Source organism: Arachis stenosperma, chromosome 9, assembly GCF_014773155.1.
Source record: "Arachis stenosperma cultivar V10309 chromosome 9, arast.V10309.gnm1.PFL2, whole genome shotgun sequence".
Classification (NCBI taxonomy): Eukaryota; Viridiplantae; Streptophyta; class Magnoliopsida; order Fabales; family Fabaceae; genus Arachis; species Arachis stenosperma.
The window spans coordinates 153,626,636-153,698,724 of record NC_080385.1 but is presented as its reverse complement, the minus strand read 5'-3'; the positions used below and the strand labels follow the sequence as shown (position 1 = coordinate 153,698,724).

At 32.5% G+C, this 72,089-nt stretch overlaps 3 protein-coding genes and 1 long non-coding RNA gene across 6 annotated transcripts; 2 read left to right on the top strand and 2 right to left on the bottom strand.

Moving 5' to 3' along the window:
- Positions 1–8,994: 8,994 nt before the first annotated feature.
- LOC130948545 (uncharacterized) lies at positions 8,995–9,543 on the bottom strand. Its single transcript, XR_009073092.1, has 3 exons — positions 9,504–9,543; positions 9,289–9,316; positions 8,995–9,066 (listed from the first exon to the last, which is right to left on the bottom strand). It is a non-coding gene; the product is annotated as an uncharacterized LOC130948545 (long non-coding RNA).
- Positions 9,544–34,314: 24,771 nt separating this feature from the next.
- Positions 34,315–41,475, bottom strand: LOC130950155 (uncharacterized). The gene is made up of 8 exons (XM_057878692.1): positions 41,442–41,475; positions 41,004–41,144; positions 40,421–40,582; positions 36,456–37,954; positions 35,648–36,402; positions 35,255–35,566; positions 35,058–35,163; positions 34,315–34,989 (listed from the first exon to the last, which is right to left on the bottom strand). Exons 1-8 carry the CDS (start codon positions 41,473–41,475, stop codon positions 34,315–34,317), a joined length of 3,684 nt encoding a protein of 1,227 aa, XP_057734675.1.
- Positions 41,476–45,619: 4,144 nt separating this feature from the next.
- On the top strand, positions 45,620–50,628 carry LOC130947624 (uncharacterized). Of its 3 annotated transcripts, none has more exons than XM_057876334.1 (7): positions 45,620–45,915; positions 48,658–48,744; positions 48,935–49,090; positions 49,609–49,689; positions 49,770–49,895; positions 49,982–50,068; positions 50,311–50,628. In XM_057876334.1, exons 1-7 carry the CDS (start codon positions 45,849–45,851, stop codon positions 50,385–50,387), a joined length of 681 nt encoding a protein of 226 aa, XP_057732317.1. In that variant the 5' UTR covers positions 45,620–45,848; the 3' UTR covers positions 50,388–50,628. The 3 variants fall into 3 exon arrangements, with proteins under 3 accessions (XP_057732317.1, XP_057732319.1, XP_057732318.1); XM_057876336.1 differs by lacking the exon at positions 45,620–45,915 and adding an exon at positions 47,930–48,490; XM_057876335.1 differs by lacking the exon at positions 45,620–45,915 and adding an exon at positions 47,930–48,494.
- A 12,520-nt stretch (positions 50,629–63,148) lies between these two features.
- On the top strand, positions 63,149–66,507 carry LOC130947795 (VAN3-binding protein-like). The gene is made up of 7 exons (XM_057876500.1): positions 63,149–63,556; positions 63,636–63,737; positions 63,828–64,260; positions 64,427–64,663; positions 64,751–64,800; positions 65,073–65,130; positions 65,306–66,507. Exons 1-7 carry the CDS (start codon positions 63,281–63,283, stop codon positions 65,518–65,520), a joined length of 1,371 nt encoding a protein of 456 aa, XP_057732483.1. The 5' UTR covers positions 63,149–63,280; the 3' UTR covers positions 65,521–66,507.
- The last annotated feature ends 5,582 nt before the right edge of the window (positions 66,508–72,089 follow it).

The window sequence follows — 72,089 nt, the reverse complement described above, 5'->3', positions numbered from 1 at the left end:
AACGCTGTCAATTTCCAATTTCTCTGTCGTTTCCGATGACAATCAACAAAAGCCAGGGTCAGACATTATCAATAGTCAGTTTGTTCTTGCGTCGTCCTGTGTTTTCTCAGGTCAACTTTATGTAGCTCTTTCCCGAGTTAGGAATAGAAATGGTCTTAAGATTTTACTTTGTGATGAAGGATTAGTTGATGCTGCTAGGACTGAAAATGTTGTATTCAAGAAAGTTTTTGATAAGATATAATGTAGTTTGTTGTTATATCTTTCAATCTTATCTCTGTAATTTATAGTTTTGTTTTGGTGTATGTCTTCTTTAGAGAAGGACATCTTCTTTGGGGTATGTGTAAAATTGTCTCAAGCATTTCGTGTGCACTAGATGCATCATTTTTTATGAACGATTAGATTCTATTAAATGAAAATTAAAGGATGTTATGAAAAAAGAGTATTCATATGCTTTATAAATATATATATATATATATATATATATATATATATATATATATATATATATATATATATATACCAAACAAAGCCCAAGTCTATATATAACATCCATCCTTTATTCAAAAACACAGATAAACATACCCACACATACAAATTTAAGCATAAGAAAGAGAACAATAAGTTTTATAAAGATCACAACTCCAGAAAATGAGTTGATAATTACATACCAAAATAGATCTATTGATAACATACTTTACCAATTTCCCAACTACTTAACACAACTAAGCAAAATTCTAACAATTCTTTAAAGGCTTGGAATCATATTTTATATATATATATATATATATATATATATATATATATATATTGTAATGTAACAAATGATTAGCCACTACACTCCTCCATCCTTTCAACAGCGTCGCCAGTATTTTCACATTGTCCAAAGGCCCTCCGAAGCTCCTCCCTAATAGTGAGAGGCTGATGACTCCCAACTAAATTGAAACCTTGTGAGGACGAGATTCTTGCATGAAAATCATGGTTAATAGTCTACAGAGAACACAGCAAAATATAAGAACAAGGAATGCAGAAGCCAAAAAAAATAAATTGAGATGAGAAAGAAATTAGGTATGATAAAAATTTGGAAACTAATAAAAGAAATATTAAACAAATAAAGAAACAAAAGTTAAGCGATATACATGTATGCATATACATATTACTATAAACATAGTTTACTAAGAGATAAAGAATCAAAGTCCATTAGATCAAGAAATACCCAACAATTTCAGTTCAGAACAGAAATTGGTGAAGCCTGATGCACTGGAGCACCTGAGTTCGACGAACATTGAGTGCTTGCATTGGAGTGAAACTCAACTGGATTCTTAAATTCGAAAGGAAAATGAGGAACAAAGGGATCCAGATGAAATTTCTAAATGGAACAAGAGAGGAATAACATCAGTAACACTTAAAACATCACGCATGAAAAAACACAAAACAATATAGCCAATTGAGGTTAACTTGATCAAAAACAAAGTTGACTAACTCAACATTAGATTTACATAATAATGTTATCACCTGCTGTTGATTATCATGGGTGGAGTCCTCCAAAAACCTCACAATATCAATATCATCACATATTGCACGAACAACATGAAGAGATTTATTCAATTCATATCCAATGGGTCTAGGATCCACTATGAAGACAATTTTCTTGTTCATCAACTGAGAAATCATGCTATTTGGAACAATGTAATCATCCTTTGACTAAGAAAAAAAAAAGAATAGGTACATTAGCAAAATTCACATACCTGAACCATAAACACTAAACTGAAAACAAGGACAATTAAATTAAATTAAAACCAAAATGATTATTTGGGAGGAATTTCCTTCGTCTATAAAAAATTCTGAGCAAATCGTTTTGAGTATTTGCATCACCTCATCATCCTCAAGTATGAAAATATTGCTGCCATTTGAATGGGAAACAATAATTTTGATGCGATACCTAAATAATGTAAACAAAAGCAAAATATACACTGAGAGACAGGTGTAGAAGATGCAATAAAGCAAAAAGAAAACTGGTACCAACAATTCCGAGAGATAAAATAGATACCATCTTATGGCATCAAGACACTCAACTCTACACAGATAACAATAAAATAAATTCCCAACATGACAAACAGGTGCATTACACAAATAGCAATAGTACCACCACTTCTGATGTTTCAGCACATCAATAATCTTACCGATCAAAAAACAAATCTGATCCTGTAGAGAAACAGTAATTGGTATATTATGATACATGTTTTATCATACTACACATACTGAAACACAGTTCAGACGGTTGAGAACATAAACATAAATACTAACATTTCTTGATGCAAAAGAATATATTTTAGCACAAAAAATGTCAGCAAGCATCTCTTTAATGCTATGCAGTTGTATTGGAACACCAGATATGACTTGGCTGTCATAACTTCTAAGCTGTCCACATTGAGAGAAGTCTTCAACTATTGGGCTAAAGGCCGAATCAGAACTAACATCCTTAAAATTTGGAAGCAAAGCATGAATTACAAAACACAGCCAACTTTGTAAAGTATGAGTAAAACTCATATTGGCATGTAAAGGAAGCCATTCAAAACAACAGCCAAAGAATTAGAAACTGGGGATCAACAAACTATATCTAAAAATGATTCCTCTAATTCATTAATATCTAACATAAAGAAATAGTACTAACCTTGATGCACTGATCAGCCTGAAGTTTGTTGAAAAAACATGCATCACTAATGACATTAAGGATTTTAAAGGTACCGCAATAATCGCGAGTGTTAATCCTCTTTGCTTGAACTTTGAAAACAATCTCTTTCTCAATGAGTTGATGAAAAAACTATGGACAGTATTGGTGCTCAATTTCTGTCATAGAAATTGAAAAGTGATCACTAATTAATGGACGAAATTGAAGAATAAAAAATAGTTATTGATACAGTATACAGAAATAAAATTTAAGAGAATTAACCATACCTCCTGTTCATCTTCTAACAACAAAAACACATCAGAACAGGTTCTGTCTAACAAGACAAACATTCCACAAGAAGTCCCATCTTCAACAAGTATCTTAATCCTGTAACTATAACCAAGAAAGTAAATATCAGATTAATCTATTTGTGAGTCTTACAAGAAGCTGATATGTGAAGCTTACTTATATTATTGAATCAGAACAGATGAAAGAAATTTTTTAAATCATAACCTGGATTTACCTGATCATAAAATGCTGGACCTCTCTGCCGCACAGCTGAAAATGAAACACATTATCATCACCTACAATTGGATGACCACAAACACAAGAAAAGACCCACCATTCTAGATTTTCAACAATCTCTTTAATTTTTCCAACCACAAAGAATTATCCATCCTATTAAAACAAAAAATTTATGAATTGAATGGACAAAGCGTGTCTACAATATAAAAAAATCAATTAACATGAGTACTTCTTACATAGCACTAAAACATGTTAAAAACCTAATAGTACACACCTCATTATTTCCCTTAAGATTAGCAATAGTCCGTATTAGCTTCCAGTTAAAAGATTCATCATCAATTACAGATACTAAATCCTCAATCTCATTACTACGCAGTCTACTGAAATGGTGGCTTGCGATATGGTATCTATGAAAAAAAAATTATTCTTAGAGTAAGAATTTTAGGAAAATAGCTAGAGAGAGAGAGAGAGAGAGAGTGAGTGAGAGAGAAAGAGTGTGAGTGAATGAACAATAGAGAGAGAGAATGAGCAACTGAGCGATAGAGAGAGAGTGAGCAAGTGAGGGACGAAGAGAAAGGCAGAAATTTTCAGTTCACTGGGACAAAATTTGAGAAAAATTGAATTGAACTAACTCATTGAGAAAATTCACAGTTTTCTGCATATCAGGGTTGATTGAAATCCGAGAAACATTGATCACATTTTGGAGACTAACTTTATCTACAAATCACAAAACACAATAAGAAGAAATTAATTAATAAAGAAACAATTCATTGGTAAACAAAAATATATAAACAAATCAAACTCAGACATGTGTTCAACATGAACAACTTTTCACCTCCATTGATTTTGATCTTGAAAGATTGCAAAATAAGAACCGGTGGTCTCTGATACTTTTGCAAACTATTGATGTCTATAAGAGCAGAACAGTCACCAACAAGATTGCAGGGTATTTTCTTTCTGGGTAATCATTATAATAAATGAGATACAACAATAGAATAATTCAAGAGTAATAAAAAATGAAAAACAGGCATAACATAATTTAAAAATAGAATGAAAAACAGAAAGGCAAAGGATACCCATCAGCAAAAACCTCAAGGACAATAACTTTCAATATCTTTCCATTACAGTCAACATCCATTTTCCTTTTCAATCCGCACAGGACCCAACAAAATCTGTTTAGTCAAATTATAGCAGAAAAGATTAAACTGTCGGATACAATACCACGAGACATTTTATTGAGCTGTTATTAATCTTACTTTAAAACACCTTTATTCTGGGTCAATTTTGAAAAAGCGAAACTTAGCTATTAAGTACTCATAATCAGTGCGCTTTTGAAGAATCTCGTCCATAGATGTTAAACTTAAACCAGGATTAGGTATGACTTTATTTGTAGCTGCAACAACAGAGGTAATACACTTGAAAAGGATGCGGAACCGATGTCTTGTAAACCTAACCAATCCACCATTAGATATCACTTTGAAGTCGGAAATAATGCATACATGTCCTTCTTTTAACTGATGAATAAAAGTTGTGATCAAATCATCCTCAACAGTTGCTTGGACCTTGTCGTGCTGGAAATTAAAAAAGAGGAAAAAAATCATCTGGCCATTTTTAAATATCATACCATGAAATATTACATGCTAAAACTGATCACATTCACAATTTTAAAATACACAATTTAGTTAAGTAAAAACTGAGTTTTTGATAGCGCGCGCGCACACACACACACACACCTGCTTATCCATCAAGACCACATGTAAGAGTTTCTGTATATTTTCATTAACAATGAAAGCATCTTCCCAAATGGTCAAGATCTTAGCCTCAATACTCCAAGTTTCCTTTCATGGAGAGATTTTCTGAAGAGGATCAATACTAAGACTCATCTTATCAATAAATAAATAGTAAAGATGAAAGAATATGGATGAAAAAAACAAATTAAAGAACAAAATATCGGCAACAGAAAACTGTATGGGATCTGAGATTTATCTCAACAGAAAGGAATGCAAGGGAAAAAAGACAAGTAAGGAACAACTGATAGCTCTTGAAAAATCTCCACAATACTCCATCACCTCATTACTACTTATACCAGAGGAATGAGCAAGTTTATAAGGCAAAGCTTGTAGAATACGTTTTTCTTAGACTCCTTGGCTAGATTGATTGATTGATTGACATATGACATTCAATGTGTCCATAGGTAATTAAATTAGATATACTTATACCTCTATATAATATAGATAGGTCATATCAACCTATCTATGAATCTATATAGATCTATCTATCTATCTATAAATCTATAAAGAAACCATACCTACTGATTGATCTTATCTTTGACTATATAATAATACTATTCCCAATAAGTATGATTGGTGAAATAGAAGACATGTCAACTTATTACCAATCAGAAACATAGATTCCATTATTGAAAGTGAAAATTGATAATCAACTCTTGAGCCCAATCATTAAATCAAGAAGACGACAATAAGAAACCAAGAAGATTAACTCAGATAAAGAACAGCAAAAATATTTTATCCAAACGAATCAATTAAACCTACAAAATGAAACCAAAGTAGCACTGAATTAAAGGATGTACAAAATTAACTAACAAATCCAAAGTACAACCATGAATAATTAATGACATCAAGCACAAAAATAACACAACAAAAAACCCTCTCCAAACTTAAAAATGAAACGAACAAAAAATTTTACTGCCGCACGGTCATCCAGATGATTGAAACGGCAGCGAGAACCATAGCCACAGAATCTAGTCCTCAAATAGTAGATACAATAAGACTCATCAAGCCTTTGACAAACCCATCAGCAACAGAAGAAGAAGTCTCACCTTTGCAAAGGAGCAAATTTTTTTCATTTTAGGAGAACCCATGATAAACGTTAGATTCTGCCGGAAACCCATTAATCAGTTTGGGAAATAATAACCCATGAGAAATGTTAGGTAACGTGCTTCAAGCCTTGTGACAAGTATAAAAACATGTTTTTGGGATAATTGGAAGAGACAGAAGCCCCCTGATTGATGAACAACATCCATCACGACTCTCATTGAATCACACAACCAACAAACAAAATCGATGACCTCAAGAGAACGGTTCCCAGCTCTGGGTACTTGGCTTTCTGATTCTGGAGAGGACGAGTGTGAGGGAGTGATCGTTGAGCTGACAGAAACGAAATCAGGTTTCAAAGTGAGAAAGAAAAAGAGAGGAAAGGACCCGTAAATGAACAAAATGAAGAAAAGGAAATTAAAAAAACTGATGAGATATATATTTTTTAATAACAATTAAATTTAATCTTAGGTTGAATACATTTAAAAATAGTAATAAAAACCATTTTATTAACCAGTATCTATATTTTTTTCCCAATTATCAATTTCTTTTTTAATATTGATTAATAATTAATTAATTATTGCATGGGTTTATTTGAAATTGGTAAAATAAACACATATTTTTTTGTAATTAAAAAGGGATTTGATTAAATAAATAAAAAAAACTAAAGAGAGAGATATTTTTTAATAACAATTAAATTTAACCTTAGGTTGAATACATTTAAAAATGGTAATGAAAACCATTTTATTAACCAGTATCTATATTTTTTTTCCACAATTATCATTTTTTTAATACTGATTAATAATTGATTAACTATTGCACCAGTTTATTTGAAACAGGTAAAATAAACATATATTTTTTTGTTGTAATTAAAAAAGGAATTTGATTAAATATATAAATATCATAGTTATATCCACATTAGAATCCAGAAGAGACTAACATTGTATTACAAATCAAACAACAATTTAAAGTAGTATCTGAACATATTAAACTAAAAAGCATGAAGATCCTCCACAACAACAACTTAAAGTAGTATCTTAACATATTAAACTAAAAAGCATCTAGATCCTCCACAGCCTCATGATCGCTTCCACATTGGCTGAAAGCATCTTCAACTTCAGGCATAGAATCAACCAGAACATGAATTTGAAAAAAATTGAAATCCTCTCAATTATTGATATTTTTAAATACTAATAATCGAACAAATTATAAAAATTATACAACCAAACCTTATGCTCATTCATCTCAGCAACAGCCTCAAAAACATTAATAACAGAGGCATCATCCCAAATTTGTTGAATAATATACACAGATCGATTCATCTCATAACCCACAGGCCTAGCATCAACCATGAATACAACTTTTTTGTGCAAAAGACTTGAAATGAGTTTCAATGAAACAACTTTGCAATAAGATCCCTAAAAACAAAAAAAAAAAACAAAATAGTTAAAAAATAGCATAATAATAATTTAGGTTTTCCTTAGGAATGTCAATAGATACAAACTAACTATATCTATATCTATATATCTATATACTAATTAAAACCACAGCTGGATGACAACCTGATTCAACTCTGGGTGATTATCCAAAAAGCTCGAGCATCTTGTCTTTATTAGTTGCACAACCTCACGATCTTTAAGAACAAATATATTGTTGCCATTTGCATGAGACACTACAATCTTCAAGCAGAATCTTGAAAACCAGGAGAAAACAAGGAAATTTTGAGTTAACATTCAAATAATAATTAGTTACGAAAACAGAATAAAACTAAAGAACAAAACACCTTGGGACAGCATCAATGCATTGAAGCTGACATAGATCACATGATAAAATTTGTTTATTAGCTGACACAAGAGAACCACACAAATAAGTTGAGAACCACCACTTATGTTTCTTGAAAACAGATGATATAGTTCCCAGAATAAAAACAAAACCACCCTGCCAGCTGACAAACCCCAATTTGACGGTTTGTCTTGTATTGAATTTAGGGGATTTTATCACCTTTTACCCATATTTATTCAATGAAATAGCATGGTTTTGTATACTCTCCTTTAATTGTGCTTAAGAGTGAAAACATGCTTTTTAGGTCTTAAAATAGCTAAATTTAATTCTCCTTGATTCCATTAGATGCCTTGATATGTTTGCTAAGTGATTTCAGATTTAAAAGGCAAAGATTGGATCAAGGGAATGAAGAAAGAAGCATGAAAAGGTGGAGAACTCCTGAAGAAATGAAAGAACCGGAAAGCTGTCAAGCCGACCTCTTCGCACTTAAACGACCATAACTTGAGCTACAGAGGTCCAAATGATGCGGTTCCAGTTGGGTTAGAAAGCTAACATCCGGGGCTTCGAAACGATATAAGATTTGCCATAGTTGCTACACGTATGGTGGCGCGCACGCGCAAAGTACGCGCACGCGCCGTTGCTGCCACCTAGTTCACTTAAAGCAACATGTGGCCAGCAATTTTAGAAGCCTTGTGGGCCCAATCCAACTCATTTCTGATGCTATTTAAGCCAAGGATTGAAGGGGAATCAATATACTTTTCATACTTTTCATACTTTACATTAGGGGTGTTCGCGGTGCGGTTTGGTTCGGTTTTTGAGAGAAAAGCCATCCGATCCAATCGTTTTATTAAACTGCGGTTCGGTTTGGTTCGGTTTTTTTATTTAAGCCATCCGAACCAAACCAAACCAATTAAAATCGGTTTGGTTTGGTTCGGTTTGTTCGGTTTTTTCAGTCAATTCAAAAAAAATATTACCATACTATTTCACAAAGTCATAACATTGAAATCGACAAATACAAATACACAATAGCTAACAAAGTCTTTGATCCAATGAAATTTAAGACAAAAGGAATTCAAATATAATAATTAAAGAAAATGGGACACAAATTGTAGGGACCTTGCTAAATTCTATGGTGACTTGGGAAAAGATGATGCAATAGACCTACTTCTTGCAATTGAAAGAAAGGGAAGATTTTGCTAAACGCTGCTTCTCGGCGGAGGTGGTTTTTACACTGACGGTGGTTGGGCTGTTGTCCATCTGAAAGAATGAAGTCTATCAGATATAAAACACTCAGCAAGAAAATCTCATACATGGCAAGGTACCAACTGCAAGCTACTAAAGCTATAAAGGAACAATAACTTGCATTTTTTACCCCATAATTCTGATTTTGTGAGCCAAGACAACTATCTTCCAAATAAAGAAATAAGATAGGAAATGAAAGGAATAAGAATTTAATTAGAATAGAAAGAAAGCACTCACCATGAATGAAAGAAGCCCTGTGAGTATGCTGCATTGGTAAATTAAAAAGTTCAATATAGACCATTAGAAAGCTGTATAGAAAAATAACCAACATCTACAACTACTCTCAGATACAGGTTACTTGTGTAAAAGCATATAACCACAATCCAAAAGTTAAATGAATAGATTAGAAAACAAATCACATAATGAAATATCATAACTAAAATCAATCTGACCTTGAAACAGACCACATAGGATTCCAACTTTCAGGATGAACTGCAGGAGCAGGAGCAGCAAAACACAGAAATATTAAATAAAAATCAGTATCTCATAATATTGACTGACTTGTACTATACCAGATAAAAGAACTTACAATCACTGAACCAGCAATAAAACAACAACCAGCAACAGTGAAATCAATGATTAGTGAAATCAGAAGAAATTTCAAGCAAATTCAAGCAAGCTTATAAAACTAAACTAGAATAAACAAACCTCATCAAATCAGGAAGCTAATACTATTTAAAAGGTAAAAAAAAATTAGCCAAACAAAACAAGGCATGTCACAGCATCACAAATTCACAATCCAAGAGAGACACAAACAAAGACAAACATAGCTAAAACCAGAATAAAAAAAACATAATTATACAATTCACAGATTCACAAATTACACAGGACTTCCTGAAATTTTTAATTTTTTTGCCTCAAAAGTAACCCCAAGTTACATTTCATAAGATTAATACAATAGAAAGAAAGTACAATGAAAGATTAACTGAATTATTTGAACTAATGCCTCAGGTCAAATTATCAAATTACCAAAATCACAGGCATAAGTGCATAACCATCAAAGCTATGAAATTTTTTGTTATACAATCTACACAAAATACAGTGATTAAATATGGCATAATCCCACGCATAATTAGCATCGACATATAATAAACAACCAATTGAACAATTATTTTATCAGAAAAAATTATTGAAAGCCGAATTACATTATTTCTTCAACGCAACACGAATCAAATCGTCAAAATTCTGTGTGATAAACCCTAGGATTTGATATTAGAAGAGAATGCTGAAAGGGAAAAAGAAAGAAAACTAGGAGGAACGTTACCTGGTTGAAAATTAGGGTTTATGAAGGGTGAATTGAATGAAATCAAATGTTGGCGACTCCTCTCAAGTTCTGGAAGAAACGAAGAATGCTGTTCGTAGAGGACGACGCAGCTCCTGGTGCGTGGAGGAGATGGCGGCTGCGGGGTGTGGAGGACGACGAGGAAGGGAGGGAGAGATCAGACAGAGCCCCGCCGAGGAGAGGGAAGCACGATGAGGAAGGTCAGAAGAGAAAGGACCGCGCCGAGAACCGAGAAGAGGGAAGCGTGACGACTGACGAGGAAGGGCCGCCGAGAGGGTGCCGTTTGGGGAGGACGACGGCTTTATGGAGGGTGGGAGGAGGAGTTTTTGGCGCTGTGGGGTGGTTGAGGACTCAAGGGGAGACGGAGAGTGGAGAGAGTTGGGGAGTGGGGACTAAGGTTGCTGAGTGTGGGAGACTGGGAGTGGCGGCTACTTGGGGAGTTGGGGTTGGGGGGTTTGATTTTTAGGGTTTTTTTAAGTAACCGGTTTGGTTCGGTTCGGTTAGGGTTTTCATTATTAAAACCGAAAACCGAACCGAACCGCTAAAAAACAGCAAAATATCATTTTTCCGGTTTTTTTCGGTTTTCGGTTTATTCGGTTTTCGATTTGTTTGGTTCGGTTGGTCGGTTTTATTCGGTTTAGATCGGTTTTGAACACCCCTACTTTACATGTTAGTTACCATTAGTTTAGTTTTAGTAGTTTAGAAGTTAGTTTCTAGAGAGAGAAGCTCTCACTTCTCTCTAGAATTAGGATTAGGATTAGGATTAGTTCTTAGATCTAGGTTTTAATCTTTGCTTTCTTCTACTTATACCTTTCAATTCTTTGTTGTTAGATTCATCTTCTTCTACTCTTTTGTTGTAATTTCCTTTATATTGTTCTTACATTTTGTTGTAGATTTAGTATTGTTCCTTCTACATTTTCTTTCAATTCAATAAGAGGTAATTCTTAATAATTGTTCTTCTTTGCTTTTCTATTGTTGATCTCTTGCCTTTGTAGTTAGATCTCTCTTTAATTCTTGCAATTTATGTTGTTTACTTTTATTGCCTATTATGTGTTTGTTGAAATGCCTCTTCTAGATATAGTATAGATTTTGTTCCTCTTGGCCTAGGTAGAGTAATTAGTGACACTTGAGTTATCTAATCCCTTTGTTGATTGATAATTGGAGAGATTGCTAATTGGTTTGGAGTGCACTAAAGCTAGTCTTTCCTTGGGAGTTGGCTAGGACTTGTGGCTCAAGTCAATTCATCCACTTGACTTTCCTTTATTTAGTAAGGGTTAACTAAGTGGTAGCAATGAACAATTCTCATCACAATTGAGAAGGATAACTAGGATAGAACTTCTAATTTTCATACCTTGCCAAGAGCCTTTTATAGTTGTTAGTTTACTTTCTTGCCATTTACTTTCATGCCTCTTATCCAAAACCCCAAAACAACTCAAACCAATAACAAGACACTTTATTGTGATTCCTAGGGAGAACGACCCGAGGTTTGAATACTTCGGTTTATAAATTTAGGGGGTTTGTTACTTGTGACAAACAATCTTTTGTATGAAAGGATTATTGTTGGTTTAGAAACTATACTTGCAACGAGAATTCATTTGTGAAATTCTAAACCGTCAAAAATTCATTCGTCAAAATGGCGCCGTTGCCGGGGAATTGCAATGGTGTTGTGTTATTGGTTATTGTATATATGTAAATATTGTGAATATGTTTGCTTTTTTCTTCTTTGTTAGTTTTTAGTTTGTTCTCTTTATTTGTTACTATTTTTTTGTTTTTTTTTGCCCTCTCTTGCTATCATGAATTCTCATTTTGGCTATGAGTGTGATTACAACTATGTTGTAGGAAGTGAAGATTACAATGAGGATGCGTATCAAGGATGGGACAATCAAAGGTGGGAGGAGCCATATGCATATGATCAATCCTCATGGCACCAACCTCCACCAATGCACTATGAAGAAGAGCCATTCTATGATGCATACCAATCCAATGGCTATGGTGAATCACCTTGTGACTTTCAAGAACCACCACCATATGCCTATGAACCATATCCTCAACATAACTCTCAACCATACTCACAAGCCTCTTTTCACCAACCACCTTCATATAACCCTAATCCATATCCATCCTACCAACAACCATATGAACCATATGAACCACATATAGAGCCACCACCATTCCAACATCAATATTTTCAAGAGCCACCTCCTCCACATTATTACCAAGATGAACTACCTCCAATATATGAAAATTTTCAACCACAAGATGAATACTACTTTCCACCACAACCTCCCATGGAAGAATACTCATATCCATTGATCCAAGAGCCACATGATCCTAATCATATTATCCAAGAGGAACAAGAGTCAAGGGATCATCTCAAGGAAGCCTTGGATCAATTTCAAGCAACCATGGAGTGTGTTGTGCAACAAGTGGAAAGAATGAAAAACATTGAACCACCACAACTCTACCAAGAAGAACCACCTTCCTACTATGAACCCTTCCCCCAAAATGATGAATCCTTCCACCCGCCCCAATCTCTAATGGATGAAACCCTTGGTGTTCTTGTTCAAGGGCAAGAAGAGATGAAAAGGGATGTGCAAAATTTCATGGCCGCCTTGGATGCGGTAACAAATCAATTAGCCTCCCAATGCTTGAACACTCAAGGAACTCCCATGGCTACATGTGGAGAATCAAATGAAGAACATAGCATGAAGGAGAGATTGGAAACTCCGGTGGGAAATGAGGGAAGTTGCTTTGTATTGGAACAATTGGAGGAAGCTTTAATTGTTGAAGACAAGGAAGAAGTGGTGGAAGACTTAGGAGATGCGGAGCTTCCATGGGAACATAGAGTTGAAGAAAACCCCTCCAAGATGATTGAGATTGATGCTAGGGAGGAGAGTGCACACCTTCCAAGGCATATTCCATATGAAGACTTGGATGGGATAGAGAAAGAAATGAGTTCCCATGGCAATAAAGAGCAAGCATCAAGTCCTAGTGGTGAAGAATCCTTTGAGCATGAAGAACCTTCTCCCGTTGGATTTGGAAGCATTGAGGAGGTAAACTTTTCCTACACTCCCTATTATGATTTGAGTAAGGGAAAAGGTTTAGATAAAGTTGTTGAACAAAGGATTGAGATTAAGAGATCTTGTGAAGAGGTGGAAGTCCTTAGAAATAGAAGGATGGGAGTGGAATACGCTTTGTCAAGATCTTTGGAAGCATCTTTGCCTAGGTTGCCATATATACCTTCATTTGAGTGGGTGAAATTCATTTCTATTAGCTTTATTATCCCACTTGAATATGGTTTGCTTGAAACGGATGGCCAACTTAGGGAACTTTGTGGGTTGAAGCGTAAGCGAAAGATGTTTCGTGGTTGGCGTTGCAAATCAAGGCTCATTATGGTTGATGCATCAAACATGAGATATAAAGGATGGAGTAGTGCTCAAATAGATGGGTCTAGAAGGATTGTTGGGCACTTCATAGAGAATTCATCTTGTTCACCACCCGGATGGACTAACAATGATGATCAACCTCAAGATGGGTGTAGAAACAAGATATGGGATCCCGGTATACATGAGGATCAACTTTGGGAGCCCCAAACTTGTGAAGAACTCCATCAAGACTTGGTGCAACAAATAAGAAGTCTTGGGGCACAATGGAGAACCAAGCATTGGTGGGAGTTCCAAAATGAATACAAGCACAAGCCACCTTGATAAGAAGCTCCCCATAAGTCCAACTTAAGGACAATAAATAAAAGTGCTTGGTGGGAGACACCCCACCATGGTAAACTCTTTCCATACTCTTTTAGTTTGTTAATAAGTGAATTGAGTTGCCATTGTAGGTAGATTCTCATTTTCATTTTTATCTTTTGTAAATATTGATAGAATTAGTTTAATTTCTTGTTTTTGTTGTTTTATCAAGTTTAGTTAGTAAGTATAGTATGATGAATAAGGTTTTAGTGTGTTTTGGTAGCTGTTTGGAGGATTGAAAGGCTTGGATTGGTGTAAGAACTTAGAAAAATATTTTTTTGAAAAAACAGAACACCATCCACGCGTGCGCGCACCTAACGCGTACGCGTACCTGAGCATTTTTCGACCACCCACGCGGACGCGCACTGTACGCGTACGCATGGATGCAAAATTTCACCTCCAGCCAAAAAACCCGAGAGTTAGGCCTACACTGTGCGAACATTGGGCCTAAGGCACAAGTCTATGCACGCGTGCGCGCACCTGACGCGTACGCGCACATGATCTTAAATTCGCAATGCACGTGCACGCACACTGTGCGCGCACGCGTCGATTGCACAATCTGCATCCCCGGCAACGGCGCCATTTTGACGAAAGGATTATTGTTTGGTTTAGAAACTATACTTTACAACGAGATTTCATTAGTGAAATTCTAAACCATCAAAAATCCATTCGTCAAAATATCATTCTAGGTTCATCATGGTTGCATACTCAAAGCTTAATTGTAAGAGTTGGTGTAGAACTAGATTGCTTAGGTCTAGAAGGATGTTTGGTCACTTTGTTGAGAATTCACCTTGCTCACCACCCACATGGATTAATGATAATCAACTTGGAGATGGGTGTGAAGACAAAATATGGGATCCGGGAACACATGAGGATCAACATTGGGAGCCCATGGTTTGTGAAGAACGCCATCAAAGCTTGGAGATATTAATCTTGCATGATGGAGCTTATTGGAAGTCCAAGCATTGGTGGAAGTTCCAAGATGAGTACAAGCACAAGCCACCTTGAGAGAAGCTCCCCATAAGTCCAACTTAAGGACTTAAAATAAAAGTGCTAGGTGGGAGACACCCCACCATGATAACTTCTTTTCATTTTCTCTTTTTGTACATATTGGTAGAATTAGTTTAAATCCTTGTTTTGATTGATTTGATAAGTTTAATTGGTATTTTAGTATGTTAAATAAGGTTTTATGGTATTTTGGTAGTTGTTTGGAGGTTGGAATGCTTGGATTGGTGCAAAGACATAGCAAAAATTTTTGAAAAACAGAGCACCATCCACGCGTACGCGCACTTCACGCGTACGCGTGCATCAAGCATTTTCGACCACCCACGCGCGCGCGCCATGCGTGCGTGCGCGTGGATTGAGAAGTTCCACATTCCATACATTTTCCAGAGAGTTATGCCTACGCCACGCCAACATTGTGCCTTTGGCACAACCCCACTTGCGCGCATGCGCACATGACGCGTACGCGCCACTCTCGAAATAAACCATCCGCGCGCGCGCGGCATGCGCGCGTACGCGTGGATTTCCTTCTTTCACCACATTTCTTTTCTTCTCCTCTTTCTATTTCTTTCCTCCTCCTTTCTTTTTCCCTCCTCCTACCCCTCATCCAACACTTCCAAACACCATGGATAACCATTTATTTTAGTTAGTTAATTAGTTAGTCGGTTAGTTTGTTAATTAGTTGTTAGTTTAGTTTTCATTTTATTTTCTCTCTTTTCATCATGAGTGTTGGATTATTGACTTTGTTTACTATGCATTGCTTCCCCCTTATTGCCTAAATGCTAATTTAGCATTAATGTTTTTAGATAATCTTTGTTGGATCCTATGATTGAGGTTATATTTTGCTACTTGGTCTTGAGTTTTTCATGCTTATCTTTTGAAAAAAATACCAAGTGATGAAAATTGCCTTCGAGCTTGTAACTCTTCTTGAATTACATGATTTGGCCACCATGTGATTTGAGCCTTATTTTGTGATTAGGCAACTTCTTGATGGATGATGTTATGCATTTACCTTAATGCATTGTATTTTATGATTATATGCATCCATATGTGTTTGGCTTGAATGCTTTCATGCTTCTTTAATGCTTGTTTTACCTTACAAGTTCACTTAAAGCATCTCAAGCATAGTAGAATGAGTAAAGTGCATGCTTCTTTTGTGACATAACTTTTATGCTAATGTGTGTTCTAAACCGCGCAATTTAGAATTCACACACTTATTTGTCATTCATGTCACGCTAATTCACTCACTCAATCCTAGTGATTTACCTCATTCCAACAATGTATGCTTCCTTGCTTTTGTTTTCTCATCTTATGGTGTTATATTTTTGTTTTTCATGATGAATGCACCACGAGCAATAACGGAAGCAAGACTAAGAACACGTAGCAATCCGGAGAGTCGCCGTACCCCCTTGCTCATCTTTAAGTGCACCGAGGACGGTGCAAACTTTTAAGTGTGGGGAGGTCGTCCGACCGTTCGGCGATTTTGGGTGACAAATTTCTAATCCCAACACTTTTGCATTTCATTCTAGGATTTTATGGTTTTTACTTGCATTCTCTTAATTTTTGCATACGTATACACAATAAGCTTAGTCAAAATAATGAAATTTTTCGAGAAAATTATCTATAGGGCACCAATTGATTTGAGTGAGAACTTTTCATAGAACTTGCTTGAAATATATATATATTGTGGATCATATTTTTGAGCTAAGAACACAAGCAAGTGAGATTTGAGCCTAATAGTGTGGTTACATCTTATAACCACTTATTTTTCCTTCTTGTGTGCATTATTCTCTTTTTATGATTGTAATCTTTGATTTGTTTGATTCTTTATGTCCATTATTTTGTGTATTCATACATTTATATGATTGAGGCCATCATTTCATTAGCTCACTTACCCAAATAGCCTTACCTTTTATCTTCCTTTGTTAGCCAATTTGAGCCTACGATTAACCCACTTGTTCTTAATTTTAGCACATTACAAGCCTTAAAGCGAAAAACAATAAATGTCCTTATTTGGATCTTTGATTAGCTTAGGCTAGAGTGTGTGAGTATCATTCAAGTGTGGGAACCTTGGGACATTGGGTGAATAAAAGGGCAATTTTGTATTGTTATTGAAAATATTGAGAATTGGGTACATACTCATGTATTGATCAAATGTAAAAACCTTATGCATTGAGATTCTTGTATATAGAAAAAAAAATGAGAAAAACAAAAGAAAAAGAAAAAAATAATATGAAAAAGAAAAAAAATATAGAAAAAGAAAGAAAAAGAAGAGAAAAAAAGAAAGGAATAAAAAGGGGACAAAATGCCCCAAATCAAAGTATAGTCCAATAAAATTAATGCATAGGTGCTGTGAAATTAAAAAGGAATACATGAGTATGTGAAAGAGTGAAAAATGGGTAGTTAGATTAGTACTTAATTGTATAGGATGTCATAGGTTAGGTGGGAAGTTTAAGCTTATCAAAGATTCAAATTTCGAACTCACTTAACCAAATATGCATCCTACCTTGACCCTAGCCCCATTACAACCTAAAGAAAAGACCTCATGATACTTGTATGCATGCATGAAATATATGTCGATTGTTAGAAGAAAAACAAATCTTAGAAAGCATGATTAGGAGAGAATTGAGTGAATCAACCCTAAACACTTGAGCGAATAGAGTGCAAATACATCCGGTGAGGGTTTGATGCTCAATTACATGTTTCCACCAATGATCATCTCCTTTCATGCAAGTTTGTAAAAATATTTAATAGCTCAATTCAATTGTGGTTTGGCATGGTTGTTAATACCTTTTGCCCTTGGGCTTATATATGCTTCTTGAGAATTGATTTATTTTGACCAAGCAATTGCATTCATTTAGATAGTTGCATATAGGTAGATTGCATTTAGTTAGTTTTCATTGAATAAATGTTGATGCCCTTTGCTTTCTCTTGGCTTAAGCATGAGGACATGCTTGGTTTAAGTGTGGGGAGGTTGACAAACCCCAATTTGACGGTTTGTCTTGTATTGAATTTAGGGGATTTTATCACCTTTTACCCACATTTATTCAATGAAATAGCATGGTTTTGTATATTCTCCTTTAATTGTGCTTAAGAGTGAAAACATGCTTTTTAGGTCTTAAAATAGCTAAATTTAATTCTCCTTGATTCCATTAGATGCCTTGATATGTTTTCTAAGTGATTTCAGATTTAGAAGGCAAAGATTGGATCAAGGGAATGAAGAAAGAAGCATGAAAAGGTGGAGAACTCATGAAGAAATGAAAGAACCGGAAAGCTGTCAAGCCGACCTCTTCGCACTTAAACGACCATAACTTGAGCTACAGAGGTCCAAATGATGCGGTTTCAGTTGGGTTAGAAAGCTAACATCTGGGGCTTCGAAACGATATAAGATTTGCCATAGTTGCTACACGTATGGTGGCGCACACGCGCAAAGTACGCGCACGCGCCGTTGCTGCCACCTAGTTCACTTAAAGCAACATGTGGCCAGCAATTTTAGAAGCCTTGTGGGCCCAATCCAACTCATTTCTGATGCTATTTAAGCCAAGGATTGAAGGGGAATCAATATACTTTTCATACTTTTCATACTTTACATGTTAGTTACCATTAGTTTAGTTTTAGTAGTTTAGAAGTTAGTTTCTAGAGAGAGAAGTGAGAATTAGGATTAGGATTAGGATTAGTTCTTAGATCTAGGTTTTAATCTTTGCTTTCTTCTACTTCTACCTTTCAATTCTTTGTTGTTAGATTCATCTTCTTCTACTCTTTTGTTGTAATTTCCTTTATATTGTTCTTACATTTTGTTGTAGATCTAGTATTGTTCCTTCTACATTTTCTTTCAATTCAATAAGAGGTAATTCTTAATAATTGTTCTTCTTTGCTTTTCTATTGTTGATCTCTTGCCTTTGTAGTTAGATCTCTCTTTAATTCTTGCAATTTATGTTGTTTACTTTTATTGCCTATTATGTGTTTGTTGAAATGCCTCTTCTAGATATAGTATAGATTTTGTTCCTCTTGGCCTAGGTAGAGTAATTAGTGACACTTGAGTTATCTAATCCCTTTGTTGATTGATAATTGGAGAGATTGCTAATTGGTTTGGAGTGCACTAAAGCTAGTCTTTCCTTGGGAGTTGGCTAGGACTTGTGGCTCAAGTCAATTCATCCACTTGACTTTCCTTTATTTAGTAAGGGTTAACTAAGTGGTAGCAATGAACAATTCTCATCACAATTGAGAAGGATAACTAGGATAGAACTTCTAATTTTCATACCTTGCCAAGAGCCTTTTATAGTTGTTAGTTTACTTTCTTGCCATTTACTTTCATGCCTCTTATCCAAAACCCCAAAACAACTCAAACCAATAACAAGACACTTTATTGTGATTCCTAGGGAGAACGACCCGAGGTTTGAATACTTCGGTTTATAAATTTAGGGGGTTTGTTACTTGTGACAAACAATCTTTTGTATGAAAGGATTATTGTTGGTTTAGAAACTATACTTGCAACGAGAATTCATTTGTGAAATTCTAAACCGTCAAAAATTCATTCGTCACCAGCAAAGAAAAAATTAATACAGCATTTCAAATTTCAAATAATTTACAAAACTATCAATTACTAACTTTTCAGCATATGATATAATAAGAATAACAAAAAAGAAAGAACTAACAGATTTTATCACAAATGAGAAAAAATATACGTTCTCAACATCAGAATAGCAGCGATTGGGTGAAATAAGATCAGTAATAATATCTTCAATAATTTTTGATTGAATAGAATTATCACACGCTACTTGAGTCTTGTAATCTTTCCCAGTTGCATACTACAAATAGGCATCATAGATTGGTGGAAAAATCGGATCGTGAAGCCTTGCCTGGGATAATTTGGTTAAAATAAGTATCGAATGCATTGATTCAGAAAAAAAATTGCATGAACATGTTGTAACATAGGGTGAGAAATCATACATTCATATAATCATCGGTTGTAGCTGGTTTCGGATTATCACTAAAGACATTTACAATTTTACAGGACCCGGAGTAATCTGGATCAACTGCAGAAAGAATTTCAACCTTGAAAACTTTCTCCTCTCCAACAACATCACCAAACATTTGTGGAGAATATGACCGACAGACCTTGGGAGTTTAATATAAAAGAATCAATAAAGTTGAATACAAAAAAAATAACAAAGATTAAATGAGGTTCAATATGAAAGAATTCATACTGCAAGCACACTAGGATCAACAGGGAATTCTTCGTCTATCCTGAGAAATGCTTCAGAACAGGTTTTTCCAAATAGTTTTGTTGCCGCATTATCAAGCAGAACAAATAAAACAGCACACCCAGCATGGTGAATTTTTACCCGAATCCTATATCTAACACAATTAACAACCAAGAATGATAACTAAAACCAAGACATTAAATCTGCTTCACAACACATAGAGTGAAGCATAACAAAGAACTAACCAAAAATCTAAAAGATTGATAATTAATCTATTACATAGTAGAGTTACATATGAACTTTACTTGACCATAATATGTTCAACACATGAACCACAAGCATCACAAAGGTAGAGATCCTCATTGTCAACAACGGGATGACCACATACACATGAGTAGTACCACCAATCTGGTTCATTCATAACTTCCTTAATTGTCCCAATAACAAAGTAATGAACATCCTGTAAAATTTTAAAAACAATGATATAAACCCAACACACATGTTTAAGAAATTGAAGTTTAAGTATTAAATGGAGAGTTTGCCAATCTAAAATAGTACCCCGTTATCTACATGAAGATCTTAAATATTACTGATCTCTTTGGGATTGAAATAATCACCATCAACTTTAGAAATTAAGTATCCAAGGTCATTGGTCACAAGTCTTGAGAATCCATAACTGACTACACTAAATCTACATAAAAGATAAAATAACTAATCTTCATGACACAAAACATATACATGAATACCAACAAAATAAGCATAGCAGCTTGTACCTTTACAATATTTTTTTTACAACTAACCTGCTTAGGAACTCAACAGACTCAGGAATGTCGCGATTAATGAATAACCTAGAGACATTTATCATATTCTGTAGAATTACTCCACCTACATACAAGAATCCTACTCTATTAGCCTAAAACCATATTTAACTTAAAAGGTAAAAAATCAGAAAAGTAAATATTAGAGTAAAAATTTGCTGAATATGCCTGAAACTAACCTTCAATTGCTTTGATTTTAAAAGACTCGAGGACAATCAGCGGAGATCTTGGATATTTTTGTAAGTTATCATATTCCAACAGATCACAAGCATTTCCAAACACATTGCATTGGACCTTTTTGCTGGAGAAATAAGTTTCAAAAGATCAAAAGGATCTAACTATATATTTATTGTTATAAACATAAAGGCTGGAACAAAAAAAATTGAATGAATAGAAGATAACTACTGATATGGGAGAAAGTAAGAGACATATTACCCATGAGTAAAAACTTCTAGCACAACTGCTTTGATCAGCTTCCCATATGATGCTACATCTCTTTCTTTTCGAACACCAGTAATGATCCCAACAAAGTCTAATAATTAGATTGAAACATATACAAAATTTGAATCAGAAACCACACTTGTTAAAACATATATGATCCTAAAAAGGTAGAGCAAGAAACTTCTACAAACCAATGAGGAAATTGTGGTCCTTTGTCATTTGATCAATTTCATCTATTGATGTAAAACACAAACCAGAATGAGGTATCCTTGGAGATACCACAGAAACAACAGAGGTCTTGTATTGGAACAAAAGTCTGAACCGATGTTTGGTCACTCTGTTCAAACCAGTGTTTGGTACAACTGTAAAATGGGTCATCAAATACATATCCCCTTCGTTTAGAGACACAGCAAACTTTGATATAAGCTGATCTCTAATCGTTGCTTGGATCTTGTGTAACTGCAATTGAAAAAAAATGGTTCATATTTTGAATTTATTAACATATTTAGGTATCCAAACAGCATAAAAACAATTGTTTAAAAAATTAAAACAACAAAAACACATCACTTTGCAACCAAGAATAAAAATTTTCTTCTGCATATTTAAAAAAAAAGTGGCAACAACTTAAGGAAATACTAACATAAAATAAAACCGACCTTCTCATCCATTAAGACTATATGCAACAGATTTTGAGAAGCATCCAAAGCAGGATTCTTGTGATACCACAACTTCACAACTTTAACATGCACTTTCCATGATTCTCTCTAGGGAGTGATTTTCTCCACCAGATCAACACGGTTATTCATTTCCAATATATATAGGATAAGAACACCAAAAGGAGAAAATATACAGAGAAAATTTCAACACTAAAATGAGAAGATAAACAAATGAGTTGGAGTTATAAACTCCCAAAGTTAACAAACACTAAAGCTTACAATGAAAGCTTCACATATAGGACAGAGATAGACTAATAAGCATATATAGATTGATATCCCTACACACATCATTTAGGAAGATATCACAAGTAACCAAATACTCATGGAAAAAGAGTAAAAAAAATATGGGAAGAGGCCTGTTACAAATTACCAAATACTTACCACATATAGTTGATTTGACAATTCACAATAAAGCAAAAACAGAATTTTATCAGTCAAGTATACCTAATACTACAGTTAACTTCAGTCCAATAGTAGAAAGAAAATTATATAAATTATAATCAGCAAAACCCCCAAGAAGAAAATTTTTCACAGAAACACCAAAAGCACAAACATAAGAGAGAACCATTAATTTAGAAAAACAAATAACAATCACCATGATTAAATCAGAAACCAAACAACTCAAAATTAAACGATGGATAAAGAAAACAGTAACAATTAACAGAAAAAAAAATTGATACTGGAGAAGGAAACCAGAAAGATTGAAAAGGAGGAGAATGGAACCATAGACCACATATACCTCTTGAACTGCAGTGGCGACATCTGCTATCCAAAACAGAGAAATAGAGATGGAGCATGATGTATGATTGACAAAGAGAGACAGAGGAACCCTCGTGGTGGAGAAAGAACAGACGCAACAAAGAGAATAACACCCTCGTGGTGGAATCGAATGGAATCACAGAGATACCCATACCTTCTCTGCATGTGGCCAAAACCCAGGAGAGAAGCAGAAACATCAGCCCTAGGAGGCGGTACGGAGATGGTGCAATGGATGGAGTGAGGTTAGGGATGAAGAAGATGGGTGAGGTCGAAAGGTCTTTTAGGGATCCTAATGAATTGAAAGTAATGAATTTGGCAAAACAAAATTAGTTAAACTCACATTATCTGACTTTAATTAGGGTTATAGTTAAATTGAGAGAATTATATCGATAAAAACAAAATTCTGCAACCAAGTATTTTTAGACTGATAGTAAAAAAAAATATCAATCATTTTAGATATTTAATTTTTGAATTTTATGGAAATTCAATATATTAAAAAAATAATTTGAATTGATTTTTTTAAGAAATGAAAATCTGGTTTATCTATTAAAAAAGATACGTTTTAACTAACAAAAGAAAAAAACAAAATCAATTGAGATCTGGATAAATTAACTAAATTATGTTAAGAAGTGCCAAGAAAAAATTGACATATGACATTATAAAAAACTTATTATTAATAATATATTTATTATTTAAATATATATGTTAGAAATAGCAAAAATAAAATAAAATTGTATGGATAGAGTATAATTTAGATTTTTATCAAATTTTTGTATGACAATTTAAAATCAATTTTGCACTGGTATCATGCGACTATTCTTTGTATAAAAAGATAAATAATTATTTCTCAATAATAAAATTATGATATTTTATTTTTATTAATATATTAACAATACAATTTCTTTCAATTTATTTGGAAAAAACAATATCGGATATAAAAAAATAAATAATAAAATTTTTTAATAAATTTTAATACCATCAAAATCACATAATAAATTAAGAAGAGGGTATCTTTTAAATGAGCACAACAATTATCTGCTTATAGAATATCTCATATTTATATAAACTATTTGATTATATTATATAGAAATCAAAGGTTAATATAAAAGAAGAACATTAATAGACTCTAATAAATGCATAACATTTTAGTGCATAATTAAGTACTTTAAAACTCAATAGTCTAATACAAAATATTTCCTAATACAAAGAATTTGTACCAAATTTAAGAGTGAAATAATATTAAACTTGTGCAAAATTATTCTGCACTAAAATAAAATATTTAAAATATCGGACATCAAATTAGAATTTGACCCAAATATTAGAACCAAAATAATAATAAAAAATAGAAGACAAAAGGCACTAAGAAATTTTTTTTCTAACAAAAGATATAATATGGATTAAAATCAAATTTTGTTGACAGATTAAAATCAAATTTACATTGATATCATCTGACTTTTCTTTCTAAGAAAAGATAAATAATTATTTTTTATTAATAAAATGGTCATATTTTATTCTTATTAATATATTAAGGAAACACTTTCTTTATCTTTTTTTGAAAAAAATAATATCAAATTAAAAAAAGTAAATAACTAAGTTTTTTAATAAAATTGAATATTTTTAAAACCACGTAATGAAATAACTTTTTCATATCAAACAAAATAACTATATTTAAAAAATGGCTTTTTAAACTTAAAAAAAAAAGAATCAAAATAAAATATGAAAATATGAATCATCAAATTTATCCACTAAAAAAGAGAGTATCTTTTAAATGAGCACAACAATTATCTGCTTATAGAATATCCCATATTTATATAGAACATTTGATTATATTATATAGAAATCAAAGGTTAATATAAAAAAAGAACATTGATAGACTCTAATAAATGCATAACATTTTAGTGCATAATTAAGTACTTTAAATCTCAATAGTCTAATACAAAATATTTCCTGATACAAAAAATTTGTATCAAATTTAAAAGTGAAATAATATTAAACTCGTGCAAAATTATTCTGTACTAAAATAAAATGTTTAAAATATCAGACATCAAATTAGAATTTGACCTAAATATTAGAACCAAAATAATAATAAAAAAATAGAAGACAGAAAGCACCAAGAAATTATTTTTACCAAAATAATAATAAAAAAATAGAAGACAAAAAGCACCAAGAAATTAAGAAGTTAAAAAAAGTGACTTTTCTCATAATACATTTACTTTTCATCACATTTCTATAAAATAAATACTTTTAGACCATTAGATTATATTACATAGAGATAAAAGGTTAATATAAAAGAAGAACATTGATAGACTGTAATAGATACATAATATCTTAGTGCATAATTAAGTACTTTAAATAACAATACTATAACAATATTTAAATCCGTACAAAATTATTTTGAACTAAAACAAAATATTTAAAATATTAGACATTAAATTAGAATTTTTACTAAATATTAAAACCAAAATAAAAAATAGAAGACAGAATGCACCAAGAATAATTGATACATACATTATAAAAAAGTTACTACTAATAATATATATTACCTAAATATATATCTTAGAAATAACAAAAATAAAATAAAATTGTATGGACCGAGTCTAATTAAGATTAAAATAAATTTTTTGTTTGTAACATTAAAATGAAACTTGCATTGGTATCATATGACTTTTCTTGCTGTAAGAAGATAAATAATTATTTTTTATTAATAAGATGGTCAAATTTTTTTTATTAATATATTAACAATATAATTTCTTTCTATTTTTTTGGAAAAATAATATTAGAATTAAAAAATTAAATAATCAAATTTTTGAATAAAATTTAATATTTTCAAAAAGATACATAATATATGGAAGAACATCATTATACGTGCAAAAGACATTTTTAGGAAAAGATAACAGAGGGCCATGATGCCAACTTGGTGTCACAACACCCATTCCTTTCTCAATGAAGCTATTAAAAATTCAGCGCAAACAACTTTATGTCTACGAAATGCAACAGATGAAATATAAAATAGTTTTTATTAAAAAAATAAAAAAATGAAATTAAACAATTTAACAAACAATTTAAATGGATTATTGAATGAGAAGGAAAATCGAAATGCAAAACTCCAATATAAGAGGGTGGATCCATAAACTCACTTTGTTGAAAAAATTCTGCCAATCACATCACCGCTGAGGTAGTAGATTAGGTAGAAACCTAATACCTAGACAATGACTGAAAAAACCAAACCATGATCCATAAATATAAGAAAACATAAGTAAAAATTTCATCTTTCTAATCATTATAGAGACCAAAATATCAATAAAATAGACAAACCACATAAAAAAAACTTCAACAGCTAACAAAAGGAGAAATGATAATCAAATTAACACGAAATTGCAGACAATGAAGGTGAAGAAGATGAATCCAATTGATAGATCATATTCAAATTAACATCAACTTCCAAAGAATGTAAAAAAGAACATGAACCCAGAAACATACGAAGCTAGATAGACAATTCGCAAATTAGCAGATTCACAAACCCTAGACAGTAAAACCTGAATTAACAGTATAAGAGATACGAAATTTGATCACAAGGATATACACAATGAACAAAAAGAAAAACAATGAAGACGAAAACATGTTTGGAAGTAAAGAGACCAAAAGAGTGTACCTGATTGATTGGTTGCAAATCTTCTATTTGAGACTCTATGGAAAAATCCTTAACCTGCAATGAATGACAAGGAACCAAAGACCGAAGAAACAGAGGCTGTAGACAACGTTTAGTAGGGCAGAGGGAAGCAGATCAGGAGATGAAAACAAAGGGGCTTGGGTTCAATTTGATGATTACCTGATCAACTAAATCCGCAAAAAAGGGGCTTGCGTGAAGGAATCACGAGAAAAGACAGCTGACGGCGAAAGCAAAGAGGAGCACATGCACCCTTCCTGAGGAGAAGCCACGCTGGAGAAGAACGTCCAGCTTGGATGTCTGCGGGCCTGAAACGCGGATAGCTCTCCACATCGGAGATGAAACCACGCGTATGCTAAAAAAAATGGCTTTTTTATATCAAACAAAATAACTATATTTAAAAAATGGCTTTTTAAACTAAAAAAAAGAAGCAAAATAAAATACGAAAATACGAATCATCAAATTTATCCACTAAAGAAGATGGTATCTTTTGAATGAGAACAACAATTATCTGCTTATAGAATATCCCATATTTATATAGACCATTTGATTATATTATATAGAAATCAAAGGTTAATATAAAAGAAGAACACTGATAGACTCTAATAAATGCATAATATTTTAGTACATAATTAAGTACTTTAAATCTCAATAGTCTAATACAAAATATTTCCTGATACAAAGAATTTGTATCAAATTTAAAAGTGAAATAATATTAAACTCGTGCAAAATTATTCTGCACTAAAATAAAATATTTAAAATATCAGACATCAAATTAGAATTTGACCTAAATATTAGAACTAAAATAATAATAAAAAATAGAAGACAGAAGGCACCAAGAAATTATTTTTCTAACAAAAGATATAATCTAGATTAAAATAAAATTTTGTAGACAGATTAAAATCAAATTTGTATTGATATATTTTATATCCTTACATCATGTCATTCAAAATAGTATAATATAATATTTAATTTTAATAAATAAAAAATATTTTTACATGTATTGATATGTTTTATATTCATTTTAAAGTAAAAGATTATACTTGCTATTTTTAAAATATTATGCATTAAAATGGTGTTAATATATATATATATATATATATATATATATATATATATATATGTTTTCTTACAAGTTATTAAAATGTATGCAATAATTTAAATAATGAACTCCAAAATCATTTAAAAAATGTATTTTTTTCAATCGTGTCATAATTTTATATTTAGATATCTCATATAAAAAAGATATTTTTAAGTAAAATTGGTTAAAGGTATCTTTTATTTATTTATCATGTGAAAATATATATTTCAAAAAAAATTAAAAATATAAATTTGGACTTCTCAAAAAAAATATAATGAATTTTTTAGTAATTTTACTTTTATTATTAAAAATTTATCAACTCCACTAAAAAGTAAATAAAAATATATTTTTCATCCATTTTTTTTTCGATTTAGTCATGCCTAATCAAATACTTAGTTGCTTTTATTAATTTATTGATATATTTAACATAGTTATCTATCTTAATACTTTAATAGTGTAGAGATAGATATTTTTTCGTAAAAAAGGTTAAAAATTTCTAGGATACTAGATGCATTAGATCAATAGATGTGGACCGCAGGATGGAGTTAGAATGAATTTGATTGGGGAACAGGGGTGTTCCATTGGGAAGACATTATGTCTTCTTCACTACTTTCTTTTTCGTCAAGCTGATTCTGATTCGGAGCCTTCTCAGTCACATATCTCTTCTCACTCTCTCTGGAATTCCGGCGAAGATAGACTCCGATCGAAAGAGGAAGAAGTCTCTGGTGGTGCCGGCGGAGCAGAAGGAGAAGCACAAGCCGGATTTGAACAAGACAAAGAAGATGTCGTACTGTGGCAATAGCCACGGTGGTGATGGAGCTGAGGTTAGGGCATCGCACATACTGGTGAAGCACCAAGGTTTCTCACTACTTTCCTTTTTGTGAAGCTAATTCTGATTCGGAGCCCTCTCAGTGACACATCTCTTCTCACTCTCTGTGGAATTCCGGCAAAGATAGAGTCGGATCGGAAGAGGAAGAAGTCTCCGGTGGTGCTGGCGGAGCAGAAGGAGAAGCATAAGCAGCATTTGAACAAGACAAATAAGATGTCGTACTGTGGCAGCAGTGACGGTCGTGATGGAGGTGAGGTTAGGTATCACAAAAATATCTATTTACTGAGTAGAGGAAGTGAAAAAGTGTTGTTAAGGTTTCCTATTATGTTTAGATCTTGCTTGAGCAATTATATATCATTATGAATTGTCGTTGTTCACTCTACAATTTCTTATTTGTTAGGAACTTATCACGAAAAATAGGTCACTCCCAATTTATTTTGCAGAATACTTCAAATACTGCTAGAGGATGGAAACCATCTTGATAAATTTAGTTGTTAAAGGAGTGTTTTCATTTGCACTGGTATGTGATCAATTGAGATTTGTGTTGGAACTATTCCAAAATTCCAAAGGGCATTGTGTTTCAATTTGGATGGCTTCATTTGTTAGTTTGTTACCTTTTGGATTGATGCTTTTTTTTTTTACCTTCTGGTTGTGAGTTAATTGTGTGTATTGAGATATAGTTTTATGCTTATTAATTATTGAGATGAAATACTGGTTTATGAATTCAATGAGTCAAGTAGAGGATATGGGAACTAAAGCTGCTGGATACAACAGAGTAGTAAAAGAGAATGGAAAATTATTTATCATGGTTCAAGATCTGAAAGGTTGAATTTTTAATTGTTTATTTAATTAATGGCCACTTTCTCTTTATATATTATTGAGCAAAGTTAATTTTGTGAAACTTTTCAGATCCAAATTATAGGTAATATTCGATGGATTGAGTCTTCCTGATGCTACATTTTGTCCGGTGACATCTACAAGTGATGTTTTGACCCTGATGAAACTCGGTGAGGTCAACTATGCTGTCAGTTGCACTGCACTGAACAATAGGAGTAGTCCTTCCCACGGGTAATTTTTAAAATTTGTTCAGATTTGTTCTATTCCATGATGCCCTCTATTTAATTTTCTGGCTAGATGAGGTTGCTTTCATGTGGTTAGACAGCAAAAGAAGAAAATGAAATAAATGAGTCTGTAGCTCTATGCCAATTTGCTTATGAATATAACTATTTCATATCAAACTAATTCTTCCTATTAGAATTTATTAAGCTTTATTCATTGTATAATTCAGTGGTATGTCTATCTTCGTAGAAAATCATCAACAGCTGCCAGAGCAACTAATAGGCTTTCCATATAAAAATGGTGTTGTGTCTAAGCCAGAACAATTAATAGACTTCGCACATAAGAATGATGGTGTGTCTAAGGCAGAACAACTATTAAACTTTGCATTGAAGACTAATCGGGTGTCTAAGCCAGCTGAATTGAATGGATTTAGGATCTCTGTATCACAGCAGACCGAGCCAGCACCACCATCTCAACTGCAGGTTATAAAGCTGAGTGACGACGACGATGACGATGACGATGAAAGTGATCAACTAATCATTACAAAACAGGTTCAACCTTTTAATTAGTTGAGGATATGGTATTATAAAGATCCACAGGAAAATGTACAAGGACCATTTGACCTAATTTTCCTAAAAGATTGGAGTGATGCTAATTACTTTCCTTCTGATTTCAAGGTTTGGAAAGAAGGTGAAAGTCCTAGTGATGGTGGACTATTGGTGAAAATTCTTCAATGTTTACCACCTTTTCACATTTAATCGAGGTAAAAATTGTACATTATGATGAATTTTTAATACCGGTCAATAAATTATGTTTCATTATCCATACTTGAATTTAAATGTTTAATGCATACACTGATAATAAAGGCTGTTTAATTCAGTTGGCTCACCGTGCATATTCACGGAAAAGATACATCTGGTAACACCATTCGTAGTTGTCTGCATTTGATATAGCTTTTTGGAAGTGAATGAGTAGGCAAGTCTTAAGTCACAGGGGAAAGACTAAAAGGAAGTGCAATTCATTAACAAGTCTTCTTCTTGTTTGGGAGATGTGATCACAGCACTAGCTCAAAAGAATTCTCATATTCCATATACAAATAGCAAACTCAGACTTCTTTTGCAGTTCTCCTTAGGTACAGACTATTGAATTTTATCTTGAATTTTATTGCACAAGATTCTGTCTTGAATTCTTTTGCCTTATAGAGTATCTGTCTCTCTCACGTTTCCTTTAGTAATAAAAGTTATCTTATGTTTGGTATAGTAGGATAAAAATCCACTTATGTTGATCTATTTTGAAGAAGTTGGTAAAGTGATGAAGTAAGACTTTAATCACCTTGAAATAAGATACTAGGGCTCACAAATAATAAAACTTACAAATTCAAAGGTGATTAGAAATTTACTTTTTCAGTTTTCCAAACCTCCACATTTTAGATGATCTTTTTCCCCTTTCATGACCAGAACTGTTTTACTTTTTTCGTCAACTGTTTCAGATATAAATTCTAATTTCGGATACAAAAATATTGGAGCAACTTTCCTCTGATCCATTCCTCGGGTTAGTTTAAGATTGCATTGTTATGGATGCTGAAATGGGTATTGGCTGTCGTTTCTGATATTAAAGGAAGCATTCCTATTTTATATTCAGATAATTTTAAAAGTTGACCTTCTTTTAAATCAGCTTCTACTTAATGATTTTCTATCACATGCTTTGATGGAGTTTTTTTTTAATTCCTAATTCCTATACCATTATTATAACTATATATTTTCTTTAGACTAAATTATAATTTTACTTCTCACAATATTCAATTTATTTATAAAATTATTTTTTCAAAAAATGGATATTTTAAGTTTTCAAATGTCATCTTAATTTGATAGAAGTTTTATATTTCATTTTGTACTTGAAGATAATTGTTATATTTAATATTTAATTTTCTTTTTTTTTCTTGGTTTGTGGGTTAACTAGAAATTTTATTCTACAGTACATATAAACAATTAAAATCTACACAAAATTTGCTTTTTTATGTTATAAAAGTTATTCATTCGGTCGATATAAGAAAAAAGGAAATATTAGTTTAAAAAATTGTTTGAAAGATTTTATTACCAAAAAGAATTTTTTCTAATAAAATTATTAACAATAATTAACTTTTCTTTTAACAAGTTTCATATTTAAGAGGAAGAACCATATTTTTTTATAAAAAAAATAAATACATTCTTAATTATTTTTTAGTTATTTTTGTTAATTTGTATGTTAATTTGTTTTATATTTCGTACAATTTTTTTTAAGTAATTATTTTTTTCAATTTTTTTTCTGTGAATTTCCATCATTTTTTTCTCTAATTATCAATAGAAATAAAAATCAAAAAATTGTGAAAATTAGTTAAGCTTTGAGACAGATAAAATTTATTGATATCAAAAATTTTCAAATGAATAAAAAAAACTATATTACGATATATTTTTTTCAGTATTTAGTTATTTTTAACTATCATAAATATTAAAAAAAATTCTGATTAATAATTGTGAAATTAATTGTATTGTCTAATGATTCGTCTCTCATAACCGTTCTTTTAGTGTCATTTATTTTTAAGGAATTATCTACATTATTTTAATTATAATCTAATATCTTCTATTAGTATTTTTACCTCTTTAACATTACCAAGGAAACATTAAAAAATTAAAGGTCACTCTTTCTTCTCCCACCCCCTCCCTACCCCCACACACATGCAATAAAAAAACAAAGCTCACAAACAAGACACACACACGCAAGAAAAAAAAAAGGAGGTCAGAGAGAAGACCTAACGCCATCGCTATCCATCGTCTTTCTTTGGGGTCTCAGCTCACTCAACCCAGAAAGACACCGCCCAACTTTTTGCAGGGTTAAACCCCAAATAATCCTACAAGATACAAACTTGTCGTCATCTCCAGTGGTCCCGGCGTCTCCATTTTTTTGAACAGGTAAATTTTCTGACAATCGAATAACAACTTAAGGTTTTGCCCTAACTGTTGCAGTCCCAACATGATCTTCTCTTCACTTTTTTTTTCTTTTACTTTTTTTTTCATTTTTTCTAGCTTTCCTTTCGGTGATTTCATCAACTAAAATTTTATCTTCTGAAAATATCCAGTTAATACCTTTATGTGAATAGCCTCAGTTCAAGTATCCTTTCTTATTTTTTTTGTCTAATACTCAAATTTTTGTTGCTCTCCCATCTTGCTGAGTCTTAATTTGAACCAATATAAGAGATTGTCGTATATTTTGACATGCATATATCATTCAAGGAGAGGTTTTTTCCCGATTTAAAAAGAAAGAATGAAATTTTTTATTTCAAAAATAATAGATCTCTGACACTTGGATATGTCCAACATCTGATTGTTATTAAGTTCTTTTTTTATGCTTTTTGTTAGCAGGTTGTCACACGTGGGTAGGTGCTACTTTTGTTAATCATCTTGATTAGAAAGCTACATTTAAAGTAATATACTAAAATGTAAGTTATTAACGTGAGAGAACTTCAAAGGATAATAACAGGAAGCTATTTTTTGTTAATTTCTTTTTAGCAAGTTAATTAATTTAGTTTCAGTGAGGTTGTATTGGCCGTTTGAAATTCGGTTATTTTGGTATTACTATATTGTATCGAATAAGAAAAAATATTAAGCAGATAATTTAAAATATTTTTAAGAGTAAAAAAAATTATAATTATAATTTTTTAATATTCATTTTGGTCTTTTATATTTTAATATTGATCTAATTTTTGTATATTTTCTTTTTTTTCATATCGTTTGTAATGCATATTCTAATTAACAAATTCATAATTCATGATTGTTTCTTTAAATTATTATATATACAAGAAGCACGGTTAACAGCGGCGGTTTTTTTTATGATCAGCGGCGGTTTAAAACCGCCGCAAAATCGTCAAGTATTTTCTGTGTGAACCACAATTCCGTACTTGTTATAAACTCAAACCCGAATTTAGCCCGGTACTTTCGGTCCCAAAATAGCAATTCCTAAAAATTTAACATAACCTCATGAAATCGGTTTCAACAAAGAATATGACAAGGAAAAACATACTAATTAATTGGAGTTTAGGCAAACAAACCCTCATCAGAGAAGCTGGCGCTTGGGAAATGGCTCGATAGAGGTGACTTTATCCAGAAAATGCATCCAGCCATGACTGTATACGCGACTCTTTGAACCACAACTGCCTTGCAAAGGATGTTACGTGCTCCAACGAAGAGAATGGAGACGCCTCTATCATCTTCTCTGCGAACCAAGCACTTCTAGTAATGAGAAAGAAGTCTCGGCTCTCCAATTTCCCTGAAAGGCAACGGAGATAGAACGAACGTACAGGGACAATTAAAAAATGTGATTGTAGGAAATCTTATATGAGAGGCAACAGTTAGATGAAATCGATTTATATCATAACCAAGTCAAATCAATGAGCTTTATATTAGGGGATACATTTTAAATAATAAGAAATAACTGAATCTAGATATCTTTTCGAGTAATGAAATGAATATAATACAATCAACTATCTCTCCTAGGTGAATCATGACAGTGGTATATATGCATGAAATCCCGTGAATATGAGCTACATCCATCATGGAGTAATGTATTTTATGACTCAGCGGCCTCATCACAATCCTCATTCATGCCATGAGTAGATTCCTCTAAAACCTCATCTCTTGTCAACCGCAGGCCTTCGACATCAAATTCAGGCAAGCTCGTCATACAAAACTGGGGGTGAAAGTCGACCTCACAATGTTCATAATCTTCGCCCATGTCAAACAAATCTCTTGGCATCACATGGACTACTACACTCCATCCGTTGTCTACCTCATCCTCCACGTAGAACACAAGACGCGCCTCAGATGCTAGGATGTACGGCTCATCGTCTTCTCGTTCACCGGTGTGAATTGGATTGGCAAAATTGACACAGGTATGACCCAACTCGTCTTGTCGTATGCCTCTGCCTGACGTGGTGTCTGCCCAGAAACACTTGAACAAGACTACATTGAACTGACCACTGTAATTTAGCTCGATGATGTCTACTAATCTCCCGTAGTACGAGACACCGTCGACGGCAACATTGACATCCCGTTTGCTTGCATAACTCCTAGTATCCGAAGTGACATAAATCCCGCTATTTTGTGTTTTCATCCCTTCCTCCCTCGAGATGGTTCTAAATTTAAATCCATTGACGTTGTAAGCTTGATAGCGTCTGGCCTGAGCAAGGGGTCCACAGGCAAGCCATTGCAACTCGTTCGAATGACTGGTGCTTCCAAATGGGACCTATAATTGAACCATTAGAGGCAAGAAAGCATCAAAGGGTAGTGGAATCCTATGATATTAAGGATTACCTGATGCCTAAACCAGTTGGGGAATTCTCTGTGCACCGCACTGTCTATAAGAGACTGGGACCTTGTTCTGCTTCGTATTTTTCTCTTTGTGATGGCTCTGTACTCACTATGCACGAATCAAAATAATATTCACCTTTATTATTGTTAAAGCTATATTGGCTCGCTGGATAATTTTAGAACTCGGTCCCGATACTTACTCTAAGAATTTCTCTACGGCAATGCAGTTGACCAGTACATGACGATGTGCCTGAAGAATTTCAGTGGGGGTCAAAGTAAAAAATGAAGCAGCCCCGACCGCCTTTCCAACTTCTGGGAACATGCTGGCAGCCTCACTGGGCAGGGCATCGCTCGGCCGGTCGTCAACCCGACTTGGTCGGTTGATCCTAGTCTCGACGTTATCTAGATATCTTGAACAGAACGTCAGAATCTCTTCTGACAAGTAGCCCTCTGCAATAGATCCCTCCGGTTGTGCCCTATTACGCACGTACTGCTTCAGACGGCATAGGTACCTTCGGGAACATAACACATAAAATTATAGGTGACAGCTATCCTAAAAAAAATAGATCGAAAAAGCATAGGTAGATTTCTACCTCTCAATTGGGTACATCCACCGGTAATGCACTGGGCCACCGAGGCGTGCCTCCTCGACCAAATGCACCGTTAGATGAACCATGACTGTGAAAAAGGAAGGTGGAAATATCATCTCCATGTGGCATAGAGTATGGACCACACGATCCTGAAGGAGAGGTAGTTGACGAGGATCTATGCATTTGCTGCATAATAGTCGAAAAAAGGCTGATAACTGAGCCAAGACAGCGGACACTTGGGTGGGCAATACGTGCCTTAACGCAATTGGCAAGAGATGTTCCATTAGAATGTGGCAGTCATGACTCTTCAAGCCCGATAACTTGCGCTGTTTTAAATCAACACATCGAGAGATGTTGCTAGAGTACCCGTCTGGAAAGACCACATTCTTGATAGTCCTAAGAAATACCTCCTTCTGTGGATTTGACATGGTAAAGACTGCAGAGGGATACTTTCCACCTTCAAGTGGCCACATATCATGCCTGATTCCCATCAACTGGAAATCTTTTCGAGCTTTTAGGTGGTCTTTGGATTTACCACTCTCGTTCAACATGGTGAACACAATGTTGTCACACACATTCTTCTCTATGTGCATCACATCTAGATTGTGACGTAATTCGTTGTTCTCCCAGTATGGGAGATCAAAGAATATACTCCTCTTTTTCCAGGGAGACTCGTCTTGTACCCCGGTCTGCTGTACGCGCCTTCTTTTACCGCCCACCGCTTGCACCTTACCATGTGAGACTGGCACACCCTCCAACTGTCTCAAGATATCCCGGCCAGTGAGTTTGACAGGGGGGATCTATAATCTACCTTTCCATCAAATCTAATCCGGTCCTGTCTATATTTGTGATCGTGATTCAGGAAGCGACGGTGACCCATGAAACACCATTTCTGACTGAAGGTGAGTCGCCTAGTCTCAATGTCCAGATTGCACGTGGGGCAAGCTCTCCCGCCGTACGTATTCCAGCCAGATAAATTGCCCAATCCTGGAAAATCGCTAATCGTCCACATCAACGCAACACGCATCTTGAATGTTTTCTTCTCACTGGCGTCGTATGTATCAACACCGGCCCACAACTGCTTCAACTCATCGATCAGTGGCTGTAAGTAGACATCTATGTCATTGCCAGGCATTTTAGGACCAGGAATAATCATGGAGAGAATAAAGTTGCTTTGTTTCATGCAAATCCATGGGGGTAGGTTGTACGGAATAAGAATCACTGGCCATATTGAGTACTTTGAACTGAGGTTTCCATAAGGATTGAAGCCATCACTAGCCAGGGCTAAGCGAACACTACGCGGGTCGCCAGAAAAGTCAGTATATCTCCTGTCAAATGCTTTCCAAGCCTTGCCGTCTCTGGGATGCCTCAAGGAACCGTCAGAATTGGTTCCTCTCTTGTGCCACAACATGTCCACTGATGTCTTGCTGGACATGAATAATCGCTGCAACCGTGGAATCAGAGGAAAGTAGCGGAGAATCTTCGCCGGCAGAGGCTTTCCATTCTTTTTGACAGTGGCATTGATCCTTACTAAGGAATTCTTCCGAGTCTTTTGCTTCCACCTGGATGCTCCACACTGTTTGCACCTAGACAGGTCTTGATCAGAGCCCTGATACAGCATGCAGTCATTTGGACATGCATCTATCTTCTTATACTCAATACCGAGCTTCCTTATGATTCTCTTGGCATCGTGCAACGTCTTCGGAATCACTGCGTGCTCAAAGGCATCCCCCAGTAGCTCTAGAATCAAACCAAAAGCCTTGTCACTCACTCCGCACATGCACTTGATATGGTAGAACCTCACCAAGAAAGACAGCTTCGAGAATTTTGAGCATCCCGGATACAATTCCTGCTCACCATCGTCCAGCAAGTCGTGAAAGGCACGAGCCTCGCGGCTAGGTTCGTCAGATATGAACGGCAGCCCCTCCGCAACGTTTTCGACATGCCCATTAATCGAGTCTTCATCGTCACTCTGCAGTCCCGGCAAGTTGAATGCGTCGTGGACCATGTCACGAATTTGATCTCCTAAATTTACAGTGGGTTCTAGTTCTTCCCTACCGTTGGGTCTCTCATCTACTATCCTCTCACCGTGATGTAACCAGAAGGTATAGTTAGGGGGAAAGGGTTTCATTAGAAGATGATCGTAGGCGTCCTCTCTAGTTTGGAAAAATCGGAACCCGCACAAAGGGCATGGACAGTGTATCATCCCATCGGATGATGAATTGGCAAATGCGAAGTCAAGGAATCTATTCAAACCATCCCTATACTCTACACTACCTCGTGGCTTTGTAATCCAGCTCTTGTCAATGTCTAAATAAATGAAACAGCTCAGACAGCTAAATGAATAGTAAAAAATTACATTAAACTATAAAAAAAAAAAGATGAAAAAATGGGGTGTGTGTCAATGAAAACCAATAACATTTTATCACAATTATGAGATAGGAGAGTACCATACGTAGTAAACTAGACAGTATATTGCAAGCAGAGCTATGTAGAAAGGTATTGGGGAGGTTGCTTACTCATTGTCAAAATGTGTGCTTTCTAAAAAATTACTGGTAGAAAGAATTGCTGATCCGAAGTCCAAAAAATGAAATTACAAAGAAGGAAAAACCTTAAAAAATGAGGAAAAAAACAATAGGGGTAAAAGTTAGATTTATGTAATAATTAATAAGAAACTAAATCACAAAGAACAGAAACCTCAAATACAAATTTTCAGCCCTTAATTACGGGTTAACTCAAACAATCCAGATATCACAAGCCCAAGGCTATATTTTCTTTCAGTTAACACTATGCTGGCAAATGAACCACAAGTAGATAAATTAAATAAATAAAACGAACATTCAATTACAAAGCTCGAATATTGTTTCGAATATTGGATAATTAGTGCTTTGCAACATATTATTTTATCTGTTGATAAACCGGGATGCTTTGCACTAAGCTTTAAAAGAAAAGGGTATATGGGAATGCTAGCCCCATATACAGGACCAAAAAGTAAGTCTCTCAGAGTACAAGTGTTCTAATTTGTAAGTGTATTCATATAGAGTAAGAAAACTGTACTAATAGCAATCAAACACAGCACAAAATAGAGAGACCAATGCATAGACCTGTTCTAATAATGGCAGTGAAAGAAAACAAACAACACACAGCTTCACTCTCCATAGAACACACTCTAATAATATATTTAATCAATTAATTAAGGAATTAAAAATTAAAAGTGTAAGTAAGTAAATAAGATGGGGGCTTGATGCAGAGACATTCCCAATGCATTAGAGACAAATAATTATTTTGAGTTAAATGACAACTCTAATAATTAACATGCATGCATGATTCATACGCCTTCATTCTCACTCTCATATATATATATATATATATATATATGTATATCTTAATTTCATATAAGATACTAGCGTTTAAAAATTAAACTATTATTGGTACTATGCATTTATTTTTGATATCTTAATCAAATAGGGGTCGAAAAAAGTATAATTTGGCTCAGTTTAACCAAAAAGAATGAAAAATAAAAATTGTAACATGCCTCACTTTTGTATAACATATACAACAATTTCTCCACCAATAATAAACACATAAACCAGTCAAGCTAGCTAGCGGATAATACAAATGTAACTACTATATTCTGAAACAATTTTCTAACATGCATGAAAGCTGCCAAACATGAAATAGGACTAGGTTCACACTATACAGCAAGTGTAATCAATGATTTAGACACAATAAACCAAATTTTCTGATAATGCAGCCATCACAGGAACCAAGCAGCAAGGAGAATTTAAAATTGTACAATGACATGTACAGGCTTCAAAGAGATTCAACTAAGCAAGCATATAGAAAATTGTTTCATCAAAGGCATTTGATTGGATCAACATTATCAGATCAAAATTTTGTTGAAATAACATGTTAACCTTATCTAGCAGAAACTAGGGCCAAGTAGTAGAGTTGAGCAGATGCCAATTTTGTATATTGCTTATAACGCTTTAATAGTATCATAGTTTACATCAGTCTCAATTCCTTTTGAGTATTTTTCAATTTCCTTACAGAAGAAATATCAATTCTAATCCTCACAAAGGCTAAAGAGGAATAGTACAATAATAGTAAATCAAGATCATCATATACATATATAATAAGAAACTAAGCAGCAAGGAGAATTCTTAATTGTACAATGACATGTATATGCTTCAAAGAGATTGAACTAAGCAAGCATGTACAAAATTGAGTACTGATAAAATAAAATATATATGCTTCAAAGACATTGCTAGTTACTACTGAATGGAATTCTATTCCATTTAACACCTCTAACTTTAACTTGGCATGCAGTGCACATTCTGTGGCAGGGATGGTATAATGGCAATGATTGAAGGAAGAGACCAACCTCTTACTCATTCACAAAGTCATTCAGGGAAGTATGTAAACTAACTATTATAGTTCAGTGTTGCTGATATATAATCTAACTACTGTAATTAGCTCTTATAGCTTTTCTCTAACTAGGTAAAAGTAAACATTATCAGGTTGTATATTTACTGTTAAAAACTAGATATATGTTATCCCTTATGCTTGAAAATTACTTAAGAACTCAAAACTTGCATGGATATTATTTTTCGTGGTGAAGCAAGGTTAATATTAACTCGACCTTTTTCCATCTTTAGGTTCTAATTAAACAAGGCATGCTCTGTCAGGGAGACAAGGTTGCATTACAATATGTTAATCCAAAATTCCGAATCAAGAGTGAAAACATGAATGAAAGCTCAAAATGTTAGAACTCACCAGGGACAGGGAGAGGCCGCGATAGCTCAGGATGGCGAACGGTGGAGGGTGGCTCAACAGTTTCGTGCAAGGCGGGCAGAGGACCCAGGATCGGCAGCACCTTCGCAGTGGAGCAGCGACGGCAGCAGAGTTCGCGCGCTTCCAATGACTCTTCGCGGGGTTCTGGTCAATTTGGGGAAGAATGAATTAGAATTTATAGGAGAACTTAAAAAGGCGGAAAGGAGAAATTGAGTTAACAAATCCTCACCTGGTGGCGTTTTGTGATGCAATCGCCGCTGATTTGTGGCCCGCGAAGGAGTCCTGCCTTCACAACCTTGTTTTGGAATTGCAGCAATGGGTGTGCTTCGCGGGCTACCAGTTATCCTCTTCGCGGGTTTTCTTGAAATTAGGGGGGAATCAACTCAGGTTTATAAGAAAAAAAAGGGGGCAAAACAAAAATTAGATTGCTTAAGATTGGATCCTCACCTGGCGGCGTTTTGTGATGGAGTCGCCGCTGATGATAAGGCACGCGAAGGAGTTCTGCTTTCCCAGCATATTTCGCGGCGGCGAGGTGTGTGGCCTCCAGATCTTCGCCGCTATTTACCGTGCCTCACATAGGCGATGGCGGCGTTTTTGGTGGAGTCGCCGCTGATGATCGTGGCACGCAAAGGAGTTCTGCTTTTCCCAGCATGCTTTGCGGCGGCGAGGTGTGTGGCCTCCAAATCTTGGCCGCTATTCACCGTGCCTGGCGTAGTGTATTAGTAGTAGTTGTTAGCTTTCTTAAACTTCTCAACATTATAATTAGCATTAGTAGAAATTTAATTTACTAGAATAAATAATGATATTTTTGTTCCTCTATTTCTTCTTTTGTTTATGAATGGTTGCTGTTCCTTCTTTATGTTTGTTTTTTAAGTTTCTTTATTCAATTTTATCACCTGTTTTTCTTGAATTTGTTGAAATCTCCTATTAGGATTTACTTTATTATAATTTTCTCTTTTGCAGTAAGAGACAAGATATTTTTTTTGTTCTTGAATCTTTATACCAAGTCTCTCTATCTGATAAGGCTGAATGGCCATAGGTGCCAATAGAGAAGATCCAAACAGGTATGTTGCTGAGCATTAGAGAAGATATTTTATTTGCTGCATTTTCAGTTCGAATGAAGTCTCATTTACTTTTTCATTCAATGTATTTCAGATTAACTTTTGAAAAATTTCATGTCAATTAAATATCAATGTTATGCCATCTATAATTTTTTTTTAATTCTTTCTCATATATTTTTCATGTTGTAATTTAATTTTATTGGCTTCTCATTTATATGTAGGCCAGATTTCAGAAGTTGTTGTAATCTGTAAAATATGTTATGTAGTAGTTTTTTAACGTGGCCTCTTGGGTATTTTTCATTAATGTACTTTTAATTTGTTACTTTTTTGTGTATATTTAGTTAGTTGGTTTCTTGATTAAAAGTCTCAGTCTTAAATTCTAATCGTACCATTATGTGTTAATAGGAAGTTTTTAGCAACCCAACAATACTGGCCCAACGAAAAAGAACTGATTTTTAGATTTCGCTTTTTCAGTAAGCAGGTAACGAAATATATTATGGAATATTATATCATGCATGTTAACTGATTAAAGATGTGAGTTAAATCTTTATCTTCGGATGGTTTGTTTTTAATTTATATTCAGTTAGTGGTCTTTTCTACTTTTCTCCTCTTGATAGTTTCTTTTCTCTGTTAGATGAGTTTGATTAGCTAATTTTGTGTTCTTGATCTTTCTGTTCTCAAATGGATGTAGATTACAACAACTCTAAAAAGATTAGTTCTGATAAATTATCAATGTCTATTCAAAATAAATAATATAATGTTTACTAATCATACATATATTGATAATGACTTTAAAAATTCAACATTTATTAATACTTGAAAAGATAATTCGAAGTTCATGTACATAATTTGGTTTCAGAATCCATCAAGATAACAGAAATTCTTTTTCATTGTTGAAATCTCTCAGTTTTCTCTTTGATTCTTAATAAGCTTGATGGCCAATGTGCAGTTTTGGTCAGTAATATCAATCTCAATTAATTAGATTCCTGATTTGACTTTATGTTCTTTAATTTGTTATTTTCTACTATTTTCTGCATGTCTGAGAGTGATTGCTTTGCCTCTTTGTCTCTTTTCTATGGATATTTTGTTTAAATTCATTGAGCTGTTTACTAACTTGAATCTTCTCAATTATTTATGCTAAAGCTTTCTTCTCATTATAATGTTAGTTGATTTACGTGATTATTATTCTCTTGTGTTGCTCACTTGTTAATAATGGTAGATTTCAAATACCCCTCTTTGCTAAATAGTTAGGTAAAATTATGTGAAGCATTTTTAGCATGTTTTGTTACACATGAATTAACTTTGGGAAGAAATTTGAATATATGGTGAGAGACCTCTTCCCTCAACTTTTGTTTCAACTCATGACGAAGAATTTGGGCCAATGTTCTATGTCATTGACGAGCTAGATAATTGTTTAGTCCTGGAGGTGATAAAAAAGAATGATCAGTTGCTCATAACTAACTAATCATTTGAATAGATTAGAATTTTCTATTTTATCGATAGAGAGGCATCTGTTCAATTTAGGTATGTCGGTTTTGGAATTTTTTTATTTCATTGTGGAATAAGGACAACCAACCCATCCAAGTTCACCTTGATCCTAATGCATATGTACCTGAGCTAATGGACCCAGAGACACTTGATAATGTATCAAGAGTGTTCCACATCAAGTATACCAGGATTGATGAGGAGTCATCAGCTGATGTGATGGTTCTATCTGGTTCTGAACCATATGATGATCAGTTTTCATCAGATGGTGATGAAAACAATGATCAAGATGGGACACTGGTAGGGGATAATTCGCATAATCCGATAGATTTCTCTAGTGGAAGCAGTTTATCATTGGAGGTCAACGAACAAAGTAACGCAGCAAACGAATTGTCTGGTCTTACGTAATGCTAGATGTAACTTTTTTTCTTCTATTTTAAATTTTAATATCATGGCATAGCTTGCTATTTTTTAGTGTGGTGACTAACATATTTAAATTATCTTGAGTTAGATACGCTCCAGAGGTTTATTATGAAAAGATCATCACGGCTTCGGATCTGAGTCAATCTAGATTGGTAACTTCATCTCAAAAGAGTGATTTCTTTTATTCTTTTTTTTCTTGCTAGCTTATTGGATGTTCTTCCTAAATCTGTTATTCATTTTGTATGAAAATATTATGTTTATGTTAACTATGAATTATTCGTTGCAGTATTTGATTTCAAAATTTGCTGCGTATCTTAAACTATCTGGAGATGGTTCGATTTGGACGATCACCGGTCCAGATTCTAATGTAGAAAAAAATGTGTTCTTTTTCCACTTACTGAAAAGTGGAGGAAGAGGTGGAGAGTGGAAATTTGGGGTCGGGTGGAATGAATGTTGTAGACTTGTAGAGTATACAATTTAAAGGAGGGTGATATGATTACCTTGAAACTCGGCTCGATAACTAACCGCCAGATAGAGTTATCGATTCAACGACGTTAGGCCTCCTATGTATAACTCTATTTGATGGATATTTTGAATTATATTTTAAGTTGTCTTGGACATATTTTATTTTTTGTTTAATGAACAAATTTATATATGTTGTATATATTTTGTTTTGCTATCAATAGGTATCTTGAAGTTATGTGTTTTTGAGATAATACATAATAGTAAATTACATTTCTGTTGGGCTTCTTTTTTATGTTTTTTTAGTGGCTAACAATTGTTTGAATATTTTATTATCTTTTATTATCTTAGAAAATATGTTATATCATTTATTGATATATTGAATAATTATTGTATTTTATTTTTTTATTTTAGTGTAGTGATAATTTTGTAATTATCCAAATTTAATACAACATATCTATTTTTATAGAATACATTTTAGTTATATTTTTAGTATTTTTCTTTTAAAAAGGTTTAAATTTCGTGAAGCCACAGGTTATCACATTAATAACTAAAAGTAGTATTGGAAAAACAAAATTTTAGCACTTTTTTTTCTTATTTTCTTGCTTGTAATGAAAAAAAAATTTTTAGTGGTCCTTCCTATTTTTTTTTATAACCAAACAAAAAAAATCATTTTCTATCTATTTTCTTTCTATTCATTTTTTTTATTTATTTTCTATCCTTCATTTTCCATCAAACCAAACATAGTATTAGTATTGCAGTATTGCATAGCTATCATATCACGATTCTTTTAGGAATAAAAAGGTTTTTTAAAAATCTAAACAAATATCATCAAAAAGAGCGTCTAAATAAAATAGAAAACCTCACAGAGGTATATATTTATGAATAAACATATCTATTCGGGGTTGTAATTTGTGAAAGAATTTAAAAGTGTATGGAACACAATTGTGAGATACTGAGATTATATATAGTTAGAGTTATTATGTTCTTTTGTCTATTGAATTTCGTTTAAACTATTATGAGCTTAATTATATTTACTTTATACGCATATAATAATATAAATAAATTTTCTACTCTTCAGATATTGAACACATGATTGACCTATATATATTTTAACAATAACAGGAAATACTAAAAAACCAATTTTTGATTAAAAAATAGAAAAATAATTAATATTAATTTAAATACAAAATAAATATAAAAAAATGGCAATAACCTAATAAGTTTTTCAGAGAGAAAATAACTTGTGGTTTCTCATTTCTAAGAGTCCAATACTACAACGCAACTCTTTACTCTTCATATATAGATGAGACAAGAGGTCCATTATTAGGAGAACCACATGTTACATACATTGCCCCACCACATATAACATTAGTTACGTCATGTATGTATTAAAATCAGTTACTAAAATTAATTATTAATATAAAATATATATTAAAATATAAATATATATTAAAAATAAAATAATTATATATATTTATACATAAATATATTAATAATTAATTTTATTAATTAATTTTAATATATAAATAATATTTTATATATAATCCAAAATGTCACATAATTAAAGCAGTAAATTAAAATTCCTTTGGCAAATTTTGTGACAGGCAATGAGCCAAATTCCTTGAGCCAATATTTTAGGTGTCATATTGCACTTGAATAGCAGCACTGTATATATAGCAGTAATGAGTGCATCAAATCACTAGTAACTTCCACCCATCACATCTTCTTATTATAGCCTTTGCATTATTTTGGTGGGTCTCTCACTCCTCTCATCTATATCAAACTTGATGAGACACCAATCAAGATAGATAGAGAGTTAATTCAATTCATGGCTGGTAGGCTACCTGGTGTTGGAGTGCCCCCTAGAAAGAGATCTTCTTCTTCTTCATCATCATCTTGTTCTTCTTTGTTAGAGCACAACCACTACAATCTTGCCACCTACCGAAGAGTATCATTAGTGGAGGCAAGTGCCTTGGATGAAACTGCTCTTAAGGCTAGACAAAGACTTCAGAAGAAGCTTGCACAATTCTTTCCTTCTTCCAGGTATACATTAAAGATTCACTTTTCAATAGGTAAATTAATCAACTAGTAACCATGAAATTCTTGGTTGGAGATAGATGGAGATTAACTGATCCAAGATTGTATGTAGCCATGTAGGTAGGTAACTGTTTAACTCTTTAGTGCCTAACTAAGTGGTTTCCATGTTTAGATTAGTTTAATTTAGTTTAGGCTTTTGTGTCCTATTATATTAAACGAGAAAAATTTAAAGACTCAGAAAAATTATTTTTTATTAATATTTTTAATTTTTTAATTTAATAATATATTTTTAATTTATATTTTTAAATATCATTAATTTATTATTAACCAAAAATAATAAATTTTACTACTTCTCTATATTTCTTGTATTAATAAACAAGTACTTTAGTCTGTGCACACATAAACATTAGAAGAAGTCCAGAAAATTAACAATTTTATTAAAATTTGGTCAACATTTAATTAATAAAAATAAAATAAATATTTTTATATTTTTAAATAAAATTTTACACTATTAAAATTATCAATAATTATTAATTAATAATTATAAATTATAAAATTTGTTAGCTCTTCCCACTCCTCAATGTAATGTTCATTGATAGCCATTTTTGGGATGAATTCAAAATACGTATCGGATTCCAAATAGACATAAGCACCACTGATGAGGTTAGGTTATTATCTACCTGCAACTATCACTGTCGGTAATAATTACTCTGGGGAATATGCTGGTTGCACATGACCCCGTTATTTGTCTCTCTATATTCGTCTAAATTAAAGTGATTAGTAAAAACATGTTTAGTTACTTTTAAATTAAAATACACAAATTTATATATAATAAAAATTCTAAATTTAATAATAATATTTTTATTTTATTATTCTGTCAACTTTTTATTTTAAATTATTTTTTTCATTAGGATAGGATATCATTATGTCCACCGTTCAAGATAATAAAACATGTAATTATCTTCCTTTCTAGAATTCATCGAAGTAAAATGCGATACATGTCAAAATAAAATGTGCAAGATTTTATTTTTCTATGGATTAATTACAGTTTACACCACTCAAAATTTGATTATGTAACTTAGTTCTTAAAATTAAAAAATGTGCAAATCAAGTCTTTGAATATTTGTTCCCCTCTAAATGTATGGTTGTGAACATGAGACAGGGAAAATGAGAATCCAATAAGAGAAGGAAAAGTGAAGAAAGAAAAGAGAGATGAAGGAATAATAATAGGAAGGAAGCTATTATCAAATGCATGGTTAATGCGTGCTAAGAAGAACGAGAGAAAAGTGTGTGCAGTGTGCCTAGAAGATTTCCAGCAAGAGAAGCAGATTATGAACCTTTCTTGCTCCCACAAGTTTCACTCTGCATGCCTTCTCCCATGGCTTCAATCCCATCCTCACTGTCCTTATTGTCGAACCCCAGTCGATGCACACACACATACTCATTAATTAAGCATTCTGTATTGGATGTTACTTTTTTTACTTATAAAAGCTTATAGACTTGAATAAATTTCTTATCTCTAAAAAATATTTGTTTTCTGAGTTTAGTTACTTTTCTTTTATTCTTAGATTAACACTTTGTTAGGATTGAGGAATTTTGAAGGGAAAGAAAATAAGAGGAAAAAAAATGAATAGAAAAGTAAATTTTTTGTTGTTTGGATGAGAAGAGAAAATAGAGAGAAAAGAAAAAAATAGTATGAGATCCATTAAATTATTTTCTCTCCACAAATGAGAAGAAAATGAAGAGAAATAGGGACAATATGGATAAAATTACACATTTATCTCTTATTATTAATAAATTATAATTTATATATAATATATATATAAGGGTATTAATGTAATTTTATACTATTATGATTTTTTTTTCTCATTTTTTTTTCCATCCAAACAAAAGAAAATTTTTTTTCTATTTTTTTTCGTCCATTTTCTCTTAATCCATTTTCTCTTAATCCAAACAACATACAAATAACTCTACTTTTTCTCTTATTTTCTTTTTACTCATTTTCTTTTCTCTTATTTTTTTTTTCTTCTATTTTTTTTATATCCAAACAAAACCTAAAATAATACTAGAGAGCTAGTAACTTTTGTGATTTATAATTATCAAATAGCCATTAATAATAATTTTAATAGTATAAAATTAGTATGAAATTTTATCTAATAATTTATTTTTTTTTCTGATTATATACTGACTAAAATTTAATAAAATTCCATTCCTTAAATTTTTTTCGTAGGATTATTGTGTTAAATATTGATGTGACATATTTTGTCATATTAGAATGATGAATAATATATAATATTCTGAACTTAAGATATTTTTTCGGGTTAATAGTATTATTATGAATTCTGGAAACTTCTCGCTTAGACACAGGCCGATATTAAAGAGGCCCGATACCAAATGGGCCAATTTAAAAAAAAAGCCGAATATGGAGCCCATTGAATCTGAGGAATTGCGTTGACCGGCTCCGCACTTGAATTAGATGACATCACATCACACGACCAAAGAAAGAATTAGATGACGTCAGCACCACGTGTAACAGTTACATTGCTATAATCCGAACATGAAACTAGATCAATTGAACTAAGTAGGTAACTAACTATAAGTTTAGTGACCGAAACAAACACACTCTAATGATGATGCACTTTCAAGTTTTCACACGTTTCGCCAAAATTTCCCTGTTTCATTTCATGGGTCCGTCAATTCTCTGTTTAAATCTTCCTCCCCCTCTGTCTCTGTGTTGATTCTTATCAGATATGGGACATCGAAGTGTTATACTTGTAACATTTTTGCTTCTGCAAACTCTCTCGGCTACAACTGATTTCCTCTCTCCGATCTATGGTTTGTGATTCTGACCCTTACTTTACTTTCATCTCTGTTTATTGGAATGTTTGGGATTAACGGGTTGAGATTCCTGCAATACTTTTCTTCATTTGGGTCTTCTCAAGTTCAGTTTTTTTTCACCCTTGGTTTGATCATATTTAGCTTGAGTTTGTGTTTTTTACTTGTTTTGGATGTGGATTGAGTTCAGAGGATGTGTGCAAAGGAGTTGAATGTGGAAAGGGGGCCTGCAAGCCTTCTAAGAACAGCACTTTCTTATATGAATGTGAGTGCAATCCTGGTTGGAAGCAATCTCTCTCTTCCCATGCTCAGGTTTTCACCTTTCTTCCTTGCATAGTACCCAATTGTAAGAACTCTCTCTCTCTCTCTCTCACTCTCAATTGTCTACGTGGTGAACTAGTTGCATTAACACATGGTGGTTTTAGAGTGCATAAAATGCTATGTAGTTAGTTTTGTTTCTGGTCATTATTTGGTACCATGTCAATGAGCAACTTTCTAAAATTAACCCAGTTATTATATGAAGCAATTGACTTGCTACAAAGGATGTAGCTTAGTGGAAGATTTTACTCACTGGAATGCATTTCTGGTTGAACTTGTTCCTTAGACTAAGATGTTAAACTAATATTTGAAATCAAGGGATTAAATCATGCTTTAAGTCTTAATGGATACATATTAAATCAGAAACATCTTAATCAAATAAGATGATTTTAACTTTTCAACAAGTAAGCATTGCTAAGAATTAAGATGTGGCCAGTCTTTACCCCAAACCCTCGTTCCTGATGTCAGCTTTTTGGGATTTTGACTTAGGTGCTCAACTCTAATAATGACTGTGAACCTTCCTTGATAACCTTTTTGTAATTGCAGGTACCCTGAACTACTCTTGCATGGAAGCCCCTGCCCCTGCTCCACACAAAGAAAGAAGATCCAATGAATCAGTTTTTGATGGTAACAGACAGAAAAAACTACTGCCATCAAATGTTGCTGTTCAATTTCTTTTCGTGTTTATATCCTTTTTGATCATGTAGCTTGCTTTTGGGTTGATTGTGGAGGTGGGTCATGTAACAAGACATCACCCTTCTCCTACAGTTGCCATTGTGATGCTGGATATTACAATATTCTCAATGCCACTGCCTTCCCTTGTGTCAAACAATGTAAGTGTTACAAACCTCACCCATGTTTCATATCATTGGTTTAGAAATGTGGAAAGGTATGATCTAATGTTCACATTTTTCCTAAGGTGCTATTGGCATTGGTTGCTCTAACCTGGGAATTTCAATGACGAACTCATCTACCACAGCACCGCCACCAACATTGTCCGTGAGCGGTAAGAATGAAGCTAAGGTCAATGCTCTCTGGTAAAATCACAAATAGGAGTTGCATAACTTGGCTTTATCAATTGTGATTCAGCTAAAGAAATTTCATGGAAAATCAAACGCTTATTCTAAGTGCTTTCTCATCTGAAATCAGCATTCTAAACCAACTATTTATTGCTACATAGTTGTTTAGGCTGCTTACAATTTTGTTGAACCTTGTTGAAATCAGTTATTACCTTCTCCTTGATTGCAGCTAGCTCAACTCTTCAAGGAAGCTGTATTGGGTTGCTTATGTTGATAATGTTCATGGCTAGTATACAATTGCATTAGGGCTTTTTGTCCTTGATCTTAAGACTTAAGAGTCTCTCATTCTATTTTTGGTCCGTGAACCCTGCATGTTACTGATCACTGAATAATGCCACACAGAGTTCAATCCCATGATTATTGTATGTTATTGACACGGAAGCTAAGATTATAGGTTATGGAAGTTGCATCTTTCATATAATTTTTGTCTTGTTATTTCATAGTATTTACAAGAAAAAATATTATTATTTCAGACAGATATATTCAGAGCCTTTGCACATATGTTCCTTCTTGCAAACTTTGTGCATTATATTTTTTTTTTCTTTTTGACAGAATTATGATATTGGAAACTAGGTGAGCCAAAACATCACTCGTTGACTTATAATATGTTAGCTCTATAATTTAATCGTGAAATGTTAAAAATTGGGTTCAAGAGAAAAAAAAAATAAACCCGCACTTTTATGATTTTCTTATCTGGGCCTTTGACCCATTACCTACAAAAATTTGTCATATGAAAATTTAAAAAAAAAAAACCTCTAAAGGATGTGTATTTTGTTGGTTATAGGATGTTTGGAAAAGTTTTAAAACAATAAAATATTTTTCAATAATTTCTCATTTATATAACTAGCTTTTTTAAGGATTGAAAATAGAAATTTAATTCTTGTGATACCCTTAGCTTTATCTGAATAGGGACAGGTCCAAATCCCAGGTCATAAAGCTTGAAGGGTGGACTAAAAAACAAAATGAAAACAAAACTTGAAATAGATAAAAATAGAAGTAGTAAAGTGAGTTTGATTAGCTAGTTATTGGCAGGCTGGTTTCTTGGAATTATTAGAACCAGTTTTTTCATTTTTCATTCTCTATTCCTAATGATAGTACCCTAGTATTTAATGAGGTTGGTGGCTTCCATCTGGATTGTGACATGATCTTCATTTTTACATCACATAAATCTTCTTCTCTTTATTCTCTCTCCAATGTCCTTGTCTCTGTCCCATCTTCTTCCTTGCCCTCGGAATTGAAAGCAAAACACACTCCTCCGCCTCCATTCCTTTCACCTTCTTTCTTTTCTCCATGATTTTATGTATCTACATCTGTCACTCCCAACTCCCAACTTGTGCATGTGCTATAATGTATCATCACCTTGTATTCCAAACTTTTTTAGTTATATCATATCTTTGCAGTATTAGATCTTGGCGATTTTGTTCATGCCATTATTAAAATCATGCTCATCTCGTCTTACTTAAATTTGTCTTTATTCTTTAACCTACTACAATCATATACTAATAAATTTTCGACCCAGGAAATACAATTATTGTTCCTTTAACACGTACTAAGGGTGAAAATGACATGTCAAGTTTTCAATAACACCGACCATTTAATCTACCATTACCTCTAGCCAATCTAAATAATTAAATATAAATACATGCTTAGTTTAGCTCTTATAAATATGAATATTATTTACAAAAGCCTTTTTAAATTGGCAAATTTGCTCTTGATACAAGCTTGTTAGAAATAGTATTTTCCTAACCAAAATAATGCTCACTGTGGATAGTGGTAGCATGAGTTGAATTAGTGTCCTTTTCCAACACTGATTTCAATCATTCAGTCCCTCAATCAAACCATCATCAAAGGTCGCACAAATTAAAAGTTTGCCAGAAGAAAAAGAAATTAAGAACTTGGCAGTCCTATAATAATCCCATCCCCAGGTAGCTGCTGAAGCTAACCTAAGCTAATGGATCAGAGCTATTTGTGTCACATCTCATAAATTAAAATTAAATATATCCCTCGAAAAAGAGCAGAAAACTGCCGATTCCATTTATCTTCCTCCACCAGCACTAGGCAGATCGAGTATCCAATGTTATTATTAAGAGGGGTGATCACCCATATTCGAAGTATTTATTTGAATTTCATCCGAAAATTATAAATATAGATTCAATTTGTATATTTATAAGAACGGATTGCAAATTTTACTTAGGTATTTTCACATTCAAATATACGTAACAATAAATAAATAAATATTTTTTTATATTTTATTTCAATTAATAATTAACATGTGGTATTATTTTAATTTTATTATTTAAAAAAATATATTTAGTATTATTTTAAAAATAAACATATTTAAAAGAATAAAAAAAATTATTAATTTTTTTAATAAAATAAGTTTTAAAAAATATTTTTGTATATATCTGATATTGATCCGATCCGATTTGCAAATATGGGATTGGATAATCGAATCTAAACTTAAAAATTGCGGATATTGCATCTGATCCGATAATTTTAATGTGATTGATTTTGGTCATATTTAATCCCGTTTACCCCAAATTATTATTGTTAAGCGTGGTCATTTTTTGAGATATTTATTACATAAAATTATTAAATTTTGCTAATATGATATTCTTATCAAATATTTTAAAATAATTATTAGTAAAATTGTAATTATAATAGTGTTTATATTCTCACCCAACACTAGGGTCTACCGGTCTAGGTCCAAGTAAACTAAAAAGGCCCAATTAAAAGATTGGCCTTCACTACCTACCGACCTCTTCAGAAGAGGTCGGATTCGATACAGACTCCTCGTAGAAGAAGTTGGGTTCGAAGGATAGCTGGTATATAACACTTATTCCATAAGTAACTGCCTCTAAAATCTCTCACCCCACTTACAGGAGCCATATTTCAACTATTCTAAGATAAATGGACGGTTATCTACTCTTAAAAGTAGAACTACTCTAACGATAGTTATTGAATCACCACTATAAATACACTGACACTCTTCAGGTATCACTAAGTTCTAATATTCTCAAAACCTGTTAAATCATTTGCAGACTTAGACATCAGAATGTTTTTGCAGGTATCACCCCCTATTCTCTCACATACACAAATTGTTCGGCAGCTCACACAAACAAGACCACCTCCTCCTAAATACTTGGACCATTCTTTCAAGCTCAATCCATCAATCTCAAGTTATCCACGTAACAAATAATAACACGTACAGGAGGGATGTATTACTCTGCTTAACAGGATTGTGCTCCTTTGACTCTTCGCTTCACAAAAACAAAAATAATACATATATATTCACATGTATGTTGATACTCAATGCATGATAGTTAAAAAATGAAACAATATTATTATAAGATGCCATTTTATTATGTGTCACGATTGTTGTATAGTATCTTTCTCCATGTAGGGTTTTTCTCCCTTCTTCCATTAGTTTAGCAAGTATAAAGATGGATCGTGAATGAAGTCATCGTTAGAAAAAGTTAGTTTGTTACCTTACACGTAAAAAATAAACAATAAAAATATTTATTTAATTTTTTATATCCTCTTGAAGAACCAACTCCATTCTTCATTGTCCCACAAGGACAATAGAGTTGTTCTTCATTTATATGTACACATCCAACTTAAAATGAAGATGGATAATCGTACTCCCTTGGAATTTTCCCTTTTTTTTTTTTCACAACTAAACCACTTTTCGTGTGGCAGCTAGCAGGTCAAAGTTAAGGTTGTAAATTTTATTTGGTTGATGTAAGTTTAGATAATGAGTAACATGAAGCCCAGGATGGGCGTAAAAAATTGTGTGATTGATAATATGTATCATGGTTAAGTCAAAATTAGTGACCCGCAATAAATATATATATATATATATATATATATATATATGCTCTTGGGTTGGGTGGTATGAATTAAATATGCCACTCAAATCTTATTTGAAATATGTCCAAAAGAAAAATGATTCTTATCGTCTTCGTATTAGATTTGGTTTGGTAGAATTTTTATTTTTTAATTTTTAAAAAGATAATTTTTTAAAAATTACAATACCTGTTTTTGGTAAAATTAAACTAAATATGACTTTCAAAAAATATAAGTACTATAATTGTGTTTGGTAAAATAACTTTTAAAAATATAAAGAATCATAATAGACATATATAATAAAAAATAATTATTTTTTGGTGTTAATAATTAATAAAAATCATTTTAAATATTTATTATTATATAGAATTATATTAGATATTTTTTAATTTTGATAAATACAAACTAACTTTAAAAAGTTCTTTTTTAAATGTCTTTTAAAGTATCTTTAATTTTAAAAAATTGCAAGTATAAACACAGAAACTTTTAATTTAACAAAAATAAAATAAGGTGTTTATACTTTTAAAAAGCACAAATTTCTTTTCAAAAAATTTTACCAAACCAAATCTCGTATTATCGCTATATGTAAATTACTATTTACATTAAATAATTTCATAGTTAATTACTCATTTTGAATTTCTTATTAATTAGTATATAAAATTACCAATTAAAACCAAAGAAATCTAGTATATAAATTAAAAAAGTATTTATTAGTAGTTAGTAACTGTTTTTGTCACCCTACAAAATTGAATCCTTCTCCATGTTTGATTGGTTATGAATTTATGGTCCATATATCCAATATCATTATGATTTGTGTCCAATATTAATATCAATTTGCCTTAAGCATGAAATAGGAAGAGCATCATATAAAACCGTAGTTTTGACTTATAAAAAATGGGTTGGCTTATTAGGAAACTAGAGTATTGTTGTATGGATTGGAGCTTTTTCTTGCTTGTCAATTTTCCGAAAAGAAACAAAAAGAAAAACAATTATTGTTAACCAAAGAGGGTAAGTAATAAATAGTTGTGTAGTGCCATTGAGTACTAGGTCCTAAGTCATTAAAAGAAGCAATCTATATTTATTTTGATGCGTATATATTGGTTTAATTTAGATTATATTAGTTGCTAATGGCTGCATAAATCAAACACATTATTGTGTTTCATAAAAGAGAAGTATTATGTGTTAGTAATTTTTGTAATTTGTAGCTATCAAATAATTATTAATAATAATTTTAATAATGTAAGATTGGTATGAGATTTCATTTAATAATTTATTTTAATTTTTCTTATTAGTTATATATTGACTAAAATTTAATAAAATTACTGGCCTCCTAAACTTTTTATTCGTAAAAAAATAAATAACTGGATTAAAAAGACAAGGCCTGCATGAAGTTCAGTTCAAGGAGGGTTATAGGGTGTGAAAAGGAAGAAGAGAGTATCCCGGTGTTAGATTCTTCATTAAATTGATTGGGTCATGGGTGAGGAGAGGAGCTAGAGACCTAGTCAATAGGAATCATGAATTCATTCTTTTCATTGTTATATTAATTATTAAATAATTTGATGCAGGTGTCTGTCTCCTTCGGCTTTCACTGTTGCGAGTTGCAACACATAAATTGCACCCCTGTCCCCACCATACAAATTACACAAGAATCTGGCATTACTAAACTAACCAAATACTAAATAAATAGTAAATAAGATAAATATTTTCGAACTAATAAATAATAAGCATCGTGATTCATTAATTAATATACATATTTGTTTCTAAGCAATTACCCCACAATGAATGATAGTAGTGTTTGTAGTAGTAGTCCTCTGACTTGGTGACTCTGTGTTCTACTTCTACTGCTTAATTAGCCCTATATATATATATTCCTCTCTCTCCCTATTCTTCATTGTTCAAGGTGGCCCTCTCTTCAATCATGCTAGCTTCTTTTTCTTTTTTGGTTCCAACCTTCAAAATCAAACTCCACGGAGGGAAGAGAAGACACTCATCTTTTGTACTTTTTTATGTCAGTAGTACTGATTTTATATATATATTTGAACTCTATCTATAGATATTCAAAAACATATAAATAGATAACAATATAAATAAAGAGAATATGTAGATATAGAAAAGAATGAGAAAGAAAATATTAACGAAAAAGGGTGACTACTGACTAGTGTTATTAAAGCATTTTTTGGGTCCATTTGTTATTAATAACATTTGACTTAAATGAGTAATGGCGCCCGTCTCTTCCATCATAATTTAATATACGTGGATATGGATTCATATTCATAAATCATGCTCAAAGATAATCCATTTCATTAAGGATAAGGTGAGCGCCGGAACCTAAAATATATCAACCTCAATCTCAATCTATCACATTCAAAAAATTATTCTATTTATTAGTAGTAATATCATGTATCTTAAAGATGTAAATTCTTTGAAGTTTTAACATAAATTAATTTCAAGATGATTCACAAGCATTTGATTATTACAAACCTCCCCACATATATAGTGAGTTAATGCTCAAGATGCAACTGGATGGAGCAACAAATAATTTCTCCTAACACTATGGTCTACCACTCATTCTCAACCACATAAGCTTACCACATAAGCTCTTGACCAAGCACGCTACATAATATATATGACGCGTTCCAATAACACACTCACTAAATTAATGCGTTGGCTTATCACATGCACTGTCAAGGCCATCACTGTCGTATGTACACATACGCTCTTATACCTACTGATTTTGATTGATAATTTGATACATTATTTGTCTCTATAATTGTACTCTATTGTACAATTACAACCAATTATAAATAAAATTTATTTTTTATACACGATTAATATAAAATAATTTTATATATGTATTTAATTATATAATATCATATTAATAAATATAATTATTTTTTATATTGGTTACGTAATGATCATTTTAAAAAATATATATAATTACAAAATTGTTAATTTGTCAAAATTAAACGCTTATAAATATATTATTTTCATTTATTGAATGAACTAAAAAAATGCATATTTTGTTTAAAAAAGGAGATCGTTGAATGCAAATTGAAACATAGTTAACTATGAGTAGAGGTAGCATTAATACTCGTATCTACTAACCAGAACTTATCTTATTTAGTATTCATTAATTATTGCTAATGTGTTTTGACTGATTTTCTTTTACCAAACATTTCCGTTACTAAAATCAGTTTTTAAAGATTTTAAAATTAGTTTCTAAAACATATTAATATATATATATATATATATATATATATATATATATATATATATATCCTCAAATTTTTATTTTGGTAGACAAATTAATCTTTAATATATTTTTCGACTCAATAATTATTCAAATCAGTCGCAAGAAATTTTAAAAGAGAATATTTTAGTCTTTAAAAAAAATTAATACACAAATTAATCTCTAATGTTTTTTTGTGTCAGACATAACAATTCCTCTATCCATTTTTTTTTATTATATGTCAACATTTATTATTATTAGCTTAGGTTTATACATGTGGATGATGACATTAGCATATTGATATACTCTTTTGGTTGAAAACAAACAAGGTGAATAATGATGTTTTAAAATCTGAATTAAAATATTTTTTCGTTAGTTTAATACAAACATGTTTTTTAGAATAAGAAATTGTCGGATTCTTGTTGACAATTTGACATTATGCATATGGAATTAAGTTACAAATTTGCCACACTTTTTTTATTAACATAATTTTTACACACATTATAAATCAAAGAAAAATAATATGTATGCCACATAGATGTGTGTGTTAAATTAGTCTAATTATGAAGTAAAAATTTAGTTAATTTTTTGAGTTAATTGATAATTTCGTGATCAAATTGAAATTCAAGTGAAAATAGACGAATAACGTTGATTATACGTAATTTCTAGCTATCACGCCAAGTTAAGTTATATTAAATAAAAAAATCAAATAGTTTAATTTTAAATTTTTAAAAAAAAAAATTTTTAATTTTTTTATTGAACATTATTATTATTATTATTATTGTTGTTGTTGTTGTTGTTGTTGTTGTTGTTGACAATATAAATATATATATATATATATATAAGAATTTAATAAATAAATTTATATAAAAAATTATAGTACAGTCTTATTATGTAATTAATAATAACAATAATTTTATTTTATTTTATATTTTTTTATAAATAAAAGATTACTATTTCTGATAAAAAAATTAAAAATTAATTTAAATAATTATTTTATTAAAAAATAAATTAAAAACTGATTAATTTGTTGGAATAAAATTTTAAAAATATTTTTATCTATTAATTTTTTTTAAATTAAAAAATATTTATTTTTAAAATTCTTAAGACTCTAACTATTATCTTTATATGGTGTAAGTCCCAATAATATGTTGGGATTGAAAGAAACAAAGTGCAAACATTCTCCAGTTATACTTATTATTTCACCGTTCCCATTACACAGCCCCACATATTTGACCATGAGATATCCTTTGTCACATTAAATAACCTACAAGTCACAAAGATAGTTGGTGCAAGGGCAACATGGGGAATTTTGAGAAAACCACTGGAACTTCACTCTTCACTTCAAGTTCGAGAATAATAAGTTATTGAAAAGTTTGGGGCATGCACTGATAATGCAGTGGTAGATCTGCATTTGAAAGCTTTTTTATGTGAAAGAGATATTGAGAGAGTGAGGTAGATGATGACGTAGACAGGCATGCTAACACGCCCAGATTTTCATAGCCACTCGTTACTCGCTACCAGTAGTAGTAACTTAGGTTACTTTTGGAAAGAATCTCGAGTGACAGAGATTAGGAGAAAAAATTAAAAGATTGAGACTAAATTAATCCTATAATATTTAGTCTAAAGTATATAATATTAAATTATGTTTTAGTATTTTATTTGATTTAAAAAAATATAAAAATTAAATAAAAATATTTATTAAAATATTTTTAATTATTAAAAATATTAAAAATTTAATTTCAATCTTCATAAATTTTAATTTTTATGTCCCTAATTTTAAAAATATTGAATGGATTAAAATTCTCCATCTATCAAATATAGCACATTAACACTGAATCTTAATTCTCAATATCAATAACCAGCAATACTAAGAGTAAAACGCCAAGTCCTAAAAGCACTTATGTTGATAAAAAAATTTATTTGAATAGATAAAAAACATTTTTGAATATTTTCAAAATATGATTAAAATAATATATATATATATATATATATGTGTGTGTGTGTGTTTAACAAATATTTAAGATTGAATTTTAAAATATTTTAAAAATATAATAAAATATTATTTTATTTTTAATAATTTTACATTAAGTACATTTTTTTCTGATTTTAGTTTTGTGAATGGCCACTATATATTTAATAAAAAATGAAAAGTTTGTAAATTGATTTTGTTATTTTTTAACATATTTTTTAAAAATAATTATCTAAATATTTTTATTAAAATTCAAGTAAAATATGCAAATATTTGACACATATAACAATTATTTATTGCTTATATAAAATGATATTTTATTATTTCAATATTTTGAAAAGAATTTTATTGATACCAAACCTTTTTTTAGAACATTTTGTACACTTTACCCAAATATTGATTGCTGAGGTTGGAACTTGAAACTTTGAAAAAGTTGGAAGAGGAATCATAGCATTGTCAATAGAGGTAGACAGTGAAAAACATTCAGACAAAACGCAGACCCTGCCATTATTGTTTATTGCAAATACAACCCTACTTGAATAAGTATCTATTCATTATATATCATGCTAAATAAATTTCAATTTTAAATTGCATAAATATTTCTTCCTTCAAGTATTTTTTTCGTAAATTTTATTTTATGAAGCAAATTTTATATTTATATTTGATTGTTTCATTTATAGCCTCGTTCAAAATCAAATAGTTGTTTATAACAAATAATACGACTGATATTCTCCAATAAAATAGGATAAAAGTTTGAAGAAATAATAATGAAATGTGGTAATTTTAAGATTTATTTGATATTTTTTTAAATTACAAATTCAATGTTAAATGCTGGAGACATTTATTTACCATAATATATATACAACAAATATTAAAAATTATCAAAATTTATTATTTTTTATCATTACTTAATTATTAATTTAATATTTTTAATTTATTTATTTAATAATATATTTTATTTCGTATTTAAACATCAATAGCTATTCTTATAGTCAAAAATAATAAATTCTAATCCTTCTCCAAACTCTAACATTCGTCGGCTGAATTTTGTTTGTGTGGAAAAATTTTTGGTGTTTTTTTTTTAAATGGGATTATTTGGTGTAATTATAGATGGGTGGATTTTGTAGAAGAGAAGTCAATACGTGAGGCGTGTTGCAACATGTGGGGGGCGTGTTGGACACATAGCAGCATTCTGGCCAACACGTGGGGGACGTGTTGGACACGTGGCAACATATTAGCCAACACGTGGAGGCGTATTGCATCACGTGGAAGGCGTGTTGAATGATTTTCACAATACTATAATACACTTCAAATATCAATATTTAACTAAAACACCATCTCTCTTTACATATTAAAAATAATTTCTGACATTTGTCTATATATATATAACTTTTCAAAAATTTTACTAGGTATTTAAAAAATGAAAAAAAAAAGCAGAAAACAACAAAGGGTGGAGATTTTGTAGGGTGGTACGTGTCAGAGCACTCAGTTGGGGTTGTCTGCCGCTGAGAACCGAGAAGAGCAAGAAACCTGGTCGACTGCCCGAGGGCAACTACTGGTACAGTGGTTTTCATACGTGTCAGTTGTTCATTGGTTTCCTTTATGGACCCCAATGGTACTGTATAGGGTTGACCCATCATAATTGGGCTCGTAAAGGTCTTAATAGCTAATTAAGCCACAAACAAATAAAAGCATCACTACTACCACAGTAAGTCCACCAAAAATTTGGAAGTGGCTTGTATAATCGTTTAGCATTATCACATTACTTAATAGTAATTTGTTATACGAAAATACATTAAAGAAATTATAAACCGTGGGAAGAGGAAGTAAAGGTAGTTCAAAGGTCATAATCCTAGATGTGTATAAGCACCATGTATGTTGGTTCTTTGTAGCCCAGCAGGGTGGTGAAAAGGCCGATGTGACTATGTGAGCACATATATATGTATAATTTGTTGCGTAATAAAAACTTGTGCAACCAAGTTTATTGGTCTAGTGATTAGTTCATTAGTCTGTTTAAGTAAGTGTTGGGAACTCGAATCCTATCTTATGTATGCAGCAATTTATTAGCCAGTAACAAATCTTTAAATAGAGTTTAGTATCGTGCAAAGTTGGCAATGTGTGAGAATTTTGATATATGGACGAAGGCTTCATGATGAGTTGATGACCATATTTATAAAAGGCCGCGTGACTCCCAATCATTGTTCAATTTTTATTGATGGCTTTGCCTCTTTCGAAGGTTTCTTCACAAAAAATTATGGTCCATCTCATTAAATTCTCCATATGGTTGGTTACAGATCACTTGTCACACCCTTATTGTATTATCAATTCTCAAATGGTATTCATAAACTGTTATATGGGATGCACTGAAAAGTAGTATCCAATCAGTCATTTTACAACTTTTGCTCTATCAAAAAGTTATTACTACTCAATTTAAAATAAGAATATAGTAAATTGTAGTTGGAAAAAAAATCAAAGAACCACTTATTAAGATTTGAGTCTATATCAAGAATTGAAGTCTTTCCGTCATACTCATAAATCACGTGTGTTTAATATTGATGATCTTAAAACTATAAAATCTGAGAATTCTAACATATCTAGCTAATAATCTTATTAAATAAAAGGTTGCAGTGGTGGCGAGCTAGATAAATCAATATTCAATAGGATATCATGTGTTGGTTGTGTGACTTGTATCTATCTTATTCAAATGAGCTCAACGTTTCGTTGTTGCAGATATGAATAATAATATCAAGTATCCACACACCATTGTATCCAGCAATCTTGATAGTAACAATTCCTTTTTATTATTATTGCTTACTATTAATTTAGGTAATTTATACGTTACACAATTTAATATAGTTTGGTTTCGTCGTAATCTGATTAATTGCATGTTGGTTAGTAGTCTCGGTACTTTGTCATTATCGACTGTTAAATTTGCTAGCGGGTAAAAAATGAAGGCGTTGACGAGGGGTATGATTTTACCATTTGTATACTAAAAATCAGTCACAAAATTAACTGATTTAATAATTAATTTTTTGTATGTATATAATATTTTTATGTTTTTAACTACTTATTTGTTTTCATACACCCTAAAATGAAAACAAAACAAAGGGATTTTGCAGTAGTTGTTACGTGTTTTGTTTGGTTTGGTTGGGTGAAGGAAAAGGAGATATCGAATAGGTGTAGTTTTAATATGCGCAAAAAAAAAAAAAAAAAGCAAACAAGGAATGGAACCAATGAAGGTGTACGTGAGTGTGAATTGAGTTGGCCTTTATTTGGTCCTTGCTTCTTTTAACCAAATTCATTCAATTCAATGGAATATTGCCGCACCATTATATTATTTCATGGACTATGAAAGGGACCAACTAACATTCATCTTCTACCTCCTTATTCATCCCCTGTAGTTTCAAATTTTTGGAGAAATATTAATGATCCTATTGGTCTCTGTAACTTTGTTAAGATAGATTAGTTTTTATTTTATTTTATTTTCTATTTCTGTATTTATTGGATGTAACAAAAATACAAAATAATGTGAACATAAAAAAAAAACAAGTGCGCAGAATGGCATAAACGTTTTGCTGTGCATGTTGTACTGCAAAAAGTAAAGGCGAAAAATCCAATATACTCGCTGAGCAATCGGCTATCGTACACTATGAGCCCCTATCTCCTTTCTTCTTGTCTTCTTCGTATAGAAAATCGGTGCAATATTTTAATCAACATTGTGCCTCTTGCGAAAGACAGAGAAGGGAATGAAACTTGGATTTAACCCCTTATTAAATAATGCTTGAGCTCTTTACCTGTAGAAGATATGGATGTATTATTCTAAATATTCAGTAAGTCATAGTATGGTCAAATGATAATGGAAAAATAAAAAAGAAGAAATATACGAAAATAAGAATAAAAGGGGATTCCGTTTATTTATATCCAAAAAATTGACCTTATATTATGAGGACTGACATACAATCCACTGATTTGTCTCTCTAGTCTCTACGATTACAATTCTTCTCTGTCTCGACGCACCACTCTCCTTTTATCATAACTGACCAACCTTCCTTCTCTCTTCCTTCTTTTCATAATAACAAAATATATACAGCCATGGACAACCCCCAATCCCAACCCTGGGGACCTGATCACCTCCATGCCGCACCCATCTTCCGCCCACCGGAGACCCCACGCGAGCCCATGGAGTACCTGTCCCGCTCATGGAGCGTGTCTGCCATGGAAGTCTCCAAGGCCCTCTCCAAGCCCCCATCAGCCGCTGCCATAGACGAGGAGTCTGAAGAGTCCTCCGCCAGCGTCTCAGGGAAGCCGTTTTCATTCGCATGCTCAGAAACCTCCCTCATGGTCATGGAGCGCATCATGTCACAATCTGTAAGTTGAACCGCCGTTTCATCTTCTTCCTCTTCTTCCTCTTCCTCGTCTTCTTCGGATAATGACACTTCTTTGGCAGGAAGTATCTCCGAGAACCTCAGGGAGGCTTTCGCACAGTAGTGGCCCTCTCAACGGAACAGATAGCCCCCCTCTTTCCCCCTCCGATCTCGACGATATCAAGGTACTACTACTACCTAACTAACTAACTAACTAACTAACTAACCTTCCTTAAGCATATTCCTAAACTCCTTGTATGCATTAATCTCTGCAGTATAACCGACAAACCAATAACAATACAAACAACAATGCCGCCTTCAATACTTATTTCAGAACCACCGCTGCTTCCGGTGCCGGTGGTGGCAAGACTGTGGGGAGGTGGCTCAAGGACAGGAAGGAGAAGAAGAAAGAGGAGACTAGGGCTCATAATGCTCAGCTTCACGCTGCTGTCTCCGTTGCCGGTGTAGCCGCTGCAATTGCCGCTATCGCTGCTGCCACCGCCGCCTCATCCGGCTCCGGTAAAGACGACCACATGGCTAAGACTGATATGGCGGTGGCATCGGCCGCCACGCTGGTGGCGGCTCAGTGCGTCGAGGCGGCGGAGGCCATGGGTGCCGAAAGGGAACACCTGGCGGCGGTGGTCAGCTCCGCCGTGAACGTGCGGTCAGCCGGTGATATAATGACTCTAACTGCCGCAGCTGCAACAGGTACATGATAATGATATCTCATAATTTTGAATGAACATTCCTTTGTCTTTATTAATATAATAATACATGTGTTTATTAACTTTATTTGTTTCTTTATGCCAATTGTGTTTTTAACTTGTTTGTTTTTTTTATATTTATAATTGTGTGGCCTGAAATTGAATTCCAGCTTTGCGTGGGGCTGCCACATTGAAAGCAAGAACCTTGAAGGAAGTTTGGAATATTGCAGCAGTAATTCCTGTTGAGAAAAATTTGGGTGGTTCTGTTAATAATAGTGGTAGTGGTAGCAATGGTAGTTCTAACAGTAGCTTCAGCGGTGAACTTGCCCCGGAGGAAAATTTCTTGGGCATCTGCAGTAGAGAGTTACTAGCCAGAGGCTCTGAGCTCCTTAAGCGCACTCGCAAAGGTATTTTCCCCAAAATTTACTATTTTATTTTACATACTTTTGCTTGTTTTATGTTTGAAGTGAATATGGATTGAAAATTATATGCAGGTGATCTTCATTGGAAAGTTGTGTCTGTTTATATCAACAGCATGAATCAGGTGGGTTTTGTTTCCCCCCTTTCTGTTTTACAATTTAGATACTGTACTTTAAATTCTAGAGGACAAGTAATCACTTAATTAGTCAAGAACTCAAGATTCAATTAAGTTTTAATGATGAGTGCTATATCCTGATCATGAAAAAGTTGTGAGTTGGGGCAATTAGGATGATATGAAGCAGTGAACGGATGGATTTCCTTTCGTTTCATAGAAAACTGCAACCTTTATCTCTTTGGAAGTTTTTTTAAAAATCTTTTTATTTACTTGTGTTGAAGGTTATTCTGAAGATGAAGAGCAGGCATGTTGCTGGGACCATTACAAAAAAGAAAAAGAGTGAGTTTTCATTCCTTTTTTGTCTTGCTCTTAACTAATTATTTGATATCAGATTCGGAGGTGGGTCTTATTCCATTTTGGGGATTTGTGAAAGGCCATAGCGCACTAAAGGGTTGATAAAAGGATCTAAAGATCTAAAGTGGTGTTCTTTAATTCCATCTCTTGCCTTTAACAGATGTGGTGCTTGAAGTAATCAAGGATATGCCTGCCTGGTCTGGCCGCCATTTGCTCGAAGGTGGCGAGAACCGCCGCTACTTCGGGTTGAAAACTGTAATGCGCGGTGTTGTTGAATTTGAGTGCAGAAATCAGAGGGAATATGATGTTTGGACTCAAGGTGTCACAAGGCTTCTCTCTATTGCTGCAGAAAAGAACAGCAGAAACAGAATATGATCCTGCTTCTGTTATGACTTGATTGTGTGGGGTTATTAGTGTTAACGTTATAGTAGGATCTTTTGGTATACATGGTGGTGGGGTTTTGATCATTGTAAAAAGGGAGAAACTAAAGGCAAAGTAAAATGCTAGATGGGGTGACTTTAGTCTATGGAAAAATATATTATACGTTATGGGGATTTGGATGTTTTTTGGGTTTTCTGAATGAGGAAAGTGAAAGTTATTGGAACCTTGGTGAGTGAACACCATGTGAAGCCTGGTCTTTTTTGGTTTTTACACTGTTCTGGAAAGAAAAAATGAGTCTCTTGGACTGTGGGGGCAGTCAAAAAGGCAAGGATCACATTGGAGGAGAGAAGGTTTAATATATATATTGAAGACAAAGACACCTACCCCCTTAGGCCTTAATCCTTATTATTTTATCTTAGGTGTTTGTACATGTGGTTTGGATATATTAAGAGGAAGTGAACATAATCCTAGATTTCCATGTGACTAAATACAATTAAAAAAAATATCTGAGCTATGATTGATGGATTGGATCTCTAATTCTCTAAAACTTCTTAGTAACTGTTTCTTCCACTTAGAGAGTCATCATTGCCTTCGGATTCTACTTGTCTTGATTAAATGCTTCTCAGCATGGACTAAGGAGTAAGCCCTGCCTTTTTTATTATTTATATAATCAAATGTAAAAAGCTAATGTGACTGTTATGTGGGCTGAGATTTGCTTTTTAGTGTTTATTTGCCCCTATTCCTTAAAAATTATTTGAGAAATTTATATGTATTAGTCTTAGTGGAAAATGGATATTTATTGAGGTTCATCATTCTAGCACAAAATGTTACTGGAACCTCTTTCACTTTCTTTGTACCTTTTGATCAGTTACCAATGTTGTGCATTGGATATTGCAGTTGCTACAAAACACTGAATTGTCACTTTCCGTGATATTAATAGTCGAGTCCTATCGCTCATGTTACGGTTAGCAACGTGTCTCGTACTGAATTCTAGAGCAAGAGATGGCAAACATTAATGTATACATTACAATAAGGCCATTATCCATATGTCCCGGCCCCTCTTTGACACAATTACTTTGAATGCCTTGTTGGGAAAAAAGAAATATTCGAAAACAATTCGTCAATTATGTTTACTCCGTGAGTACGACACTGTTTCGTCTTTTCCGTTTTAATAAAATTGCATATAAATGTATTGAGTTCCATATTGTTGGGTTGGTTAGGCAGGGTAGTTGGACCTGAATACAAGTAATGAGATTCAGTAGATCTGCAGGAACAGTAAGAAATCAAAGTTTTTTGGTAGTTAGTGGTACCATACCATGTTGGGCTAAGAAAATCATGTAGCACCAATATGCTATAGTTTTCAGCATTAATAGGAGTGGACCTATAGTCGGTGAAATAGACAAGGGAGATCAAACTCATCCATTGCTCCTTTGATTTTGACTATTAGCAAACTTGATTGATACTTGTGACACCCGTTCCCACCACACCCATTTAACACCCTAATTTTGCTTTCATTTAATCTAATTCATGTGTTTAACATTTTGAATCTTGGTTAAACATTGTTATTTACTTTGATCTAACCCAAAGCGCTTGTGGTAGTAAACAAAATAAATGATGACAAAAGGTGGACAATCCTTGATGTGAAGATGGGCTAGTTGGCCCAAAATCTTAACCTTGTATCGATAGTAAAGGAGATAAAGCCCATCATTAATAGCCCACAAAAGGTGGGATAATGCGGTCTGTGAAGAAAACTTAAGAAAAGATCAACCATCCAAGTAAGTATGCTAATGCTCAAGCCCGAAAAAAAACTAATGCTTTCTTTTCTACGCGACAGAAAGTTCCTTTTTTTTTTCTGGTCATTGCGTAACTCACAATCACTATTTTGTTTTGGGCCCAAATTTGAAGGAACAACGAAGCAGGCCTCGGCCTTTGGTTTATTTATTCTCCTCCGTTGTACACTTTGTGCTTCAGACTTTGTAAGATGAAGAATCTCAGCCCAACAAAAAAGAAAAGAAAAGAAAAGAAACAAGTTGTATGCTCTGATAAAATATGACTTACTTAATGACCAAAAAATATGAGTGACTGAATTTAAATTATTTAAGATTAATTTTACTTTATTCATCCAGTATCAATAATATCTATAATATTAAAAATTGGTAAATCTAAAAAAAATATCTCGAAAAATTTATATCAGGTTTCGGATATAAAAAACTTTGTTAATTCAACAATTATTATTAATAATATCATTTTAAATAAAAATTGCAAGTACAAGTGTACAACGATGATTGTTTTCCTTTTTTTTTGGGATATTTAAACGGGATTAAAGTTAAAAGAAAATACAAGTTAAGTGAGGTAAAATAGTCTGTCTATTTCTCAAAGAGAATTCTCACTCTCTCCGAGGAAGAGAGGATCAAATTAAAACCTATCTAAGTCTAAATTTTTAGATAGGGAATGAATACATTATACATCCAATGTCCTTTTTTTTGTGAATTTGTAACAAAATAAAATAAAATCTAATCTTTATTTTTCAGTTTATTTATCCTTCTGACAAAAGAATTATGATCATTAGCAAAGGTTCCTTCTTCCATTCAGTTAACCTCACTACCAATTGAAGGATGTCTAAGCCAAATGGACCCAGTAAACTTAACAAAAACAACTGGTTCATACCTAAATACTCTGAACCAACGTGATGTAATTTATATAAGTTTACAAAAAGTTATTTCAGCGGCATCTAACAAATTAAGACTAGGAAAGTGTTTATGTGTATGTAGTGTTACGTTAATTTGACATGAATAATCCTCTACTTGAAAGAACCTACTTTTTGAAGAATAAATTGCTTTTAAGATGACATGATACAAATGTACCATATGATCAGCGATAGCAGTGTGAAACAATGATGAAAATGCACACTGGAATATGGCTCTGAAAGGCTTCAATTGGTGACTAAGTTTTGGTAAAAATCTCAGTAACCCATCCCCTCATTCATGATGAATAAAATGTGATGGACAAGACAAGACGTATTATTTGTTGTGGCCTCGTGGGAGAAGATATTTGGAACAAAAATTTAGTTGCTTTAGACGTCTAGTAATTTGTCCCATCATTCAATATGGATTTATGATATCATATATATCCAAATCTTGATTCATAAAAGAAAGTTTTGATATTTCCTTTAACATATTAAATGTGTAACAAATTTAAGTCATGAAGATAATTATCAGATTAGGCTGTGTACATTATGCAATCTTTCTCTAAACGTGGAAACTCAGTTGCAGTCAATTTCACATGAATTTTCACCTTTTCTAAATCCTACGTTAACGCGTACTTGCTAATAAATAAAATCCTAGATTGTTTACTAAAATAACACTAGTAAAAAGTTAACATTCATTTCTAACTGTGGCAAAGGGAGAAGGTGTGTTTAATTTGGGGGATGAGACAGGAAGCAGGGGAAGTGGGTCACGAATTCCGTAATTATAATGAAGCCATACCGAGCTGTAATTAGTACAAGTGTTACATACTTATTATTACTTGTTAGTTGTTCGAAGAAGAAAGAGTGTGGAGTGTGGAATGGTGGTGGGTGCAATGTGATGCTATTCAGAATGTCAGAGATTCCCTATCCCCCATATGCTTACACAAACAACGTTGCATGTTTCTTAACACACTTCCATCACTTTCACTCGTATCCTATGTAAACAGTTATCACTAATCATTAATCAAGATATTATTATTCATGGGTGTTTCTACTTTCTAGATACCAGTCCAAGTTTTTGTTCTTTGAATGCACACAATTGATTTGACCAAATCCGCCTTATTACTACATCCATTTCTTAGCTTGAACAAATTAATTACTTTATTACCCTATTAAAAATTAAAATTGAAATTTAAAGAAATAAAGAAAAAGAAGCCAAAAAGGAATCTGGACATATAGCCATCTGAACAGAATTCCATTAAAAACTGCAACTAGAATATTTTGCCGCATTGCAGGTTGAAAAAGACCCCAGACCCCTGGAGAGAGGGGTTTGTTTTCGTATATTATTATCTCAATGAAATTAGTATTTCTTTTTATATATTTATTTTTTAACAAAAAGGGTTCTGCACACACTGTTGATAAATGATAAGACCATAAAAGTATTATGCAGCATTGTTCTTTTCCCTAAATAAAATGCATAATAGGCAAAATTTCTAGAATAATGTACATGCTTGCTATTTAGTACTGGTTAAATTGATGAAAATGATCCATATCCATTTACAAGAATTTATATGTATATAATTAAAATTAATCATTATATATTTGTATATAAATATATATACTGTGAAGTAAATACTCTCAGGAATCCAAATTCCATATATATATATATAAGATGAAAAGAGGTTTGATGGATGGGAATAAAGAAGCAAATTAAAGTGGTGATGGTGAATGCAGGGTCTTATAGTTATCTGAGTTGATGAGCAGCAATGGCAACAACACTGTCAAATCACACCAAATATTCAGAAACTTTGTTAGTTGAAATGAATTAGGGTGAGTGGATTCACAAGTTTGAATTGAACTGAGAATGAGAGGCACGCACTAGGTAGTAGCAGCGGCCCACCACCCCTTATTAGTCATTTTATGTCAATGTGTCTTATCAAATACTGAATAATAACACCACTATACGCATATTTTTCTGTGGGAATACGACTGTGACTTATTATAATTGCATCAAACCACATACAAACAATTGAAAAACAACAACACTGCCACGCCTCGTGAAAAAGCAGACTGTACATACGTGCCAGCTATTTTATTTTTCAAATTCAAACAATAAATACTTAAATACAAATACTCTCTCTCTCTCTCTCTATATATATGAGTCAATGAGTCATGGCATTGGTTAATTGACTTAATTCCTTTGCTATTTGCTAATGGAGGCAATTAGTAACTAATAAATGAATGGAAAGAGGCTAGTGATATTAGTGGTGACTTATTGTTGTATGAGAGTGGAGGCTTTGTTTGTGGCAGTGTTTTTTATTTTAACCTTTTACCACATTTGACACAGGCAACACTGACACTGTGACACGAAGAAAACACATAGCCTAGGCTGGATGGATTGCTAGCTAGGTACCCAAGAAGCCATAGAAACTACTGTGTATCTCTGATCTCTTCAACAGAGAAAAGGCCTTCACCCCCTCGTGCGTCTCCTCTGCTCTTTTTTGGACCAAACCCTTATAATCATCTCATCGAACCAACCATTCCAGCACTCATATGTCATCCATCCCCATCTCCAATAATTCTCATCATCACTCTCCTTCTTTTCCATTATTTCTATTTTCGTACCTCAATTATTGTCTCTATTTTCACACAATTAAACACTACTCCTGCTTAGTGCTTCCTCTTTAAAGTATACACATTAACACCCCTAATTAAAATATGCAACCATGCTAACTCGTGTATATAAAATAATTTAAGACTAAGTAATTTTAATTTATATTAGTCAATACTTTTAGTTAATAGTCTTATACCCGAATTTTAACAAATATTTTTAGGATTTAGATCTTCCAAAATTTGAATTTTACTTTAGAGAGTAAAATGTGATATCTCATCATTAATTTTATGGGCGGGACAAAAAATAAATATGAAAGAGAAACTATTCAAAGATAAAAGATCACACTTTATTTTAGAGGATCCAAATCTATATTTTTAAGGGTTAACCACAAAAAATGCCCTAAATTATTTAAAGAAAAAGTCTAGCAACCAGCAATTTTTGTGTTTTGTGGCCAGCACTTAACCATCAAAAGAAAAATGAGTGATCTCCCACCATCACACCATTAAAAACACTATTGATGGCCAATTGATAGTTATAAAAAACAAAAGTTACTGACCCCTAGCACTCCTCTTGTTTAAAAACCGACAAAAATGTATCCGAATTTTACTATCGACATAAATGTCTTTAAAAAAATGTGACAAAAATAGCCAATGTATTTTAAAAAATAAACCTTAGAGATTGAATTTTGATGCGATCTTTTGCAAGTATGATTATAAAAATGAAATTTTATTATCCTTAAAATTTGGTAATTTTTCGTTAAGAACATATTTTTTTGTAATTTTTTTGTTAACAACCAATAATACTTTTAAAAAAATCACAAAAGTTATATATTTAACAAAAAAGTCACCAAATTTTAAGAATAATAATATCTCATTTTTCTAATCATACTTGCAAAAAATCACATCAAAATTCAATTTCTAAGGCTTTTTTTTTAAAATACATATTTACTGTTGGGTATTTTTATCGCGTTTTTAAATTATTTGAAAGTATTTATATAAATAGTAAAATTCAAATACATTTTTGTAGGCATTTGAATGATTCGGGAGCATTTTTTGTGGTTATCTCTATTTTTAAATATTGCTAACTAATTGCTGATCAAAACTAATACTTTCTATTAGTATAAAATATATATTAAAATATAAAATACATTTGACAATACATATATGGTGACCTACATATATTTACAAATAGACAGTAATTAATTTAATTTGATGACTAATTTTTATTATATTTTTGTAAAACATGTCAAATTTTTTTTTATTT

Coding starts and splice junctions, on each gene's coding strand:
- LOC130950155 (XM_057878692.1), bottom strand. CDS start 41,475: ATGGCCATTCAGCCTTATCAGATAGAGAGACTTG. Junction 35,567..35,647: donor TGGATGTACCCAATTGAGAG/GTAGAAATCTAC, acceptor ATGTTCCCGAAG/GTACCTATGCCGTCTGAAGC. Junction 34,990..35,057: donor CCAACTGGTTTAGGCATCAG/GTAATCCTTAAT, acceptor GTTCAATTATAG/GTCCCATTTGGAAGCACCAG.
- LOC130947624 (XM_057876334.1), top strand. CDS start 45,849: ATGAAACTGCTCTTAAGGCTAGACAAAGACTTCAGAAGAAGCTTGCAC. Junction 48,745..48,934: donor TTTCCTCTCTCCGATCTATG/GTTTGTGATTCT, acceptor GATTGAGTTCAG/AGGATGTGTGCAAAGGAGTT. Junction 49,896..49,981: donor CTTCCCTTGTGTCAAACAAT/GTAAGTGTTACA, acceptor ATTTTTCCTAAG/GTGCTATTGGCATTGGTTGC.
- LOC130947795 (XM_057876500.1), top strand. CDS start 63,281: ATGGACAACCCCCAATCCCAACCCTGGGGACCTGATCACCTCCATGCC. Junction 63,557..63,635: donor AGCGCATCATGTCACAATCT/GTAAGTTGAACC, acceptor CTTCTTTGGCAG/GAAGTATCTCCGAGAACCTC. Junction 64,261..64,426: donor AACTGCCGCAGCTGCAACAG/GTACATGATAAT, acceptor ATTGAATTCCAG/CTTTGCGTGGGGCTGCCACA.